Raw genomic sequence first — 72,089 nt, 5'->3', positions numbered from 1 at the left:
CTTACCTACACAGTTGTTAGAAAGGCCAATGCTAGTGGAAATGACTGACAGCCAACCTCTTTGGGTTGGTCCATTTTGCAACACATAATTCCATGATAAATTATCATGCAGAATTCTTGCCACTGTATACCACAACTACTTTACATCCTGATAGTATTGGGCAAAAATTGGCTACAAACTCATAAATCTGATATCCACTAGGAACAAGATCAATTTCTCTTCACTTTCAAAGGTTTCAACAGCACCATTTGCAGAAAATATGCTCTTCCCCCTCTTCCCCAAGCCCTCTCCACTTATGGAACCTCTCATATTACAAGAAAAATACAGATTTTGTGGATTTTTTGGGAAAAAGAAATCAAATATCTTCCCCTGCCCCAAGCACGTGACTACACAAACAGCACGCTACCTGAAGCCTAGATCCCACCAATATCCCATGTCTACTCAAGAGTAGCCTTAGAACTGACAATGAAGATATCAAAGTGGTGGATAGCTTCTGCTTTTTAGGATCAACCATCAACAGTAAAAGAACAAGCAGTCAAGAAATACACCACAGTGGAGTCTGCTTCCGGTGAAGCTGGAGAATGATACCTGCAGCTTGCAGGGACATTGTGGCTGAAAGGCAGCTGGATGAGGGATCTAGACTGTCCATAATTCTCTCTGAATAAAAGAGATCTTGAGACTACCCTCATGCATTCCAGACAGCTGGTTGTTGTTGTTGTTTTTTTGGTGAGTCAGTAGCCGAAACTGTTGTTTTTGAAACCATCTGCAATCAGCTGGGAAACATGGGTTTCATCATGCTCTGAGCCATTAATATAGCCTTTTTAAGGACTCAAATTTTGTCCAAACCTCATCTTTTTAATCACCTTGAAGTTAATTTTTTTTCTTATTGTTTCATTAAGATTGAAAAACCTTCAGAGCTGTAACTTGGACATTCACTTGGTGAGTGCTCTTCAGTCAGTTTAAAAAGAAAGAAAATTACATGTTTCCAGCTTTGTAAGATCTTTATTTTTTGTAATATATAACAAAAGGGGAAATATAGTGTTGTTCTTTGGAAAGTTTTTAAACACTAAGGATTTAGATGAAATTGATTTAAAGAAAGACTTGGAAGTTAATTAAAAAGATCCTCTGTGTGGGAAAGAATTTTATGTTTACATTTTGATCTGATAACAAAATCTTGAAGGTTAATCACTAGACAGCACCAGATAGCCACCTTAAAGGAAACATTTTTTAAATTGGCTCAAGAAATCCTAGGAATATTTAACCCTATATTGGAACCAAAAGTTGCTACTGAAGAGAACCAAGTTCCCAAATTTCTTGGAAAATAATTGAAATGGATTTTAAGGTGGACTTAAAAATTGTAACCTACAAGAAAGAGATGGAAATATTGGATTTACAAATGGAATTGGATGATCATTTGAAAATTTAAAAAGATATACAAATAATGTACCAAAAGGAGGATGTGGATTACCCGTTTAAATTGGAATATAAGAGACTTATAGGAGTGGCTACAGTGAAAATACATATGGACTTTGATAAAGATGACGAGGATTTCGAGAGAAGAGACAAGAATAATAGAAAAAGGCAGATTTTAGAACTTTATATATAGGATTCAAGGATTGATGGGAAGAAGAACAAAAAATATAAAACTGGTTTATTTTATTATGGGTAAGTAAAGGTTTGTTATTTTTGGCAATGCTTAATGGTTACTTTGACTGGATAACTCTTTTTTGGAATGTCCAATTGGGTGTAATGGATTAGTCTGTAATATTTGTATTACTATTTTTGGTATATAAATAAGGGATTATTATTTCTGGTAAAGTTTAATAGTTTTTTGGGTTCAATTTTTTTTTGAAATGTTTGTTAATTGAATTATGGGTTGTTGTAATGTTTAATTGTCAATTGCGATGAGATTCTGATTATTAAAAGAGGGATTGGGGGATTATGTTTAAGTGGAAAGGGGGACTAAATGCTTATGTTGCTAGTTATGTCTATTAATCTTTATACTTTATGTATATTAATAAGGAGAGCTGAGGATTTAGAGATGGGTTTATAGAAAATACGGTGAAGTATGGAATGAAGATGTATTTGGTAGTATTTTAAGAGACAGCGATAAATTATTAATGTTGTATATACTTGCTGGGGATGAAGGGGGAAGTTTCTTATTACTTTTTTTTGGTGGGGGGATTTTTTTTTCTCTTTGCACTCTCCTTTTTTAAAATCTATTTTTGTATTTGATTTTTGTATTAGTTTTATCTGTTTTATATAATCTCCAATAAAAATTATTAAAAAAAAGAAATACACCGCAGACTAGCACTTGGTAGAGCAGCCATTGAGGCCTTGGAAAAGATATTCAAATACCGTGATGTGCCTATACCTACAAAGATCAGAATTCTGCAAGCCATGGTATTCCCTGTGACATTCTATGGAAGAAAAACTGGACTTCAAAAAAGCAGGATAAGAAGAATATTGATGCCTTTTAACTTTGGTGTTTGAGAAGACTCCTGAGAATACCATGAACAGCCAAGAAAACAAACCAATGGATCATTGAATAAATCAATCCGGGGTTCTCACTTGAAGCACAAATGACCAGGCTCAAATTATCCTCCTTCAGACACATGATGCGAGGACTCAGCTCGCTGGGAAGGGTGGAAGGAAAGAGAAGAAGAGGATAACTAGCAGTAAGGTGGATGGACTCAGTTACGAAGGCAATGAGTGCACCACTGGGAGACTTGAAAGAATAAGGGATAAATCATCATGGAGAAAATCTATGTGATCACTAGGACTCGAAAACGACTTGATGGCACATAATCAATCAATCAATCAATCAATCAATCAATCAATCAATCAATCAATCAATGAAGATGGCAAAAACAGTAACAAATAATAAATCAAAGGCAGTACTTTTTCATCTCAGTCCTCCCCAACAAGAAGCCATGTGTTCAACCTGGCAACTCTGAAGAAGAGGGAAGGGTAGAATTGATGCTTGAGAGCTAGAGGGTTGGGGGGGAGGGAATGCCGGTTTATCTCAAATAAGCTGACATTTTCAGGCCAGATGATTCCCATTCTAGATTACTGAAGAAACCTGTTGAAGGCTTGCCCAAACTCTTAGGTACTATGAGAAATCCTGAAGAATGAGGAGGTGCCAGATGACAGGAGAAAAACAAATACTGTGTCTATCATCAAAAAGGAGGTAAAGGAGGATCCAGAAAGCAGATCAATAAGTATAACCATGAGAGCCAGTTTGGTGTAGTGGTTAAGGCATCATGCTAGAAACCTGGAGACCATGAGTTCTAATCCTGCCTTGGGCACAAACTGAGTGACCTTGGGCCAGTCACTCTCTCTCAACCCTAGGAAGCAGGCAATGGCAAACCACTTCTGAAATCTTGCCAAGAAAACCTCAGGGACTTGTCCAGGCAGTTGCCAGGAGTCAACATTGACTCAAAGGCATACACACACAGACACAGACAGTATAAACATGATACCCAGTAAGATTCTAAAGCAAAGGAGATCAAGCACCTTGAAAACAATGAGGCTATTACCAGAAGTCTGCATGATTTTGTCAAGAATGAATTTTGCCAGATATATCTTACCTCATTTTTTGATTGGATAAAGTTCTTAGCAGATTCTAGGAACGTTGTAGACAAAATATATCTTGATTTTAGCAAACATCAAGCACCCCATGATATACTCATAGGTTCAGTGCCAGATTGCTGGCATGACTATTAAGTACATGCATAATTTAAAGAATATTCATCATTGCTTCCTCATCAAACTCAAGAGTTATCAAGTATGGGCTACAAGGTTCAATCCTAAGATCTCTACTTTTCAATGTTTTATTAATGACCTGGAAGAAAAGATGGAGGAAACAGTTATAAAATTAACTGATGTCTCAAAACTAGGATCTTGAAAAGTTACAAAAAGTGGCTTAAATAATAGAATGAAATTTAACAGAGTTTTTTACTCAAAAGATCTTCAAAGAGTAGTTGACTACAAACTGAATATAAGTTAATAATGTGATATGAATGCAAAAAAAAAAAATGGGGGAATGGGGGAATGTAATTTTAGGCTGTATCAAGAGAAGCATGGTTTACAAATTACAGAAAATAATAGTTTTACTTTATTCTGCATTGGTGAAACCGAAGTATTGTTTCAGTTCTAGATGCTACTTTTTAAGAAGGGTTCAAACAAACCCAAATGAGATTAAGAGGGTAGAAACTAAGTTGTACAAAGAGATATACACAATTCCTCCAGAGATTTATGTCTTGAGAAGACTGACAGGGCTAACACCTTTCAAGTACCTGAAAGGATACCAAGACCTAGTCTCTATTCCAGAGTGTACGACACAGAATAATAGATTTAAGTTACAGAAACATAGATTGCTACTGAATGTTAGAAAAAAGTGATTGTGAGAGGAGTTTAACAGTAGAAACCATAACATGTCTATTAAGGATTGAGGAGCTCTCATTTGCTGGATGTGTTCAGGCAGAAGCTATAAAATCATTATCAGGAATACTTTATTTGGATCTCTGTTCTAAGCAGGGCATGAGCATCTGTGGGTGGAGAGGGGCAAAGGGAAGCAAATGATAATGCCATGTAATGCCAAGACTTAGTCCTTGCATCAGACATTGTGATACAATACATAACTGCAATGTTTGTGTGATGTCACATATGCCATTATTTTAGCATCACTGTGGTTTGTTACAGCACATACACTTACACATACAGCAATCACCCACTGACCCAAATGGCCACATTCAACTATGTTTCTATTATCCTAATAACAGCTACTGTTACACACTTTTATAATCTCACTGATACATCATTTGTTGTTTTTTATAAAGCCAGATTCCAAACCTTGGAACACTCTCATAGATAAGCTGTTGATTTCCTCCCCTCCCTTCACCCCAAGCTTTTTATATTTTCTTACTTAGCCTAAAGTTTTGTGGCTTGTTTTTATCTTTTCAGTCTAAATTCTTCAAGGCTGAAAACAAGTATCAGTGTTCATAAAGAGCCAAATATATAAATACCACACTGAATATACATTAATAGTTGGTTAAAGATTGTGCTATTGTTACCTAATCAGTCTTTAATAAAACATTTGGCCAACAGTTATACAACTGATTAACCAACTTCTTTAATTCAATATTTGTTATTTCCAATCCTCAAAAAGTTGGTTAAGGCTACATGTGTATAGAGCACACTTGTCCCAGTCAAGCTACAAACAATTGAATCAAGGCAGTATGAAAGATTGATTTAGCTAATGTAGTGAAGTATATGTATTTGGGTTGACTTTCCTAAAGTAGGCAAGACAATAAAACAAATAGTAGAAGATGTGAAGTTTCATAAATTGATTATAATTTATAATAATGCTACACCAAAGTGAGATGTTCAGTGATAAACTATTTTAAATGTGTTCACTCTGAACACACATTCACATTATTAGTATGTTGGCACTAGACAGTATTCATTATAAGTAAAAGAACTAATCAAAATAAATATTTGGGGTGCTGAATCCCTTGCACCTAGTATTCTTTGTATCTTTTGATTCTAACATTCAAGTTCCAATCTATACATCCTCATCACACACATCATGAACATGTATAACAAGAATCTGCTCTACTTGTATAGAGTGGCTTCCTACTCTAGATGTTTCCTTTCCATGCACTGGAGGGAAATAAAGGAGTAGTTAGTAAATTATTCCTGCAATCTCTTGTGATGCTAAATAATATTGCACATTAAAATTATAGAGTAAAATTAAAGCTGTCTCAAGTTAGGTAACTGTTTTAACAGATTCTGCAGTACTTCCTATATCAGTATAGCTCTCTACTTTTTAATAACCTCTTTCAACTCTGCCCTGATGAGCTATAATCTTCAGAATTCATTTTTTAAAAAGCTAAAGTCCTGTTTAGGCATTACTGAAATAGATGATTCTGTTAATGTTGCTCTAGTGACACTGGCTTCCTTCAGGCATTTAGGTTCAGCACAAATGTCTGCAGTAGAGAAATTATTTTAGCTCCCATGTAACATTCTGGCTAAAAAGGAAGACAACACTTGAGTACTATATGTGCACAGGCTTCCTTCCCACAAAAAGCCAATATAGTTTGAGTATTAAATTAAATTAAGTATTAATTATTAAGATGGAGATTATCTAGCATGCTCACGTGTTAATTTCTCCATTTCAGCAACACTTGAACCAAACCACTCAGCTGATTTCTACCCTTTCTAGAAGAAGAGGCATAAAAGAACATGTACTCTTTTGCCCATTTTCTAAGAAAGGGATATTCCTATTTTAAGTGTTCTTAGGCAATTAATGAACCATCCTTACATTAATGGACATCATGCTGTCTGGAGAAGGAGGGGTTTTTTTTAATCTTCCAAATGAACATCTTTGTTACTCCATAAAATGCCATTCAGACATAAACATTTTAGATCTTGCTACATTTGGGCAATAGTACATACCAAAAAGCAAAAAGCAGAGCAAAGACAGAACTTTCTAACTCTGATATTATTTTAATTTCAGGTTTTTTCCCCAAAATTCTAAACTTAGTACTGTACTGTTGGTCTGTTTTTAAAGTGACTTATCAAGTTCCACACTGATATAATAGCTGTACTTACACTGATTGGTTACCAAAATAAATAAAAATTTTAAAGTGAGAATTGATCAGATTCTGAGACTATCATAAGTTCTCCATTACTATGGCTGATTAGGAGTTAGATAGAATGGCATTTTGTGTTTCAGCAGCAACTGGCCATACTTCACCAAACTGCAGATCATAGTTAAAAACACCTGTATTTAAATTTCTGGTCATACCTGAAATTTCTTATCTATATGAAAAGCAAGCTGCTATGAATTAAACTATTAAATTAATAAGTTTAAACTATTATTAAACTTTTAAGTTTAGGATGACAAACAGGAACAGCAGAAACATCTTAATTCTTAAATTCCAGCAATATAGTAGACAATTCTTCCACAAGCCTAGTTAGGAGGCATCTGGAACATAGATACTGCTAAGGTGTTAGACAAAAATGCACTCTCACAACCTCTCCCTGATCAAAGATCCTAGAAGGGGCCTTTGATTTACCAAAGAGCTCCAGAAAATGAAATGATAGAAAAGATGTCTGGAGTGCTTGTGGTGGAAAACAATGCCTCCTTGAGGGAAAGTAATACCTGAAGAAGCCATGCCAACTTCATCATATTAGATGACTTTGGTCTAATCTTGAAACTTCCATTTTTATGGAACATCTTGGAGAAGATTGTGGTAATTCAGGGTGAAGAATCCTTAGTGAAACTAATTGGCCAGGTCATTTTCAGTTAGGATTTAGATCCAGGTATGCGACAGAAATGGCACTGGTTGCTTTTGTGAACGATCTCCATAAGAACTTGGACAGCGAGAGTGCAGCTGCCCTTATTCTGTTAAATCTCTCAGCTGTTTTTGATACCACTGATCATGATAACATCTTGGACCACCTATGGGAACTGGGAGTTGGGGCCACTGTATTACAGTGGTTCCTCTCCTTCCCGAGTAAGCAGTATCAGTCAACAGTGCTGGAGAATGAGTGGTTGGGACAGTGGCCTCTTTCATAGGTGCTGCAGGGCTTGGTGCTCTCCCCCATGCTATTTCATATCTACACAAGTTTCTGGGAGACATCATCCATTGGTTTGGGGAGAGGGAAGTATTACCAATGTGCTGTTGATACCCAGTTATACATCTCCATTCAGAGTTGAATAGGAGATGTTGTGTAGGTCCTTACCTGAAGTATGAAGGCTGTAAGACTTTAGATAGGCCAAAAAAAATTGATGTTGACAGCTTCACATCAGAGTCCAGCAGTTATAGTTGGAGGGCTCCCCAACTATCTCTGGGGGAGGCTCAGGTCTATAACTAGAGGTTTTTCCTCAATTCATGGCTCCATCTGGCTCAACAGTGGAAGCCATGACAATGAATGCCTTTACCAGGACCAGCTATGGCCTTTTAGGAGTGGGAAACTCTGACAACAGTCATCTATGCTTTCATTACCTCCAGACTGGATTACTGAAAGGTGCTCTACCTGGGGTTGCCCTTGAAGACTATGTGGAGCCCAGCCATATTCATTGTGCCACTTGATCTTGTCCAAAATGTTGTGTAGCCTTCAGGTACCAAAAGGTTTCTGCTCATGGCTTAAAAGGAATACAACTTTCCTACACAGCCTATGTTGTGAACAGCTATATAAATCCAGATTATTTGCATTTGATGGATAAATCAACTTCAACTCAGTGTCACATTTTGTCACAATAGCAAGATTATTTAATGACTTCAAAAATTTATGTAGGCCCATTGCAGAGAGATACCAAACTAATCAACTGCTCTCCCCCCTGCCCAAAACCTCCCTTGGGTTACAAAAAAATAATGTTTCCTTTGTATTTAGTGGCCATCTATGCTGTTATATTTTACCATAAAGGAATGGCTTATAATGTTTATTTTGTAAATTTAAGCATCATTGGATGCAATTAGCAAGTCTCATTTGCTGATGGCTGTGCAAGAAAATCAGCTGGATCACTTTTGCACTTTCCCAGAAATGTAGCATTACCAGATTAAAAAGAAAAAGAATAAACAGGAGCATCACAGGCATCATATTACTTTAGGGCCTACAGGCACTAACCTGGAAACTAGAACTAATGAATGATTTCATATACACTATTTCAGAAACGTATCATAACTGGATCTGAAAAATAGCATATGCCTGAATTCTGCCAAAACTTAATACAGCATATATTATAAAGTCTATAATAAGAATATTTGACTTAAATTGGTATCATACCTAGCTTGCATCCAACCTTTTGGCCAAAGAGGCTTCACCTCTGTCTCCATAAATGTCTTGAGGTAATCTTCTGCAGATTGACTTTTATTTGGCTCTAGCTCATAACAGTCCAGCTTTATCTTGACAAGATTACACAGCAAAGTCCTGTTGAAATAAACCTGACAGGCTTCAGTACAACAAGCATCACTTGTCAAAGTTACTCATTTACCTTTCAGACGTTCTTTAAAAATAGGATTATTCAACAATAACTTTTAACTAACCAACATAGTTACATGGTATTCCACATGATATAATACAACCGTATTTTCAGTTTCTTGTACTCTACCTTATCTTTTCTATAACTTAAAACAGGCATTTCCAGGTTACCCAAGAACACTGCAATTACAGATACTAATTTCACACAATTGAGAATATGTTAAGCGAAACTGTGTAAGAATTACCTTAATACAGAATTGGGTTTAAGAAATGAAGATAAGCAAATGGGGAGTTGAGGATGGAAGGTGAAAGTGAGTTGGAAATTACTTGATTTCTTGAACCACAAAGACAATTCTTTTCCTTTGTAAATATAAGCTTATCACAGAAGTGAATATTCAACTTCTCTTCCTTCCACATATCCATAACAGAGCCAGTGGAGAATGTAAAGCAAATACCATGCACATTTCAGATTTCTATAGTCTGCAAAGCAAAATTATTTTCATTTCTTTGACACTCCTTTTAACTTCCCTTCTGATAACCACTCACATAGGAGCTAAGACAAATCAAATACTTAGGATTAGCAGTGCAGAGACCCAAAGAGCATTTACTTAATAAAAGCAAAGATTCTGGGACAAGAATGCCAATATAGCCAAGTACGCAAAGCCTTACACAATGAAAAGTATGGGAAACTATAGAGTGAATATTAGATAGCATCTAGGGAGCAGTACATTATCAAGAAAGATGAGTTCACATTAGCCAAGATTAAAAGTCTTATTTCTCTTATATCTTCATGCAGTTTATTTCCACTCCAGAACTGCATGTATTAGCTATTACAGTTACATTTGTGACCATGCTCTATCTCAGGAAAAAAGTTCAGAACCACTTTTTTCTGACAGGTCTGAAATAAGTTTTATTAGACTGTGCTATGTAATTTAAAATATCTCTAGTGGATTATCAAACAATATAGTATCACACCTCACTGTCTCATCCCAGTGGAATTTTTTTCTTGGACCTGCAATCCTCTTTCCTGGTTTCTCATCATCCTCCTCCTCTGAACCATTCTTGTCTCTCTCATCTTCTGCCTGCATTCTGGAACAAAAAGATAATCACAGTGTTGTAAAGAGTAGAAACACGTATGCTTACTTCCCCATTGCCAGAGAGACTCAGATATCTGCTGGTTGCTTATCTGCAATTGATGCTTTGGAACTCTAGATAGGAAGTTGGTATTTGCATTCTATCTCCTTAAAAAGACACTGAATATCTGTACATATTTTGGAAAGTGAATTGACCAGATTTCCATTCAGTTCATTGGAAGAATTGTGAAAACTACCAGTATGAAATACCTGCATGAGACAAGAAGGATCAGTTGTACGATTGAATAGAAAGCAACTCAAGAATGTCAGGTGCTTTTTGATGGTTTGGTACATTTACAGAACTGATTTAGTGCAAGATTTGTCAGAAGCTTCATCTGCCTATTAAGTTTTACAAAAAATAAGAACAACTACCATCTGTCAGCTAATATGTATGTCAGCAACAAGCCAGAAGGAGTCTGGTAGCAACTTTTCCAACTAACAAAATGCTTGTTAATCAAATTGCTACCAGACTGCTTCTGATTTGTTGCTGCCAGAGACTAACAAGGCTCTCCCCCTACACTGACAGCAACAGAAATGAAACTCGAAGACTTAAAAACAGAAGGCAATTTTAATGGAATGGTCCTTGAGGCATTTCAAATAGATCATTTGCTTGTACCAATGAATCCAGCAACTAGCTGTAGGACTAAGATGGTGGCCACTAATAGTAACCCCTTTCTTACATGCGAGACCCCACCTAAATTGCAACATCACTGTTTGCTGAACTTCAGGCAATAACTTTTCTAATAGAAATTAAGCAACTGTCATGTGCTAAAGATTTTAACTTACAACTTCAATACTAACTGGGCATGCAAGGAAATGTTGGGGGGAAAATGGTAAAGCTAAAATCTAGAATATAGGTATTTAGGTAAATAGAGGCTGTCATGAGCAAGAGGAACAGCATAAAGACAGCTTCCGGAGCTGCTGTTGCTAAGACAGCAATCAGAAGAAAGCCAAGATGAATACATGGGCAGATATTCAGTATTTTTTTGAGAGCAAGGGATATGTCCATCTCATAACATCTCTACTATATTCCCAGAGTTAATGTACTGCAAAAAGCAGAATCTATATAAGATGTAAACAGAGCAACAGCAATCACAAAGTATAATTTCCTCACATCTGCTACTTCATATTTTCTAATAAAAGAGGTCAGTTGCTCTTTTAACAACCCCCCGCCCCCAACTGCTGACATTAGCCAAAGAGTGCTCTGTTTGGTTGGTATACATACTTGGCATTCTTGGCTTGACTATGTGCCTGGCAATCTTCCTGGTATTTGAATAGTTGTTCAGGCATGACACAGCTGACAGCCAACTTCAATTTTTGCAATGGTTCCTTCAAGCGATCATCCTAAAAAGATACTACCATCAAAACAATGATACAAGCAATATAATACATTCACACACTGCTTCCCTGAAGCTGCCTAACCCTTTCTCCCTGAACAACTTTCAGTGTTTTTTATTTTCTGAAATAACTTGGTTCTAAAACAGCTGGAATTTTTTAAAGTCTGATGTCATGAAGAATAAAGTTAGTGTATCATTTCAACAATAAAAATATATGTTTAATTGTTAATATGAGAGGAGAAGCAAGTCTGCAGTAGAAAAACCCTCTTAGGAGATAAGCAAAACTAAATTAAATTAAACTGGCATAATATAAGAGGCTGTCCTATATTGTTCTTTTCAAAACATCTTTATTTTTTTGAAGTATATATGGCTTGGTCACTTACAATGGGTTACAATCTATAAAACAGAATAAAAAATAAAAAAGTAAAATAATAATTTAAAACACCATAGTAATGCAGTTGTACTGGCAGCAAGTCAATTAAAGGACAAAAAGGCATGGTTAGGTTGTTAGGTCTGGAATGCAAGAACAAAGATCCAGACCATGGCAATGATACAAATAACGAGCATTATAATACAGCTAGTACATTCCTGTATTTTATATAAAAGAGTTGTTTTTCACTATTTATCTTCCATAGCCAAGATGGGATTAACTGTATTTGCAAATAACAGAATCCAAGAATGTACACGGAAATCTGAAAATTTAAAAATGCAGAGTGGAAGGACACCTAGAATTCATTTGATGTATTTTGCTTTCCAGAATTGTCTTGGTTTCCTCCAACCTTCTTGGGATTTGGAATATGAGATACAAAGATACCGTCTGCTGGCAAACTTTGTCTATTCATCACAAGAGTCATCTGCCAATTAAGAAGTGGTGCCACTCAACTCTCAATTTGTTATAGTGAGAAAGACCAAGAAAAAAAAAAAGAAGCTTGTTTTGTAGGAAACCAATCCCAGGGAAGTGGGAAATCACCCAGCGGCCAGACTATGCTTGACTAACATATAGGAAGTCATCTTGAAGAGCTAAACAAAAATAGTCTTGCTTTTTTCAGGCTCAAGAACATGGCCACAACTATCTAGAAAAATATATATCTATAGTTATATCTACCTAGCCAATTTCATCCTTCAATGTTCCTACTTCTGGATCTTTTTAAGGTAAAAAATATATACTTTTTCCCCCTTTCCCTTGAAAAGGCCCAGCAGACCAACAAGGTAACTTTGAAATTTATGGGCCAAATTTTCCAGACCATCAGATAAGTTCAGTGGAATAAAAAATACTTATTTTCTTGTTAGTGCTTTAAAGAAAAATGTTCTTAAATCAAAACATACTATATTCTTAAATCTAGCATAAAAACAAGTCAGCAATCCAGAAAGTATCAGGGATTTGTCTAATTATGATAGCACTGTATTATGATTGAATTTTAATTTATGCACAATTGAATCATCATTTTTAAAAGTCAACATTTTAAAAAGTACAACCACAACAGTTCTCAAATACTTTTTAAAATTAAAATAATAATTAAAAATCAGCAATAGTTATAAGATGGCTACTTTTAGAAAGTCTGTTCTAAGGATTGCAATTTCTAATTAATGGGTATACAGTTGTGTGAGAGAGCCTGAACATAGTAATAAAATATGTTTAAACATTAAAACTTTACAGCCCCAAAGGTTCTTTGGGAAAATTCTTCCTTAAAAAAATTATCCTAACTTTCTCAAATGTCTGGAACTAGAAATTTAACTCACAAATTAATACAAAAGTAAAGAAGTTCAAAAGAGAACATTAATCATGAAAGCAATATAGGCAATCCCCAGATGCCACATACTGTATTAGGAAAGTCTAAGTGATATGATCTAGATTACAACGTACTAGGAAAGTAAGTCAATCTATTTAAAAAAGAATGGTATATAAATCTTTTATAACCATTTATATATGTACCCTTGATATGGTGGGCCTACCATGTAGGTAATGCTTCATTCTACATAGAACCTATTCTGACCCATCTATGATGTGTCTTGATTAATATGCATCTTAATTGGGCAGTTTTACCTGGACATTGAGGTGCAATTTCTTCAAACGTTTTATCAATGTGTCCTTATTGCATGGCACAAAAGCTTCAAGATGAGAATACACTCCACTGCGGACAGTAGGATTCAATTCCTGTAGCTGCATCTCAATACTGATGAACAGAAAACAAATTCACAACTAATAAGGAACACATGGACAAGACTCTAGATTACTGCCCATTCTCAAGCAAGTTCACATTTTCTCTATGGAAAAAATCTGAGAATTGGCTGTTATAGGGGACAGTGCTTTCCTCATTTGCTGTTCTTTTTAAAAGACTCTGTGATTAATGCCAATGCTATAAATATGCTTCAACTAGTATAGGAATGTTAGATAAATATTATTATGACTAAATAAACTACAAAACCTGAACGACACAAATATATTCTTCAAAAATAAACACTATTCTAATACTTCTATGGGCTACTTTAAAAACCTACTCATTGCTCAAGAAATTTATTCTACTAATCTTAATATTTTTCTCAAAAACAAGATAAGCACTTACTCAAGCAAGATATTATTCATGTCCTGTGTAAAGAATTTCTTTCTGCCTTCTTCATCAAAGAGCTTGGCAGCCTAGAAACAACAATAAAACTGCACCTCAGCCCAGGAATTTTGATAATTTAACTATCAAATTGTGCTCTATTGTAATCGTAAGATATTTTCACAGTCTTTAGAAAAGCTACTACAGTTTGTATCATATAATTATTCTAGAATACCACAGCTACTATGCCGTCACTACATATAATGCTGGGAGATAAAATTATTATATTTGAGAACTGTAATAAAAATAATTGGCTTCTAATTAAATATATTGGCATAGCATATAAGATATTTGATATCCTTCTAATTCTACTTTATTTTAAAAACTTACTAAGCTTTTCAATTGTGTTTGAATATACAATTAAGATTAGATTATCTAATACATTTTTAAGTGCTATGGTTTCTGCAAAGAATAGCTAAAAGACTAAATGTATAGAAGAACTTACTGCACATTCATATCGAACAAGATGTTTTCTAAAACCTAAATCTATATAATAGAAGAAATATAAATACCATATATCTTTCAAAATCTCAAGCTATGTTGACATGAGTATTTATGATTCAGGATTAAGTTAATGTATATTTAAAAGTCAGTCACAACAGCATATGAGTTCTAGATACCAAAATGGAATATTACATCTTTCAATGAAATTTTCATTAAACAGGAAAATATAGATCCCATCACTAGGCTCTAATACACAATGAAAACTTGTGTTACTGGAATTTCAGTCATACAAAAACAGATGGATGCCTATAACTTTGGGAGCATGTATATTGATGATTAAATGATTTCATACAGGCCATCAATGAACACTGCTAGGGACTGCCATTTGTAGTCTCTCAAAAGAAATAACAATATTAGAGCAGAAGTCCAATATTTGAACATTTAATTCAATTCATATGAACTATATATATCTTGAAGTTATCTTAACATTGCTTTAAATAACATTGACTTTAATAGTTCTTCAAAAAGCCCAGTAATAAAGATATACTTACAACTCTAAGGTCTTCAATACGCTTTTCTAGATGTCCTGGCAGACCTTCTGGGAGGGCAGGCACTTGTTTCAGTGTCAGGACCTCAGCAGTATGTGGGGGCTGGGTGACACTTCCATTTTCCCCTATAGGCTCAGATACTGGGCTGCCATTAGAGGTACCATCAAGCAACCTATCAAAATCAATGTCTCCCAGCATCTCCAGGGCACTTTCAGCTTCCTGCAGGAGCTCACGTTCATTAGTGCTGCCAAAAATAGAAAGGACTGGATCTGTAATGCTGAGATTCAAGTCAGACACATCATTACCACCAATGGCAGGGGCAATAGGAAGTTTATTGGGTGTAGAACAGGTAGCTGCTATTGTGGGATTCAGGTTAACCTCTTTTTTTTTAAAGGCTTCTTTCTCTTTCTGAAATTTCCGGATCATAGCAGCCAATGAAAAAGAGTCCTTGTATAGCTTTTTCTTCTTCTTTTCAGATTTGTGTGAATTTAACGCCATTACCCTGTAAATAAAACAATATAAATGGATATAATTAAGCTTCTCCAACTTGGATCTCAATTAATAAAAATATGAAAAGTTCATATTAGTTAATATTAGAATATTGCAGAATATATAGATTAAATTACAGGTAGTCCTTGCTTAACGACTGCTTAACAATGGTTCAAAATTACGATGGCCTGAGAAAGGTTGCTTTATGGCCCATAAAGCATTTCTGACCATTGTAAAATGTTGTGCCACCCTCCTCCCCGGTAACATGGTCACATTTCAGGCACTTGGCAACTGGCTTGCATTTATGACTGGTTGCCAAGCGCCCCATGATCATGTGATCGCCATTTGCAATCTTCTTTGCCAACTTCCCCATTGGAAGGAGGTTTCAAGCAGAGGAGATGCGGCAGTATACAGGAATGAAGCTCAAATCCTGAAGATTTGAGCTCTGTAATTGCCCACCACTGGGAGGTTCCCCCTCCCCTTTCAGTGGTGGGCAAGCACGGACCTCAAATCTTCAGGTGCTCTGTTCACCCCTGAAGGAGGCAAGGGGAAAGAGGGCAGAGCGAAAGAAAGAGGCCGGAGCGAAAGAGTGACAGCTCTTTTGCTCCATCCCCTTTCTTTTGCTCCGTCCTCTTTCCCTTCCCCTCTCTCAGCAGTATGTCTGTTCACTGCTGAAAAAAGGGAAAGGGAAAGAAACTGGAGCGAAAGAACTGTCTTCTGAAGTGGAGCTGAAATCCTTCAGCAGACAGTTCTTTTGCTCCATCCGCTTAACGACCTGGGAGATCGCTTAATGCAACTGGGAGTGCCTGGTTTGTAGTCATTCAACAAAGCGGTTGCGTGGGCGTCTCACTTAATGACTGCTTTGCTCGACGACTGAGATTCCAGTCCCAATTGTGGTCACTAGGCAAGGGCTACCCATATACCAATGAAGAGTAAACAATGCAAAGTGATGAATATAAGCACAATGTAATCTCATTTTAAATTATTTCAGAATATTGACTGTAATTAACTTGCTTCAATCCACAAACCCTTGAGTCTGGAAAAGTACAAAATGATACGTGAACATTTCTTTGTTATCTTATAATAAACTGATGCACATAATATAGTACTATCATTTTAGTGAAAGTATTTTAAAAGATGTGTCAAGAAAAAAATACTGAAACTCACTTATATTTATGTTTGTTCTATTGAATTAAATAACTCACAATGCTATATATACAAATAATTCAATATTTTTTCCAGTTTAACAAAATATATTATGTCACAAGAAAATACTAACAAACTTACCCCAACTGCTTAGTAACTTTAATTTTCCGAGGCTTTTTCTCCTTCTCTGCCTCTTCCTCTTTTCGCTTTCGTTTCTTCATGCTACGGTCGTCACCATCTTTTAGTTTACCTAACTAAAAATTTAGGGAGCAGGGAGGAAAAGGAAAAGAACAGAGCATACAACAACTTTAATAATTAAATGATTATTTTAAATCTGGTTAAATAGATTATTTAATTATAAGCAAAATCTGGACATTAAAAAAAAGTCTATTAGCATCCACAACCAGAAAGTTTTCATTTGGATTCCTGCATTGAGCAGAGGATTGAATCTGAAAGCCTAAATGCCCCCCTCTATGATTCTACTCACTTTAGATGGTTTATGCTTTTTGCTTCCTGTAAAATCCTCCTCTTCAGAATCAGAGGCTTGGCGGAACTGCAAAATTCCAGTATTAATGTAGAAGCCTCCATATATAGTAGTCAAGGATGCAGGAACTAATTCATCATACTGCAAAGAATATGGAAGGTTTAAAAATTAATTATTAATATGCATTAATATAAAACAATGCATTTGCTTTATTACAATGCAACAGAAAGGATATTAGACTATTTGAATATGTCTGTACTCCTGATTAGTGTAAGACACAAAGCATGTACTTCTGCAATGATTTTCTAATTCAGCGCTGATAACTCTATATCTACCCCAAAAATACAAGAGTGTCAAATTGTGCAAAGATTTACAACACGGAAAAATAAATTACAATTTTAATAATGGTATATTGTTTTTCATGTTTTTTATATTTTATAAATTAATCTAAATAGCTCCTTTCAGGAGGATTTCAGGGAGGACAATAATTAATATTAAAATTGGTATTTGAAAAAAATTGTTTCAAAAATGAATTTTCAAGAATCATTCTTTTTAATAGATATTCAAATTCATTTCTAATGTCTGCCATTTTCTGATTAATACTAGGAGCTATGGGCAAATATAATCATGTAACTATTTTTGTTAATAATTTATAATATATGCAATTTCATCCTCATTTCTGTCCTTTATAGGTAAGTGTTGATACAGTATGTAACAAAAGGATATAAATATAAATAAATATAAACATCACACTTATATTGTAAAGATGAACATCTACTATGAAGTATACTATACCAAACAGAATGGAATTTACTTCTATGTAATCCTGCCTGATTGTAGCGTAAGACGTCTATCTCTGTCTAATTAAATAAGGTATCTTATATTTTAAAATGTTTTAATGCTGCTTCCCCAACATATTTAATAATTATTTGAATTACAAATTTAAAATGTATTCCTGTTTCCATTGTTTAACAATAATTTGATGAAGAATAAAATCACGTCAACTAAAAAAATTAAAATACAATTGTAGTTAGTCAGCCAAACATGCACTGAAATTAAAAGTATTTTACAAAGCAGATGGAGCATTTCTTGATTCTTCTCTCAGACTGTTCCAAAATCCTATTCCTAATGCAGGGTCCAAGTGTAACTGAGGCACAGACTGGGATATGAAGTACTGAACCTTTTCTTAAAATACACAGCTTTAAATAATCATCCAAAAATACTTGATGTATTCCCATCTCTAAACTGGAGAAAGCCTGTAAATGGCTAATGCCTAGAAGTGAAATCACCTCAGAATATCACATATACATTTAAGCTCCCAGAGGAAGGTACAATATCCAGATAAGATTTACTCACAGCTTCTGAATTATCAATGAAAGGATCATTTACATCATAACCAGAGCCCATATCTATCAGATCTTGGGCTCGGTCCTTCCGGTGTTTGTGGATCTTTCCACCCTATAAAATAATATTGATAACTTAGACAAAGAGTTATTTACCACAAAAACATGAAGCAGATAAGTATTATAGGGTAACAGAAAAAGGTTTCAACAATCATTCCTGCTTGGTTCCTCTGGTGAGTAAGACAGCAAGGATTTCACCACGGGAAATAAGTTAAGGCCTACATTTGATCTGAGAATCCTGTTTTTTTGCTCTTATAATGAATCAGTCTGAATGCAGAGCCTGAAATTGGCTTAGATTATTTTAAGAATGGCCAGAAATTGGGTTTAGACATAACACAAAAATTTTTCTTGCAGGAGGGTTCTTGCCTTCTGTGGGATGAATGAAGGGGGAATGATTGGACAGCAAACACAGTGGATGTGTTGCCATGAACTAAATAAAAAATCTTTAAAAAGCTGAATTTGTCACTTAGTGTAACAAGTATTAGAAACAACCACAAATTATCAAGATTCATGCCTGTAATAGTAATAATTTCTACAGATTTTGCTCACATATTTTGTTTCAAATTTCTTAGCCAGCATTTCCACTTCATGTCTCTCATGTTCTTCATTATCAAATGGGTCTTCAATGAGAGATTTTTTCTGATGAGAGAAAACAAGAAACCAGTCACTTTTAATATTTAAATATGCAGATTATGATGAGGAACTATCACCTGTGACTGCAGCTTTAGACGGAAAAGCAATCAGAATCCCTAACAAGTTTAGTTTAATATCTAACGCATCAGAAGTAAACTAAACAACTCTATTTAAAATAAGCCCTTTTGGAATCAGCAAGACATGCTAATCAGAAATATACAATCTGTGACCCCAAAGCTTCAGATATAGCCTCCAAAACCCCAAATGCTAATGCCACATTGTAATTTTAATGCAAGAGACTAGAGAAATCATTAAATACATAGGGAATAATATTAACCGAATTTAATAAATGCACCTGTTTTTTGTCATAGTCCCATTTCATGCCATTCAAAGCTTATGATTCAGTTCAAAAAAGGTTCACCATTGCTTTAAAGTATATGTATAAAAGGACTTAGCAAAATTTAATGCTCTTACCAACTTAACACACAGTATTTCAAAACACCACATATATTAAATAAGTTAATATGTTGACAATAAAATATGTGAAGACTAAGCTACAACTCTGCAAACTCTGAGAAGGAAGAGATCAAGTCAATTTCATAAAATTTCATAAAACAGTGCTTCTTAAAGTGTGGTCCAAGGGTATCCCTGGGTATCCCCCAAGACCCTCTCAGGGATCCACAAAATCAAAATTATTTGGCAGATATTGAAGATATTTGCAAAAATTTGAAATAATATCACTCTTCTCATTATTTTTTTGTTAAAAAATATATAGTTTTTTCATGAAAAATATTTTATGTTAATATCTAATAGGCTTACATAATGAAATGTGGGATGGGGGGAAGAGATGCTGCCTAGGGGATGATCAGATAAAAGGGGGAGGAGCCTGCAACTGAGTAATGGGCAGAGAAAGAAACTTAGAAAGGATCTGTCCCAACTTATCAAGTGGAAAAAGAGATGGCAGGTTGTACTTTGACTTGCAAGATTCTGTTAATGGTAGACTAACAATAAAGTAGAGGTAGCTCACCTGGCTGTATTTCCTGTCTGGTTTACCTGGGAGGACTGATAGTTTAATATTGTTATTTATATTTATTGAATGTGTCAATTTTAATTTTTAATATGGTAAATATTGATAAATATTATCCATACAAACAAAAACACTTTTGGGGCCCTCCATAATTTTGAAAAGTGGGAAGGGGTCCTGAGAGCAAAAAGTCACAGAAAATAAAATTTGAGACATCTGAAAATTATTAATTTTTCTCCTATACTCAAATATTACTTCAGAATATAATCCAATCATTTAAACGGTTTATTCCAGATTAATATTCATCTCAATTATAGAAATTAGAATTATTTTCAACAAATATTATAGGTAGCTATTTCCCATCAAGACAGAGTTCGTTCACTAATTTACTGATGACACTGGAAAATTGTGATCACTATGCAAAATATTGCTTTCCTGTACATTTGCATCTCCTGCAGCACAGTGACTCCAAAATACTTTAAATAGACATTCTTGTTTCCTACATGGCATTTCAAATATGGCATTTATCTAGTAACAGGCAAGAGCCATTTAAAAAACAAACAAACTCATATTTATTGTCTACAAAACTGTATTAGAGGCTGCGTAAAGATTCTTCTTTTTAATCAAAAAGCATCAACAATTACTTCTGATCTAATGTCATGAAATTGGATTACAGAAATCTTAATTCTAAAAATACTACTTTCAGTAAGTTCAATTGTATTCAAAAACTGGGCAAAAATAGAGATTCTTCTTCTGTGGCACCATTGAACGTTATAGCAAAGACTGGGTGTCAGTAGATTAATGCAGTATAGCAAGTACCACTGGAGATGTAGCTGAGTGAAGCTAAACTGACATCATGGAGGTCTAAGTTTGTACTCCTATAGATTGTTAGAGGACTTTAACTCAACCATTGCATAAAATACGAGCAGATTTATCCATGTGGCATCCAGCAGATGAGCACAAATTGCTCTAGCAAACATTTATCCTCTCTTCTCATGCCCTCTAAATGCCTCTATTTCAATCACCTTAATTTAGAAGGAAGCAGTAGCCACAGTTCTGTTCAGTGATTTTTTCCAATTTTACAGACATGGTAATCATCATATGAAGAACAGAAAGGAATGTTAATCCTTCCCTAGCTCCTTCTTTTTAAAGAAATAGGAGAACTGCCGCTGGACATTTTGTACTTCATCTTGAACTTTTTATTTCCTATTCATACATCACAAAAAGTATCAAGCGGATGAGTTAAAGCAGCAACAAAACATGGCTACAGATTATGGTTAATGCACCTTCATTACCATGTCACATTAATTCACCCATTCTGGGGAGATGGGCGGGGACAAGTCTATTAAATAAAATAAATAAAAATAAATTCAAGACGCAATTTAGTATATAAGAATACAGTCATTCTCACACTAGTTTAAAACCTAATTGGCCAGTTCAGATGTTATGTCAAACTATTATTGGAGGACTAGACTATTAAGGACTGTTACCTCCAAATTGGGAGCTGTATGCCTCCAAATACCACTTGCAGAACAATGGCAGGAGACAGGTACATCTCTATTTTCTGCCTGCAAATACCCTAGAAAGATCATTATGAGAAACAAAATGCTAGACTAGGCCTTGGGCTCAGCTAGCAGGCTGTTCTTATAATGTTAGGCTGCTATGTATGGAAAGGTGCTAAAGTGAGCCTTCCCACTACTATTTCAGATGTGGTAATAAAGCAATTAGACGTTTTCACTTCTATTTATCTTATTTATCATAGTTTAGCATATTAAAACTTTATTTGTTGAAACAAGCCAGATTAATAATCCACAGCTAACTTGTTTTAAACAGACTATAACCACACTTAGAAGAAAGGATGGGCCCTTCTCATTCTCCAAGCACATAAACCTAAGTTTAATGGCTGTAATTACTCATTACACTGTCACAGAGTGTAACCATGACCTATTGAATGAGAATCAGTCCTGCAGTTCAGTGACTATATATGACCAAATGTTGATTGCTTACTACCTTTATTTGCTTTTCTCATCAAAGCACAAAAAACCCCAAATCCTATGGCCTATTTACATATTATGCTAAGCTACAATGTCAGCCAGTAATCTAACAGTGCTTTTAAATTAATTTACTGCTCCTTAAACCATGGTTTAATGTGAATCCAACCAGATGTGAATCACATAAATCACTAACCTATGGTTTGCTTAACCATGGTTTGTTGAATAAACCAACATTAGGTTTATACAGGACACTAAGTCATAAGCCAGTAACAATTGTTGCAGATTTATTTATGTGCTTCTGTATTTAACTATGTTAATATACTATTATAGAACTTATACTATGATTTTTAAAAATTGCTTTCTATCTCGAAATGGAAGGAAACCATTTTTAACAACAGGTCAGAGAAGTGACTCTAACAGAAAGGGTTGAATATGGGAAGAAGAGAATTATGATGTAATTTTAATGAGGGAGGAGAGAGGAAAAGTTTGTAACTGCTGTGAAGAAGATGGGAAGTCGCTTCTTTATATATCTTTTCTTTTTTTTCTATTCGTATTTTTCACACTTTTCTTACCTTCTCACTTCACATTTTTTTCTTTTGTTATCTTTATTATCTCTGTGAAATTTAGTCACTATATATGTATGTGTGTGTATGTGTATGTGTATATGTATATAGACTAAAAACAGCAAAAAAGATTTGTGGACCACATGTACCTCTGAGGACTCAGGGTGCCCACCCATCCAATAAATGATGCCAAAAATTACCTTATTTAAATCAACCAAGATTGTTTTAACATTAAAACAAAATAACTAACTTCTGTATTCCTACTATAAAACAATATATAGTTATAATATTTTTGAACATTCACATTCATGGCAAGCAAACAACTATGTTATTTTGTCATACATCAGTGAAAAAAGAAAAAAATACAAATATGGAACTTCCACATGAATCATTTCCACAAGCATGAAACTAATTGAAATGCAACCTTAATAACAGTATGATATGTTGGACGGTGTCCACGGCTTTACAAGAGTTCTCTAGCCTCACCTTCCCAAATAGAAAGAATAGGGCGTAGACAGAATCCACATGGATAAAATTAGGGACACAATATTGTGTATATACCATTTCTTTTGTATTTACCAAGATTTTTCCTCTGTTATACTGACTGTTCCCACCTGTTTAATATTATCCCAGGATTAAGACAGATATATGACTAGTAATCCTACAAAATGTGGCCTGAACAATGTGGGCATACTTGCATCTCTAGTGAAGAATTATCACTACTTGCAGCTTTTATTATGATCTCTTGTAATACAAATCTCACAATACTCAAATATACCTTCAAGCAAAACATCCAAATTGCTATGAACTTATTGTTGGCCTGCAATATTCCAAGAACAATGGCTTGCAGCAAAGGATAAACTATAGCAGCAAAAAAAAAAAAAAAAACCAGAGAGAGCGAGCACGCGCGCAAAAGAGGATACTCCATTTCATATTATAACAGCAGAAGATAGGATGAGGGACAATTGGCAGAATTCTAAATACCAACCAACACTATACAAAGAGAAACAGATTGTTTAAAAAAAATCACAGAAAAAGTTACTATTTCCTAGTGATAAATTGTAGGTAGTACAGTGCTAATTCTGGTAATAGCAGCAGCAGTAAATTGAGTACTATTATATAGTATGGTGCTACAAATCAGAACTTAACACCTAAAAAAATTATTTTGTCACTAAATGACATCTCTTTTCAATGGCTCCATTGTTAATCCATAAATACCAGAATAATATATTACTTTGCTCACATAGTAAACTTCTCTATAAGTGAAAAAATAAATCAGAATATTTCAATAGCTTTAGAACCTCAGCAACATAAAAGGGACTGTGGATCATGTACGGTGATGGACCATTTCTCAAAAAAGCTGCATTAGGCCCCAGTTTCTATGAATTAGGCTGCATCAACATTTCTAAATTCATTATTGGTGCTAAATTCACCATAGCACTATCAAAAGTAGCAATTAAAAATTCCACTATAAGTAGCCAAATAGTGTTAGATATTTAAATAATGCAAATTCGTATTTGCCTCCAGATCTGAATGAAAAAAAATAAGTTTACAATATCGTCACTGAAATAATTAGGACACCCAATAATTCTACTGTAGTCATCAATTTCAGTAGAAATGGGCAACATATGGCAGTGTTGTTAACCCCATCTCCCATAAGCCCTAATTTGGCCAAAGATAAGGGCCAATGGGAAATGTAATTCAACAATACTTAGAGGCACATCATCATCCCTAGTCTAAGAGATAACAGTGCTAAATTCCTCAATATGGACTGGACAAAGCAGTAGTATAGGCCTACTACTGTGATAATCTGGGATAAAGTAATTTAGATATCCTCCCCTATTTTACATATATTAAAATGGAGCATAGCCAAAATCTTTTATGAAGACTGAAAGGATATCTAACACTGTTTTATTAAAACAAAAGTAGTGCTTCTTTTAATACCAACACTTGTAAGATTCTCTATCCCTCTGGTTCATAGAACCATTCTACTAATCTTGAATGTTCCTCAGTCTCCTGCCAAATAATAACTTTTAATATCACATTCAAAACTTGTACAATAGATTCAAGATACTGAGATCTAGATAAAAATGTCTTTTAAGAACTCACCACCAATTTACATGATGGTTACAACTAACCAATCTCAATATATGTTGATTTAACCTGAACCTCCAGGTTTTCAACCTAATGGTTACTTACAAACCATTTTCACAAATTTGCTCATGAACTATTTATGAAAATATCAACAAGTGAGTTTTTCCAATATCCTGTGTCTGTAAAAGAGAAAAATACTGACCCATCTTTGTTTGCCTTCACACCACTCCTATACATATATACAGTATATATATAATCTACAGAGTTTATGCAATGCATAAACTATGTACAGGTATAAGAGTGCTTGCAAGGTATATTGAAAGAACACTGCAAATAAAAATCACAGGGATATGCTCATTCACAACAGAAAACTAATTTACTATAACAAAGTCTTTCTGGCACAGAAATAATTACTTATTTACTTGCTTTGGGCTCTTTTTGTATCAAAGGGTCTTCAAAGACCAGTAGAAAATCCAGCTCCTATAGGTTCACCATCTTTTGACTGAATCAGAGTAGCAATTTGGTCTTATATCCAGCCTGATAGTTGTTTTTTTAAAAAATGCTAAAACCCTTACTTCCTCATTATTCCCTTTTTCCCCACACAGCACTCAAACTAAGGACTACACTAACACAACCATATAGGACAAGATTGACAAAACAGGAAGCAGAAAGGGTAGGTAAAGAAGAACGAGTGGTTAGCAGGTCCAGTACCCGGGCCTTGCCACTCCATAGCAACTCGGGATAGCTGAACTCCACGCAGCTCTCTTCCGTGGGATCTTTCAAGATCAACTCCAAGCGAATCGTCTGATCCAGTGGTGGCGGCGATTCCTGCCGGTTGTTCTCGCGATTTAGCTGCTGGTGAGACGACAGCGGCGGTGCTTCTGGCCTTGGGGACTCTCGGTGGGGTGGCAGCTGCTGTGGCTTTGGTGTCGGCTCAGGCCGGCAGATCTCCCGCGGTAATGACACAGGATGAGACTCTGGCCGAGGACAAGATTCGAAAGGTTGCGGTGGCGGTTCTGCCTGACTGTTATCATAGTGGTGATGGTGCTCCTGCTGATCTGGCAGTTTCAGGCCCTCACGCGCTAATGGCTGCTCTGCCTCGCGGCCCCCTCCAGTCTCTCGCTCTAGCACCGGAGACTCACCTTCTCGTCGCCTCACGGGTGACAGACTAATGAACGGCACCCGGCGCGGCTCCGCCATCATCCACCCCCCCACCCCCCTTCCCACCTGTTCGGTGACCCTCCCTCACCACCCACAACCCCAGCTCCTCCTCCGCCCGTTCCCCCCCTTAACCAGGTCAGAGTACCTCCCCTCTTCCCCACTAGCCTCTCCTTGCCGATAACATCGCTGCCATCTTGGAGCCCCCCCACGTAAATAGAAGCAGGCTACTAGGGCACGCATGCGTAGAAGCAGGGCCCGCCACGGACGCGCTCCTATACGTCATTGTTCTAGCTCAGGTTTTTAGTACGTCACCGCGATCGCACGTTGAGGACGACATGGCCCCGCCCACAGTTGCCTTGGAAATGTGTACGCCGTGCCATCCTGACTTTTAAAAAGTCTTCGTGAAGAGCTCCGAATGAGACCTTTTTTCTGCTGTTGGTGGCTCGGGACAAGAGTTAACATCCTCAGGAACGCAGCGCTAATGCGGCAGCTACCAAGCACATAGTCATTTCTGTTCATAGGTTATTTTCTTTTCTGCTTTACAGCAAATTAAGATGGCATAGAACCAGACATCCACGTGCTGGGCAGAAATATTCCCAATAAAGAGAACAAGTTCTTTCTGGTGAGGCCAGTGGCCAAATTCAGATTCATTCATTCATTTTCTGTCCTCCATATCAAGGGGGTGATGGGGTGGGAGTGGAGGGAATCAAGATTCCTTTGCTAGTTATTAGTAATGATGACAAAAGAATCATCAGACCCGATGAGCAGCTGAAGGCTGAATAGAGGGATCAGAAGGTCTTTGGTAGATTTCAGACAATGGTAATTCGAAATATTTCTCTAAATTGAGTGCAGTGCTTTGACACAACAAATGCTTTTTTAAAAAAACAAACTTTTTGACTTTATAGTCATGCCTTCTAACAGAAGTCTTATGTCATTACCTTAATATCCCAAAAAATGTCAGTATATTTTTGAAGATCACATAGCCAGTTATCTTCATTCATCATTCCCCAAGATGTTAAGATGTCTTACAAAATTGTATTTTAAGTTCTGAAATTATCTGACTTTAGGCATTCCTACATATGTTGGCTGAACATCAATCCAATATTATCCTTGATCTTTGTTATTACAAATGCCATCTTACAAGAGATTGATTTTTTTAAATACTGAAGGAGCTTAAATCTCAAATGTTTTTCCTGTAATTATATTCTGTCAATGAAATATGATTTAGCCACAAACTTTTTAAGTACTAATATCACAGTGGCAAATATATAGTTCTCAATAAATATGAAAAAATACCACTTATTTTATTATGTAAAGTACCTGAAAAGGTTTTGAGAGTTCTAGTCCTTAGCCCATGATATTCTTCCCATTTAATATTAATTTCATTTAACATGACATGAACTAATTATGAAAACACTGTCTTTTGTTGTTTTTAAGATGTAACTCAAAGAAACTGACCCTCCTAGAGAGTATTAATTTTCTTGTTTAGTAAACTTGAGCTGGAAGCAGTGCAAAACTTTTCAAAAACTTAGACAAAGCAGAAGCTACAGTGCATTCGGAAAGTATTCAGACCCCCTTCACTTTTTTCAATTTTGGTATGTTGCAGCCTGATACTACAATCATTCCAAAAAAAACTTCTCATTAATCTACACTCAATACCCCATAATGACAAAGTGAAAACAGAATTTTAGAAATGTAAATTTATTAAAAAGGAAAAACTGAAATATCACATGTACTTAAGTATTCAGACCTTTACACAGTACTTTGTTGAAGCACCTTTGGCAGCAATTACAGCCTCAAGTCTTTTTCAGTATGACACGACAAGCTTTGCTCACCTGGATTGGGGGATTTTCTGCCATTCTGCTTTGCAAATCCCCTCAAGCTCAATCAGGTTGGATGGGGACCATTGATGGACAGCCATTTTCAGGCCTCTCCAGAGATGTTCAATAGGGTTCATATCAGGGCTCTGGCTGAACCACTCTAGGACATTCACAGAGTTGTCCCTAAGCCATTCCTGTGTTGTCTTGGCTGTGCGCTTAGGATCGTTGTCATGTTGTAAGGTGAACCTTCGGCCCAGTCTGAGGCCCTGACTGCTGTGGAACAGGTTTTCATTGAGGATATCTCTGTACTTTGCTCCATTCAGCTTTCCCTCAACCCAGACCAGTCTCCCAGTCCCTGCTGCTGAAAAACACCCCCACAGCATGATGCTGCCACCACCATGCTTCACTGTTGGGATGGTACTAGGCAGGTGATGAGCGGTGCCTGGTTTCCTCCAGACGTAATATTTAGAATTGAGGCCAAACAGTTCAATCTTGGTTTCATCAGACCAGAGAATCTTGTTCTTCACAGTCTGAGAGTCCTTCAGGTGCTTTTTTGCAAGCAGGCTTTCATGTGTTTTGCACTGAGGCTTCCATCTAGCCACTCTGCCATAAAACCAAGATTGGTGGAGGGCTGCAGTGATGGTTGTCCTTCTGGAACTTTGTCTATCTCCACACAGGATCTCTGGAGCTCAGTCAGAGTGACCATTGGGTTCTTGGTCACCTCTCTTACTATGGTTCTTCTCCCCCAATTGCTCAGTTTGGCCAGGCAACCAGCTCTTGGAAGAGTCCTGGTTGTGCCAAACTTCTTCCATTTGAGAATTATGGAGGCCACTGGGCTCTTGGGAACCTTCAGTGCAGTAGAAATTTTTTCATAGCCTTCCCCAGATCTGTGCCTTACAATAATCCTGTCTCTGAGCTCTGCAGGCAGTTCCTTTGACCTCATGGCTTTTGCTCTGATACAGTATACACTGTCAGCTGTGAGGCCTTCTATAGAGAGGTGTGCACCTTTCCAAATCATGTCCAATCAATTCAATTTACCACAGGTGGACTTCAATCAAGGTGTAGAAACAGCTCAGCAACCATCAAGAGAAATGGGAGGCACCTGAGCTAAATTTCAAGTGTTGTTGCAAAGGGTCTGAATACTTATGCCAATGTGATATTTCAGTTTTTCCTTTTTAATAATTTACAGACATTTCTAAAATTCTGTTTTCACTTTGTCATTATGGGGTACTGAGTATAGATTGAGGAAAAATGAATTTGAATAATTGTACTATCAGGCTGCAACATAACAAAATTGAAAAAAGTGAAGGGGGTCTGAATACTTTCCGAATGCACTGTATATCTAGTTCTTTTTTCCTTTTGATAACTAATGTCAGAGACAAAGTTGTAAAGCATAAAGGTTATTGGTTTAACTATGTAGAACCTATCCAATTATACAAAGTATAAAATACATGTAATAGATTTATTTTTGCAATATATATGCGGCTTAATTCCAAAATGGTTCTGAGCAGTTTAATGCAAAAATAAAAGGGATTTTAAAAAATAACTAAACCCCTAACCTAGCCATATGGCATATGCAAAGAGGGAAACAGAATACACATGTGATTTTATAAGCTAATTTATTTTGGGATTTTACTCCAGAATTAAATCAAAAGCCATTGTGGTGTAGTGGCTCAGGTGCTAGATTAGGAGTGGAGAGACTAGGTTCTAGTCCTCATTTAGGCATAGAAGCCAGCTGACTGACTTTGAGCCAGTTATTCCCTAATAGCCTTAATTCAGCATCAGGCTCTGCACCAAGCTGGCTGAAAAACAAAAACTCTTCCTGCATCATGCACTGATAGCTTCACTGTGAGAAGTAGTGCAGTACAAGTGGCCCTTGCAAATAAGCAAGACAAACACTACAGTAGAACAAAAACTCCAGAATTAAATCCAGGAGAGACTGATTTTTTTTTTCTTTTGTAACGAACATACATCAGCTTGTATTACTTATATACAACATGTACAAGTAGATACTACATATTCAGTCATGGATTTCAATGTTCTTTTGTATTTTAGAGTTTTTTCTTAGGCATTACATATACTCTGAAACCAACTCCTTACTTTCTCAATGAACTCAAAAACACCTTTCACCACAGAATGACAACCAACTAAAACAGAAGCTTGCGGTCATAATTTAATCAGAAAGAAAAATGTAGAAACAGATGAAATGAACAGTAATATTTGATGCAAATAAAAGTGGATTGTTCTCTATTTATTTATTTACAGTATTTCTACTTCCTATGTGCATTAGATCATACCAATGAAAATCATCTAATCAGGTCTTCGTTTTCTTCTTATGTTCCATTTTAAGTGTTTAGCTTCAGATACTTTATGATGAACGTTTTTTTAAAATAAAATCTGAAATCTAATTCTAGAGTTCTTTTTCTATGCTGCTTCAAAACAGGAACTGGGGAAATCTGTATTTTGACCAGTTCTTGAACTGTCTCAAAAAATGTACTGATTGTCGCACAATTAAAACATCTTGAAGATTAAAGTTAGTATGAACAAATGAAAATCAGTAATTGTAGCATAAAGTAAAATAGAATTTGGAAGATGTATAATGAAGTCACAATGAGATTCTCCTCACAATATATGACATTTGCATACTTTTCATGAAAAGATTGTTTTTCATTTAAATATATGTAAAAATAAACAGATTTGAATATCTTGCATTTTTATATCCTCTGCTATGCTAGAAAATGACACAGTATCCCAGCTAGGCACAATATAGATGGCAGACTTCCATTCTCTTGATCGCAATGTTTAAACAGGGACTCTGTTCTCCTTGGCCCACTTCTTTATTATACGGACAATGTACTCTACCTGGGGGTTACCCGTACTTCTCAGGAGATGCAGTACCTCCCTTAGAGTATCCCTGAAAGCCAAAAATAAAGATTTTTAAAAGAGAAAGAATAGATCAGACAATATTGTCAAGTATGTTATATGAAAAGCTTTGAAATGTTTTGCTTCAGTCCTATGGCTAGAAACTTCTCTCTGACCTCACATGATGGATAAAAGAAAGCTGCATATAGGAATGAGAGAAAGTAAAGTGATGTATCAGATTTGATAGGAAATAGCCCAAAATTCAGCCCCATAAATTACTGTAGTACTTATTCAGTAGGAATAAGTGGCTATCCATGATGCTAACTTAGTTTCTCCTATCTTTACCCTATGTTGGCCTTAGATGTAAGATTTCTTCCCCTCAGTTCTGAGTTTTAAAATTGAGGAAAGTTGCTCCATAAGAATATTGTGATTAACATTGCAATAATAAAGTGGAATTTAATGAGGTAGTTACTTTTTGGTGAGCATCCTGCGGCACAGATTAAAGGATGAAAGGTACCCCCTTAGAGCAACTTCTCATGCTAGCTGACTTGGAGCCAGGTTGATATAGGGAATAACCCTACCTCCAGCCACTTTGGAGCATGACATAGGCAAATGGAGGAACTGCTGATTAGAAATTCTACCAGTTTGCATATTGGTTACAGTCGAGACTGGGAAGTTGAAAAAAATCCTGGAAGAAGGCAATAGCAAACCATTTCTAGCGTTGCAAAGGAAAAAACATGGGTGTATGAATGCAGTCATCAAGAGATAAATTTGCCTAGACAGAAACGTTTACTGATAAAGTTTGGGGCTGATCCAGGTCTACCATTTGGGGATGGTCCAGGATTCTTTGTTATTTGTAGACACCAATTTATTTGATATCTCACCTTTTGTACAGGAGCTCAAGGGAGCATACACAGTGCTTATTGTCACTAATAGTAGTTGGGCATATCTTTCAATAGGTTCAGGTAGTTTATCCACTATGATCTTATCTGACAATTATATAGTTGGTCCTCAATACAATTCATGAGATATTTGGCACAAAGTATGTCTAGAAATTTTGCAAAGGGAGCACCTTTGTTTTCTGAGAAAATTTGCTTCTGGTGATCAGAGAAACATTTAAGGTTCAAGAAAGTCTAATATCAGGCAGTATATACTGATTAACAGTGAGGACAGCCTAGGTTTGGTTTTGCTTCAGTGGTACCAACATTTTAAAAATGTATGTTAGTCCTGCTGATTATCTACTGATGCTTCTAGTTAAAAAATGTAAGAGTAGCTTGTACATGGGAGAAGACCTTCTCTATGACTATTCCCAGAAATTCTGTGACACGAGAAGCTTCTTTTACCTCTTCTGATGACTTTTACTGTTATGCAAACACCTTTTTTCAATCAAGGACTTGGTCTGTTGACCAGCCAACTTTAATTCCTCAAGCTTGTTCATTTTTATCTGTTATCTCATCTGTTCATGTTTATTGATTTTATCTCTGTAATATCAATAATTTTGAACGCTGCATACAAATGTGTCAAATAAAAGCAACTTGATAAAAATGTATTTACCAATTTGTTTTCAGATAACATTTATATTTTTGCTGGCCCTATAACCTGTCTGTTGAGGTAATTTTTGGGACCTTCCCCCACAACTCTTCTCTCAACACTTTGGAGATGTTTTGAGGAAGGTATGAAGTTGCTGGATTATAAAGAAATTGATAAAACTGCCCCTTCTTCTCTTGGCTAACAAAGATATTAATAGGGAAATTAGTTTGGGCTGTTAAATTCAGCTTCCTTATTCTGAGCTATTAGATATATGAAAACTATCAGCAACTGAAAAACAAACTAGGAATACAGTAGCCTTCATGTCTTGTTTATGGCATTCCAGAAACATCTACCTAGTCACTATTAGGGATAGGGTGCTAATATATATGGACTTTATGTTTCATATCACACAGTCTAATACACATAGTAATTTTGTAGAATACAGACACCAGCCAATTGTTTGTAAAATTACGGTGCTTGTTTCTAGGCTTAAAATTCAGATATACCCATTAAATAGCATTAATTTCATCCTCCTTTCTGTATCATTAGGATTACTGAGCTTACAATCTTATCCACTTTTTTTTTTTAGTATAAGCAGCACTGAGCATAGTAGACCATTCCTGAAGAAAATAGGATTGCATCATGAAATAATATACAAAGCACTTTATAAACAGAACAATCCTGATTACTGAATTGTAAATGTCACAATAAGCAACAGGGACTACTTCCAAATAAGTAGTTTAGAGCAACAGAATACTTTTTAAAAAGCAAATAACTTATTAAATATCAATGTTATAGTTGCTGGACTCATCAGTCCCACCAACATTGTTAGCTATCAAGAATAATGGTAGTTACAATCCCATAGTATCTAGAAGAGTTTCAACCCTTCTGTAGGAACATATTCCACAGAGAAAGAAATATATTCCACAGAGAAAGGGAAGATATGATGTTGATGAATGGGCCCTAGTCACTTTCAGATTTGATTACCACTTTACAAAGGGCAACTCTTTAAATTGTAATTGCCATGTTATCACCTATGAGCCAGTAGATCAACTGATCTCCACTCAATTTTACATGTTGTCTAATGCCAAGCAAAATCAGGTGCTGTTTTTAAAGCACATCAGCTCCAGACTGTTCCATAAGAATCTGCTCTATTTCTGGTATTTTCTATAAAGCACTCCCATTTTACTATCAGAAGTTTAGCTAGTGAGCTTGAAATGTTGGTCTTTGCAGTTTTGGCACTACTACACGTTAATTCTTCGTTATTTTTTAGAAGAATGCTACAAACTGTGTTTCAGCAGATATTTTTAAGTTCTGTACATGTCCCTTTACATGGAACAGCAATAAAAAAATATACATATGAAATACATACAAAATATAATACAAAAATATTAATTATAAAATATGTAAAATAAATAGTGATTGTATGTAGCACATTTATGTACCTTTACAATAAAATGTGATAAGATACAGAATAATCTCTGTGAAGCCTCCTCTATTGTCTTCATTGATACTATATTCTAATCGAACTTGAGCATTTTAACAAACAAGTCAAACAAGTAATAATTTACTGTTATCAGTAACTCTTCCTTTTAAGAGTACTTTAATATAGGTAAGGCTTCCATTCATGATCCACACTTTACCAGAATCTAAACTTAAAGGCCTTCTTCTGACCCTTAAGTTTCTAATTGTGTCAGTGAGCATAATAAGTCAACAATAATATTAAGCAGCCTGGATATTATTCCAAAGTAGTAGAAAGAAATTCAATGTACATACTTAGGTTCTCTGCCAGCTACTATCATCTGGAAGATACCAACACAGGCACCTCTTTTGCCTTCCCAATATTCAGGGTTAGGATCCAGTCTTTCAAGGACATCAAAAGCTTTAGCAGAATAATAAAACTGGCCCATCTATGCAGGAGATAAATTTACATGCTTAAGGCAGCAATACTGCATAAAACAAAGTTTAAATATGTAGCAACTTAAAAAGAACATGACATTGAATTGTACCTGTTCATGATTTGAAGGCCAGATAAAATTTTCTGACTTTGTTTTCAAGTTAAAGAAACAAATACAATTCAATGTCATAAACACATTATGTATTTTTAGTGTGAGGGTTTTTAACATGCTTAAATCATGGGGGGGGGGAGGGGGTATGCCCCTAACCATGATAGTTGCACAAACAATTTTAAAGATGGAGGATTTTTTTCAAAAACAACATTTTTAAAACCATCTTCAATTAAGTTACTTTTTATCTTTTATCTTGAAGCATTTAAAACTTTTCAATTCTAGCAAAGCTTCCTATTGAATAAGAGATGATTTCCAACAAACACAAGTATGTTTTTAAAATGTTATGGTCACAATTATATTTACTATTAAAACAGAAAGGCCAAAACTCAGGAACAGCATAAATGAATGAACTCTCTGGCTTAATATAAAGCAGATTTTCTTCTAAAATGGACATTAAAAATAAAGGAGCTGAGCATCTATGAGAAAAAACATAAACCTGTATTTTTGTGAATTATCTGCATCTATATATTAGAAAAATACCATAAGCATAGGGAAAATTTCACATCAGTTCCTTACTCAGTGAAAGGCAGAAATAACTGATCATCTTTCTTAAGATGTCTCAATATGATCATAGGAAAAGTAGTCAGCATGGTTTATTTCTTGGGACAGCTTCATGCATCATAAAAAAACAAACCAACAAACCAACAAACCACTTTATAGTCTATCATGAACTAGGCCTATATCATGTGGTTGTAAGAAGGTGGGATTTACGCTTGAGTAAATAGTCCATATTCTATATAACAAAACAACAGAAAAGGGTGGAACTCAATCTGTCAAAAAATTACAAGACTTGAGAAGGACGGTGTAAGAGTTCTAATTCTGTATAGAAACAGGGTTGATCTTAGATAGTGACGGAAAATGGGTAAAGATGACATACTTTGTAGCAGTCGTTTGCAATTAGCTGAAGAAGGCTAAAGGACTCTCCTGAAGTTTCCATCTTTAGGTAGAGTTCCCAGGCTAATCTTGGCTTCTTGTTCATAATATCTGCAATCAACAGAAAGTGAGAACTAGTAGAGGCATGTTGCTATACAATGTATAGAACTGGCTAAGCATACTAATCAGCAGTATTGTTCTTTATTTTAGCTGTTCAAATAAGCTGAGAAGTAACATAGCCGCACCTATTATGTCAACTGGAAAATAAAAAAAAAGTTAAAAAAATATATGACAATGTACAAGTTTTATATGACAATGTACGTGAACTCTAGATTATCATGGGTGTTTTCAGTCTGAGCAAACTGAGCATTTGAACATATCATACATGTGAGTTTTTACATGAAAATACAGTCAGTTGCCTTCCTGATTTACTATCAGTTCCTCCTTTCTGATCTACAAATACAGTATATCATACCTATGTTGGCATTGAACCCACTTAATATGTACACTTATTCTGAATATCATTGGTGGAAGTTTCAGTCATCCGAACCTAAATATTAAAGGGGCATGTAAAGAGACACCAATGTATAATGATAAAATACTTTAATTATGTATGGCAAGCTCAGCATAAAGCAGCTGTGTAACATCATATGCATGCAGTTTTCAGTATCCTCTAACGGTCCTGCTTATAGAGGTCTTTTAGGTGTTAGTATAGAGCAAAATGTAATAATATTTTATTTAGTTATTGGAAAGCTTAATAACTAGGGTACTGATAGCTATTTGCATAATAATACATAGGAAGATTGTTATAAAGTTACCTTATCTAGAGACTACAGCCACTGATGCCAATTTATAAAAATAGTTCTAAAACTAATTAACATGTACAAGCTAACAACACTGCACTTTTACAACAGCTTACACAAACTCAACATTTATTCTTATATGCTGACTGGCTGGAAAGAACACCAAGTTTTTCTCACAGCTCTAGCTTGCTAGCAACCTCACAGTGATGAAATCAAGATGCTAAAAAGGTGACAAAACATTATTTCACCATCCTTATTGTGTTTGCTAAGTCACTCAGTATTCCTATTTAAGGTGACTCATTCCCTGCTGGGGAGGGATATCCCACAGGAACATCTTTTGGGCTGTTGTGAGTTGTGAGGAATATTCATGCTATTTGGCAGATAAAGTCACTTGGATTCTCTTGGAGTTGGATAGGTCCAGAGGAGCTGTCTGAGGGAGCATGTTGTAGGGTTAGCTGGAATGAGCTTGTGGCTATGATTCATGAGGAAGTGGACAGGATCCTCCAGACTATGACTGCAGCCATCACTTTGTTAGATCTGGGGCGCTCCTAGTTGATAAAGGTCACCAGGGAGGTGACTTATGGTTGAGTCCATACAATGGTATCTACTTCTTTGAGGGAAAGGGTTGTTCCCCTGGCCTTGAGGAAGAGTGGTGTGCCCCCTCCTCAAGAAACTGTTGCTGGACCCAACAATCCTGGACAATTTGTGTCTAGTCTCCACTCTTCCCCTATAAGGTTGTTGAGAAGATGGTTGGGCTTCAGCTCCAGGGGATCTTGGAAGAGACAGATGATCTAGGACCATTTCAGTCAGGTTTTGGACCAAATTACAATAGGGAGACAGCACTGGTCATGCTCATCAATGACTTGTGGTGGAGCTGGGATGGGGATAATGTGTCCATCCTTGGGCTCCTTGATATCTCAGCAACTGCAAGGTTTGGGAGTGGTTCTCCTTTCTTTGTGGCCAGTCTCAATCAGTGTCAGCAAGGAGAGACCAAGTACATGGACCTTTACTTGTGGGGTAGCACAGGGCTCAATGCTCTCACCACTCTTGTTTAACATATACATAAAACTGCTAGGTGAAGTCATCTGTCAGTTTGGGCTCAAGTATCATCAATATGCTATGCATTTCAATCCTGTACCAAGCAAATGATACCATCAAAGTTCTGTCCTATTGTCAGAATGGGGAAGAACAGACTCAGGGTCAATCTTGACAAGACTGAATGGTTGCGAATATTTGCCCCCTCACCCTGGGTCGGGGGATCTTCTCTCTTTGGTCTTGGATGGAGTTGCACTTCCTCATTCAAAACTAGTGTGCAATTTGGGGCTTATTTTGGACTCACAGCTCCTGCACAAAGAGCAGGTGGCAGTTGTGGCCAAGAGAGCCTTTGCACAGGCACATCTAGTGTGCCAGTTGGGCCGTTTCCTGGACTGGGAGGCCTTCAGACAGTCTCACATCTTAGTCACCTGCCCTCTAGAATGATATTCCCTCAGAGTGAAATGGCTCCCACCTTGATGACATTCAGGAAGTATTGAAGACCTGGCTATTCTCCCAGGCTTTGGGGTGGGTTGATGGTTAAACTCCTCTTGAATGGATTTGTTGTTTTTCAGAATGCCTATGGTTTCTATGCTTATTTCACTTTTAAATTTTTTTTAAATTGTAAGCCACTAGTGTTGGGTCAGGTGGCCATTAAATTTGTATAAGTCAATAACTTCTGGAAAGGGCAGTTTTGTTTAGATATTCTGGCAAATACAATACATGAATTACAATATCTTTTATATGCCCTTCATTTTTATATGATAGGTGGAATATTTCAAAATTTATCTATTTATATCATTATTCAATTTATATAGCTGATTTCTATCTCACACATGTGACTCTAGGCAGCTTGCAATAAAATAGATAAAATATGTAATATAAAAAATAAAAACACATAGCAGCCAAGCTTCACAAGACAACCATCAACAAAGCCCAAAGGGTTCTGCGAAAGGTCAGCAGGATCAGGGCTAACCTACTCTCAGAGGGAATGATATTTCAAAGGGTGGGCACTACAGCAGAAAAGAATCTCCTTCTGAGCCCCACCAGACAACTCTCCTTAGCCAACGGCACCTGGAGCATGCCTCTCCTCTGGACTGAATAGGATGGGTAGAAATAATTGGGACAAGACAGTCCCATAAGTGTTTATTTCATTTATTTATATATTTATTAAATTTGTATGCCGGCCATCTCCCCCAATGGGTGACTCTGGGCAGCTCACAAGTAAAACAAAACCCCCAAACAATTAAAAAAATAAATACACATTAATTAATTAAAATTGAAAGTAGTCCATTCCCAAGCCATGAAGGGCTTTAAAGGTGACTATTAGCACCTTGAACTGCACCTGGGAGCACACTGGGAGTCAATTCAGCTCGCAGAGCAGTGATGTCACATGCACTGAATAACTAATATCATTAACTGCCTGCACTGCTGCATTTTACATCAACTGAACCTTCTGAATACTCTCAAGGACAGTCCCATGTAGAGCACATTGCAATAGTCTAGTCTGGAAGCCATGAGGTCATGAGTGACTGTGACCAGGACCCCCCCCGGTCCAGGAACAGGTGCCACTGATACACAACTTGTGCAAAGACCCTCCTAGCCATAGCTGCCACCTGCTCCTCAAAGCAGGAGGTGCAAATTCAGGAAAACCCCCAGATTGCACACTGGTTCTGTCTAGGGCAGTGCCACTCCATCTAGAACCAAAGATGGAAGGTCCCTGGAACCAGAGGGTCCAAAATCCCAGAGCCACTCAGTCTTGAGTTGAGCCAAAGCCTGTTGTGCCCCATCCAGACCCCCACAACTTCCAGGCACCAAGACAGAACCTCCAAGACATTACTTAGATGACCTGGGGTGGAGATATAGAGCTGAGTATCATCAGTATACTGACGATATCTGACATCCACCCAACTGTTGGATGACTTCACCCAGCTGCTTCATGTAGATGTTAAATAGAAGGGGAGAAAGTACTGAGTCCTGTGGCACCCAACAAAGGAGGGGCTGCTGGCTGGACCTCTCCCCATCAATACCAACTGGAACCAACTCCAGAGGAAGCAGGAGAACCAGTACAACACTGTGCCACCACCCCTAACTCCCAGAGCTGGCCCAGAAGGATATTATCACTGATGGTATCAAAAGCTGCTGAGAGGTCAAGGAGCGCAAGAATGGATGCCCTACCCCCTTCCTGCTTCTGCCAGAGGTCATCCAAAAGTGTAATCAATACCATTTCAGTCCCATACCCAGACATGAACCCTGACCAAAAGGAGTCTAGATACTCTGCTTCCTGCAGTGTCCTCTGAAGCTGCAGTGTGACCTTCTCTGTAACCTTCCATTTTTAGACTGGGTGAAAATTGTTCAAGACAGTAGAGTCTAGTGATGACCTCTTGAGGAGCGGGCAAACCACTACCTCCTTAAGAAATGGCAGAACCACCCCTTTCCTCAAAGAGGAATTAACCACCACCAGAATCCAACCACATGTCCTTCCTGGGTGGTCTTGACCAACCAGGAGGAACATGGATCTAACACAGAGGTGGCCAAGCTAACAATTCCAACGACCCTGTCCACCTCCTTAGGCCCCACAGGATTGAACTCTCCCCAGATAACTGAGCCAGACCCAGGCCCGATAACCTCAATAGGACCTGCATTAAGGCTGGAGTCCAACTCAGAGTGGAACCAATCAACTTTAACCATCAGATGCCTAGCACATTCTTCACAGCAACCTTGAGTAGATGCCTAAATTAATTTCCTTTGATTCTCTTAACAGGAAGGGTAACATACAAATAACTTTCTTTTGTCAAAACTATAGTTGTTATTTCAGAAAAATATAAAAGATTTTGCATGCAGACTATGGGTGGTGGAAGAGCTTTATTAATGAATAAAAAGCCATATAATATCAGTTAACTTGGATTCTTAGTGAAACTTTTATGAATGTCTGCCTGAATCTAAGGAAATTGGAAGCAAGCGCTTTACTCTACTTTCTATAGTTTATGAACACCTCCACATGACCATGAATCATCTAAATCATGTATCTTCCCATTGAAAGTGGCTTACATCTTCTTGCATTCCTTACCTGATTGTTCAAAAGCATTTTGTCGACCAAACTTTCTTGCAGACTTTCTAGATTGTCATGATGGGCTGTTATTTCCTGTCCTTTTTACAGAGCCTAACAGATGAATCAGTCTAGTATCCCACCCTTGCAGGCAGTATTTTGAACCTCACAGTTAATTAAATCAACCCTTGCTCATTAAATTCAGGCAAGAATACAATTAACAAGAAACATGCTGGCTAAATTCAATGTTGTATCATGTATTTACTTGATAATATTTATAATCTGTTCCAGTCCAAAAGAACTCTGGTTGCTAACAACAAAACACACAATTAACCAAAATAATATACAGTCCACATAATGACAAAAAGAATATCCTGGTCTTTGGACAAGGTAGTTGGGATGGATTTGGGATGCATTGATAGGTAATGAAGTCTTCAAACTGCTGTTCACAGATGTTATTAAAGCAGTGAGTCTTAAGACCAGATAATTAAATGTTTTGAAATTTTAAGTGCAATATAGTTGTTTCAACAGTATTTATCCTCAGAGGGAGAAAATTTTTTAAAAAAACTTTACTGCTTCTTGTTTTACTAACATTTTCTATAGATTATCTCAAAGCACTTGCCTATCTCCAAAGCAGAAATTCCAAGTACCTCTAACTTTCTTAAAAGCTTGGAAAATTACTTCTTACAAGACATTTGTAAGAAAAAAATACCAGCTCTAGCTTAAAAAGTAATTACATTTACATAATACTTAAATCCATTTAAAATAAATTTAAGGAAAGAGATTACCAGGTCAATACATGTTCTATAACAGAGCAAAGTGACTCACAGCAGCGAGCTAGCCAACTGAGGTAAACAAAATCATTCTTTATTTTCTCACTTTGAATCAAGAGGAACACCTGAGGGGAAACAGAAAGAAAACTAAGCTTCTGTTCACATTAAATGTAGCTCTGCAATACCTGCCTTCAATCAAATCAGTGTTTGCCAAATTGAAGATTCAGCAGCTATAAAAGTTTAAGACATGAAAATACAGTATATAGGGAAATTTACTTATAACAAGGATAATTCATTCAATAATAATGATTATTTATTCAACAAGCTGCCTTATCAAAAGACCCCAGGAGCTCTGGAGCACTGAAATACTAAAGCAGAGGTGTAAAAAAGGGGACTGTGGCCCTGATATAGCTCAGCATTATGCCTTTTGTTGCCATTTCTCTTTTGAATGGGGATAGTTAGATTGACAGATAGATAGCATTTTAGGAGGTCTGGGGGCAAAACATACCTCAGTCTTGTCCATTTTACCCTTAAAAGCCCTGGGAATGATTATAGAATGTTTTTATGAAACACTAGCTTAATATACAGATTGTTATTTAAAAAAAAACCACCACCACCACCAAACACTTAATCTTTAATCCTTACTTTGGCAAAGGACCACTGATGTTGAAGGAATTTTTCATTTTTCAAGCTTTATGGCACATATCTTTTTACCTAAAAATAGTGAACCTTTCTCCATACAGCATTTCCCTTGCCATTTTATTCAGAATATTTTGGAGTTTTCATCCAGGCATATATATATTTAAGGAATGATGGACAAATAGGTCATCTCTTATACTGTATGTTTCCATAAACAAACAAACAAAACTCTGAAGACAAAGCATTCTTCTGCAGTTATTAATTCACGCAGGGAGTTAAATTTGAGGAGAGAAATGGCAAACCATAGCATACTTTTTCTTCAGCAGCAGACAATTTACTTCCATTTCTCAATATATTACATGGATAAAATATCAGATTCTGCTATTACATTGCAATAAATATTTATGTGTTATGCTGCCAGTAATTATGGGAGATTTTGATTAGATTATACTGTATTAGCAATTAATTGATCTTCCATGTTCTCTTTTTGTTCTATAGATTTTTTTCTGGCTCCCCACACCTTGGAAGTGTGACCCCAAGACAATACTTTAAAGTTCAGTGCAGCTCTCAGACTTACAAGATTTGTGTTTTGCTGCTGTAGAATGATGTTACCTTCTGAGTAGTATTTGCAAAAGTTTTAGGCAGGTGTGAAAAAATGCTGTAAAGTAAGAATGCTTTCAAAAATATACACTGTAGTTGTTTATGTTTATCAATTTACAAAATGCAAAGTGAGCATACAGAAGAAAAATCTAAATCAAATCGATATTTGGTGTGACTATCCTTTGGCTTCAAACCAGCATCAATTCTTACACTTGCACACTTTGTACACTTGCACAAAGTCAGGGATCTTGTAGGATTAGAGTCAGGTGTATGATTAACCAATTATACCAAGCAGGTGCTAATGATCATCAATTTCATATGTAGGTTGAAACACAGTCATTAATTGAAACAGAAACAGCTGTGTAGGCGGCTTAAAACTGAGTGAGGAACAGCCAAACTCTGCTACTAAGGTGAGGCTGTAGAAGACAGTTTCATGTTACAGGTCATACACCACGGCAAGATTGAGCACAGCAACAAGACACAAGGTAGTTCTATTGCATCAATAAGGTCTCTCCCAGGCAAAAATTTTGAAGCAGACTGGGATTTCAAGATGTGCTGTTCAAGCTCTTTTGAAGAAGCACAAAGAAACGGGCAACGCCGAGGACCATAGACACAGTGGTTGGCCAAGGAAACTTAATGCAGATGAAAGACACATCATGCTTGCTTCCCTTCAACATTGGAAGATGTCCAGCAGTGCCATCAGCACAGAACTGGTGGAAACGAGTGGGACCCAGGTACACCCATCTTCTATCTGGAGAAGTCTGGCCAGAAGTGGTCTTCATGGAAGAATTGTGGCCAAAAAGCCATACCTCTGACGTGGAAACAAGGCTAAGCAACTCAACTATGCATGAAAACATAGGAACTGGGGTGCAGAAAAATGGCAGCAGGTGCTCTGGACTGGTGAGTCAAAATTTGAAATACTTGGCTGTAGCAGGAGGCAGTTTGTTTGCTGAAGGGCTGGAATGGTACACTAAGGAGTGTCCTCAAGCAACAGTGAAGCATGGTGGAGGTTCCTTGCAAGTTTGGGGCTGCATTTCTGCAAATGGACTTGGAGATTTGGTCAGGATCAATTGTGTCCTAAATGCTGAGAAATACAGGCAGATACTTATCCATCATGCTGTACCATCAGGGAGGCATGTGATTTGCCAAATTGATTCTGCAGCACAACAATGACCCCAAACATACAGCCAATGTCATTAAGAACTCTCTTCAGCATAAAGAACAAGGAGTCCTGGAAGTGATGATTTGGCCCCCACAGAGCCCTGATCTCAACATCATCAAGTCTGTCTGGGATTGCATGAAGAGACAGAAAGATCTGAGGCAGCCTACATCCACAGGAGATCTGTGGTTCTCCAAGATGTTTGGAACAACCTACCTGCCGAGTTCCTTCAAAAACTCTGTGCAAGTGTACCTAGAAGAATTGATGCTGTTTTGAAGGCAAAGGGTGGTCACACCAAATATTGATTTGATTTGGATTTCTCTTCTGTTTGCTCACTTTGCATTTTGCAAATTGATAAACATAAACAATTACAATATATTTTTGAAAGTATTCTTACTTTACAGCATTTTTTCACGCCTAAAACTTTTGCACAGTACTGTATATGCACAGGATTATGCATATATTGTATACTCAAAGGCCATTGCTTCTTATTCACAGCAGCCTCCAAAATTCTTGGAGAAAGGAAGCTCAAATCCTCAAAGTTTCAGAAAGTTCAGATATAGAAAGTAAGGTACAGATACAGAAGGTAAGCAGCAAATATTTTTAACCTGTAATCTGTGGTTTTTTCAAGAAGCAGATACATACCTCCTCAGCCTCACTAGTATTGCCAGTAGCAGCTTTGGCTTGTGCATAGTTAAAGTTAAAAGTGTCATCATTGTAGAAATAACTCTGGAAAGTAAAGCATGCATAACAAATAAACAGCTTAATAGTTTATGACATTTAACAGCTACAGTAGTATTAATTTTCAGCTATCATTTATAACTGAAAATTCCACAGTATTTGCACATTCCATGGCATTACTAGAACAGATTTGATGGATGTTCCAAGTCAGAAATTGAACTTCTTTTTGCATTTTTCCTGAGCATATTAAATCTTGCTATGATGCAGTTTCCTCTTTGTTCATCTCTTCAAAACATTCATGCTTAATTCCATATTTTTAGTTCAGTGAATACCAAGGGCCTCCATTTTTATATAGTTATGTTACCCTTGAAAATACAGCATCATAGTGACTGTTCATAAAAATAGTTTGATTCAAACCCTCAACAACCCCTAGAAACACAATCCTGATTAATGTGAAATCATTCTTTCATTTAATTCACAAACAGTATAAAATTTATGAATCCACAATTTTTATTTAATGCCATACAAAGAGAGGGGAGGAACATTTATTTATTTATACACCACCACACTCCCAAAGAACTCCTGGCATGTGCGGCATAAAACACTGAATAACAATCCCACAATAGTATATTAAATTACCCAGAATTATACTAATATAGGTGTCTCCTAACAATGACATCTAATCATTAAAAGGTCTCCTACAGCTCAGTTTTCATCACTTTTCTACATACTGGGAGACATGGTGCAATACAGATTTTCACATGGAGTCTATTCCAGAAGGTGGGGTCTGCCACAGAGAAGCACTGACCTCTGGCCTTTCCCCTAATGTGAAACCCTCAACATCCCCATGTGGACTGGCAACTGGAGGGTAAGTTCTATTTGAAGCAATGTGTCCTGCAGACCAAGTCAGAAAGGGCTTTATAGCCCTTTTTGCACACTGATTTAAACTAATGCTTCCTCATTTTGTTATACCAAATTTCTAGTTTAGATGTCATAGTAAACCAGTTTAACAAACTATGAAATGTTTTATCAAGCTGCTCTAAGGAAGGATGGAGAGCAAGGTAGATTCCATGGTTTGAAAGATGTCTGAATGGACAATATAATTTATTAATTATATTTCCAACTTTCAGAATACAAATCCTAATGAAGGATGATGATAAGCAACATTAGCCACCATGAAAAAAACACAGTAAATATGTTTAAAATATTAATTTCAGGGATCATTCCCACAGAGGCTACTAGTGGCAATGGTCTGTGTGGGCCAAAGGAAGCTAATTTCACCTGCCTTCCTCAAGTTTCAGGGTTTCATTTCATTTCAGGGTTCATTCTCAAAGAACAACTGGTAGCACTAGCTCAGGGTGGGTGAGAAGAAGAAAAAAACAGTTGGGACAAACTTTGTCTTGGTTTTAACCTGCCTTTCTCCCTCTCTGTTATCTTCTGAAGGACATACGAATGTAGCCATTGGGTCCTATTTGCTGAGCTCATTTGTCTTGCCCTGTGCCTCAGGATAACACTGTGCTTTGTCCTAAGTGTTGTTAATTCTGCTGATTTGTATATTTGTTGTGTAGCATGTTCAATAATAAAGAATTATCCTAAAATATTTCAAAACCTATACAAGAAAAGGCGAGTGTTACAATATAAATACATGCATCATCCATTCTGTCTTTGCCTAATACAAAGAAGAGCCAAAAGTTGGCATATAGTACTCAAATGTGATTGCCTGAAAACTGGAATTTCTGCTCAGCCTCTCCTCATACTACTAAGGACTGCCTATATATTTTCAAGTTCTTTCATAATTATAAAACAAAATGCCTGCTTTAACAAACGTTAACTTCTCTGCTACTACTTGTATGATCACTGAATCATGGCATGCATCTCGCCCTGATCACACTGTAACATATAAGATATTTCTTTAGATTTTCCATGGATGAACTGATTACTGATATGACCTCATTTATTAAATAGATAAATGGTGACTAAGAATTTCAGAAATTATAAAATATAACCATCACTGTGTAAGTGAAAGTGGATCACATCATAATAGCACTTTGTCCACATTCATGCCAAGTTGCAGCCTAGGAAGAAAAATACCATTCTCCTTGAGGTGTGGGAAAGTTTGCTCCTTTATGCTGAAATCTTTGGCTGCGTGGGAGGTAGAAAGCATTACCTAGACACACTGGTTTGGAATACAGAAAATGGGAAAGGTGCCAAATGACATTAAGCGTAAGTCAGAATGGAATGTTTAAGTACTACATTAATTATATTATCAAATCATGAATCATCCTGTGTACACTAACATAAATCTTCACAAATGCCTCACCCTCTGTGTACTGTTTTGATCAGCTCTGTAACCTACATACTTTGTTAAGTAGTTTTTGTATGCTTTCAACTTCTAGTTTGGCTTAGATGTCATATTTTTCATTCCTTTCACAATTACCCAAAATATTCTGTATGAAAAATAGAAATAGCATCAGTATAGACTAAATATAGCTCAAGTGAGTATTCTGAAGAAAAGTACGTATGATTATATAAGCACACTGCCACATATAAAAGATCTTCAGTACCAGAGAAAATCAGTTTCCCATGAAACTGTATACTGTACAGTGAGTCTATGTCTTATTTACAAGAAACTCTTCATTGTTAATTGTAACAATATTCTATTAGCTGAGCTACAAAATCTCTCAGTACTAGTCCTGAAGCTTCAGTAGTAGCCTCTGAAGCAGAGCACAATTATGACCACCCCAAAACTTTGGCTTTGGGTCCCAAAACATCCCACAGTATTGTAGTTTTTAATGTGACAGATGGAGAAAATTATAAATACTTGGAAAGCAATCATAATTATTTTCAATTAAGTTTAGCTTTTGTCTTGCCCTGCAATTTCCTGGAATACAGCTGCTAACATATCACTCAAGGCCAAGCGTGGCTCTTGGTCCAGAAAAGAGAGCACACACCTGCCTTTCAAAATTGCAAGAGCAGTAGCTTTCATCAATGCCTCTTACTTTGTCAATTTTATATCATCATCATCATCATCACCATCACCATCTCATTCATTTGTTTACTACCCTGGGAAATACCCATATAAAGATATTTGCCTCTCTGTCCTTTTCTCTTAAGATTCTTAAATTAATCTTTAATTAATTTAGAAATCTCCATTTCTAAATTAATTAAATGCATTAAATACTGAATAGCTAGCCAAATTTTCAAATTGATACATGTAGTAATACAGGACAATATGATTAAAAGCGAATTACAATGAAATATCTAATTCTGCAATAACATATATATCATGGTCATAATATATGCTTTTTTTAAAAAAACGTATTTACATAAAAAGCAAAGAAAATATGCAACTTCCAAAATAAAATGCTCTACATTATAACTGGTATTTTCTGTATAAACATGTTGATAAAAGAGACTGAGATGCTGAACTCTTATTTGGTATGACAGAAGCATCCAATAAATTAATTTCCTGTATTACCCAGGAAATGGTCATGCTTAGTTGCTTCCTTAGCTTCTGAATAAACTGACGGTTTGCAATTCATGAAGGAAAAATTAAGAGCTAGTTTCAGTAGTTAGCCCTACAGTAGCAAAAGAATATGATTCCTACAAGATAAGAGAGAGAAGAGATATTGCAACAACTAAGAACTTATTTTCAGCCATTTGAAAAAAGCTAAATTCTTATTTTCTAGTTAACCACTGTCAAAGCAAAGAGGATATACACATTTGTGTAACTAGAGGCTTGAAATCTACAAGGCACTACCACCTGGTGGCTAAAAGTAATGATACACCAAATATTGTAAATTAAAGATTTAGATTTATTTTGTCTAGTATCCACAATAGAGATTGGTTTGATGTAGAGACAACCAATTATTATAGAAACCTCCATGAAATCTATACTGACATCAACACAGTCCAACATAGATTCTAGCAAGACAGAAATCAATGCAACAATTAATCAATTTTATGTTGGCATCACAGCATCATTTTCACTGAAAATGTCACAGATTAAAAGCCAGATGCCCTGGATCTGGATTTTCTATGATACTTGACAAAATACCTTGTTTTCTTCTCTAGTGTTATGTTTGTGCATATCCACCCTCTGAGATACTAATAAAGAGACATACATGAATGTACACAAGGTAACTGTAACATTTACTAACCTTCACTGAGTTGAGATATATTAAGACATCATCAAACTGTCTGAGCAGAAAGAAGCAAGAAGCCATACATTGTCTCCCAGGGATAGTATCTGAAGAACAGAAGTGCAAATGTGTTGAGGGTAGCAAGAATGTTGTGGAGTATACCTACTTTCATTTGTTTCTGCATCAGCTCAGAACTACTGCCTGGATACCAGAAAGCAACATGATGTGTATTATTTACTTTGGTGATAGACAGCAAAAATAATTCAATATAGATGGCATTGATCAAGTCATTGTAGTAAGATACTAGAGAAAACAAACAAAAAAATAAATAAAATGCTCCTTCAGGTTAAAATCTTGAGAATCTGGCTTCACGCATTAGTTAGCAGTTACCGTGTGAATTTCAAGTTTTAACTAATAAGCTCTTAATTTAATAATCTGCTTTCAGATAGGCAAAAAGTCCTGTATCACTTTAATGATTACCACATTTGTCATAATATTAGATTTTATATACTAGATTTCACAGTGAATGGGGAAGGCACGTGCAAACTCATTGTATTGCTGTAGAAGAAAGTGAATGGCTTGGAGGCATGCCTGGCTACACTGAGACTCATCAGGGAAAGCAAGGAGTTTCTGGATACAGTAAAGAAAGCAGGAGCCCTGGAGGAAGAGATCTGGCAGGATGTAACTCAAAGGACCTAAAGAACCAGTTGCTGAAATTATTCGGTCAATTTCATGTCCTGTCCTTGGAGGGTATCTAGCAGACTTCTGGAGAATGGTTTTCACCCAGCATTCCAAAGACACAAAGGGCAGAAGCTCAGGCTCCCACAGAGGTGAGGAATCCAATGGCTATTCCGAAGAAGTGCAATATGGTAGTGATAGGTGACTCATTGCTGAGAGGAACAGAGGTGGCAATCTGCAAACCAGACAAGGTATAAAAGGAAGTGTGTTGTCTCCCAGGTGCAAAGATCCAGGATGTGATGGAGAGGCTGACTTGACTAATCAAATCTATTGATCATTATTCCCTTCTGCTGTTTCATGTTGGGATGAGTGATGCTACCAGAAAGTGTCAGGAAAGCTATGAAGCAACTATGATACAAGGTGACTGCTAGAAGCCAGCATGGTTTTGTTAAAAACATGTTATTCTAAACAAGTAACTAGAATAGTTGACCATGGGAATCCTAGGGATGTAATGTACTTAGACTTCAGTAAGTCATTCAATAAAGTTAACAATAGCCTCCTTCTTCATAAAATATACCAGCAGGAGATGGATGGTTCCACTATTAGATGGATTTGCAGCTGAACAACTGTCCTCAATGTGTGGTCCTTAATGGCTCTATGTTTACATGGAGGGAGGTATGCAGTAGGATACCTCAAGTGTTCTTCAACATTTTCATAAATGGCTTAAATGAGGGGATAAAAAGAATGCACATCAAGTTTGCAGACAACACAAAACTGGGGAGTGGGGTGGGAGGAGACAATCTGCTAACACCTCAAAAAAGATTCAAAATTCAAAAGGGTCTTGATAGGACTGGACATCAGGCCCTATCCAATTAAATTCAGTTCAATAGCAAAAAATGTAGGGTTCTGCACTTAAGTAGCAAACACCAGATTCACAGATAAGATAGGCAGTATCTGGCTTGGCAATAATACTTGAAGGATCTAAGCATCCTGGTAGACCATAGATTAAGCATGAGCCAGTCTGCTGCAGCTACTAAAACAGTCAATACAACCTTAGTCTGAATCAAGAGAGTATACTGTCAAGACCACAGGAAGTGATAGTTCCATTCTACACTGCACTGATTAGAGGTCATTGGGAATACTGTGTCCATTTCTAGTTACTGCAATCAAAGAAGGATGCTACGGAATTAGAAAGAATGCACAGAAAAGCAACAGAGATGATGAGGGGCTTGGAGGTTAAATCCTATGAAAAATGGTTACATGAACCAGATATGTTTAACTTTAAAGAAGACAAGGCTAGGGGGAGACATGATAGCAGTCTTCAAATACCTGAAGAGTTGTCACAAGGAAGAGGATGTGGATTTATTTTGCATAGCTTCCAAAGGTAGAATAAGGACCCACAGGTGGAACCTGTAGAGGGCATAGAGAATGGCTTTAAAGGACAGGGGGAAGATCCATTACCAAGGAAACAATCAGCCAAGTACCACTTGAGTCCATTCCAAGAAACAAACTTAAGAAAATGCCTCAGAGAGGCCCCTCTTTAATTCGCACCAAGATAAAGGGAGGGAGGGAGGGAGGGAGGATGGAAGCACATTCAGACTTACAAGATTCTATCCCTATAGCTCTTCCAATAAAAATAATATTAAGACCCATATGGCATTTCTTTCTTAGTCTGGTCTACCTTATAGGGCTGACAGAACTTTTACAGAAGGAGATCCAACTTGAAGTAAGGAGGAATTTCCTGACAGTAAGCGCTATTAAGCAGTGGAACAGGCTGCCTCCTGGAACCATGGCTGCCCCCTCACTGGAGATTTTCAAGTAAAGGTTGGAGAGCCATGTCTGGGATGGTCTGAGAACTCATGCCATGGGCCTCCAATGTCCCTTCTAACCCTATGATTCTATAATTCTATATGACATGAATATTTGTAGTCTAAATTCATAATTTAAACTGGAAATAAATATACATATGATTCTAGCCAAAAATGTCATCTTTATGTTGTGTCTGTACCTTAAACAGATCTATCTAATATTTGCTGCTGGCAAATATTCAATATCATCAAGTTTATTACAGCCCTAAGGCCAAATGCAGTCAAAATATCTAATAATAGCAATATAACATCCTTCTACACACACACACACACGACAGAAAAACAGTAAATATAATAGGATCTAAAATAATTAAGAATAAAAATATTAAAATAAATCAAAATAATTATAAGAAATAAATAAAAATTATAAGAAATTCCAAACCTAGGTAGTGGTGTGGCATATCATACAGATGGTAGCACAAAACTGGGCAACTTGGGCAGATATTTTTGAGTCTTTGTCCAAGAGAAGTATATTAAATAGAAATCACATTTCCTACCTGGAAATTTCTTCAAGATCAGATATATAAGGGTCTGTCTAGAATCCTTATATAGGAAGCAATACAATAGCATATGACTTAGAGTTTCTACTGAGCCATCACCTCACAAACACAACCAAAGGTGCACAGGAGTGCCCTTAAAACGTCCAAAAAAGACTGCTGAAGGCAAAGCATCCAACCTGGCTAAGGTGAAATTTCAGAATTGTAATGAATGATAAATAGGAGGCTGGAACAAATCCTTTTGGGAGAAAATGAGAAATACTGGGGTGTAACACCTTAAATTTGTTTGGAGATCTATATCTCAAATTTATTGTTTAAGGGCAGTTCTAGGATTATTAAAACTTAATGAACACAGACTTTCCCTAGAGAAGCCCAGCAATTGAATTGTATCTAAGGCTTTTTTAAGCCATGATGATTTAAAGCGATCTCTAAATACTAATAGAGCTAAACCTATAGGAAGTAGAATTAACTTTAACCAGAAGGTAAGAAGAAGAACCATGCCCTAGCATCCAATGAAACTATACCTGTTTCTACATGTAGGATGGCATTTTTGACACTTTTTGGAGCCATCAATATGGCTCTAATAAACTTATTTTAAATGGTTTCAATAATACTAAGCTTTGCAAAGGAGCAAATTTGAGAGCCATAGAGAAGCTGAGGGACTACATTGGTTTGAAAGACTTTTTGCAAGCTGCAGAGATATAACGAGCTCCTTTGGAATGGTAAAATCTTTCAATAGCTGAAGAGGTATGCTGTGTGACATTTGCCCGGTTGAAAAAATGAGCATTCCAAAATAAGGAAGCATGGAACTGTACTCCGAGGTATTTATAGGTGTGCATTCAATTTGAATCCCATTTATTTGCCATCTGTGTATTTTATGACAGTGTCAGGCAAAAACGAGGACTTTGATTTTCTGATAATTTATGTTCTATGCAAAATAAAGCTAGAACTGTAAGTGCTTTTCTCATTCCCACCTCTGAAGTAGACATAATAACTACATCGTTGGCATACAGTAGTCCTGGGATCACACAATCAGCCAAAATGGGTGGATGATGGGTTGGAACCGCAAGCGCTTGAATTATTGGATTTAGATATAAATTGAAAAGTAATGGAGCTAATATGCAAATTGCTGGCAAATATTAATAACAACATGTAGATGTGTCAGGAAAATGCATCTTGTGCCAAAATTCACATAAAATGGTTTAGATATTTTTAAAAACCAGATACAGTGGTACCTCCCCCTTCATGGATCACTGCCTTGTCGTGGCGAAGGGGCTTGCGTAACTCAGTGAAGCCATGAGCTATGCCGTGCAGGGCCACCCAAGACGGACAGGTCATGACAGAGAGTTCTGACAAAATGTGGTCCACTGGAGAAGGAAATGGCACCCCACTCCAGTATCCTTGCCAAGAAAACCCCATGGACAATGTCAAAAGGCTAAAAGATATGACGCCGGAAGATGAGCCCCTCAGGTCGGAAGGTGTCCAATATGCTACTGGGGAAGAGCGGAGGGCAATTCCAAGTAGCTCCAGAAAGAGTGAAGCGGCTGGGCCAAAGCCGAAAGGACGTTCAGCTGTGGATGTATCTGGAAGCGAAAAGAAGGTCCGATGCTGTAAAGAACAATATTGTATAGGTACCTGGAATGTAAGATCTATGAACCAAGGCAAGCTGGATGTGGTCAAACATGAGATGACAAGATTGAACGTCGACATCTTGGGAATCAGCGAACTGAAATGGACGGGAATGGGTGAATTTAATTCGGGTGACCATTATATCTACTACTGTGGGCAAGAAACCCTTAGAAGAAATGGAGTTGCACTCATAGTCAATAAGAGAGTCGGAAAGGCAGTAATGGGGTACAACCTCAAAAACGACAGAATGATCTCAGTGCGTATCCAAGGCAAACCATTCAATATCACAGTCATCCAAGTCTATGCCCCAACCACTGATGCTGAAGAAGCTGAAGTTGATCGCTTCTATGAAGACCTACAACACCTTCTAGAACTAGCACCAAAAAGATGTCCTTTTCATCATAGGGGATTGGAATGCTAAAGTAGGAAGTCAAGGAGTAATCGGAATAACAGGCAAGTTTGGCCTTGGAGTACAAAATGAAGCAGGGCAAAGGCTAATAGAGTTCTGTCAAGAGAACAAGCTAGTCATAGCAAACACTCTTTTCCAACAACACAAGAGACGACTCTACACATGGACATCACCAGATGGTCAATACCGAAACCAGATTGATTATATACTTTGCAGCCAAAGATGGAGAAGCTCTATACAGACAGCAAAAACAAGACCAGGAGCTGACTGTGGCTCAGATCATGAGCTTCTTACTGCAAAATTTAGGCTTAAATTGAAGAATGTAGGGAAAACCACTAGACCACTCAGGTATGACTTAGATCATATTCCTTGTGAGTACACAGTGAAGGTGATGAATAGATTTAGAGGATTAGATTTGGTAGACAGAGTGCCTGAAGAACTATGGACGGAGGTCCGTAACATTGTACAGGAGGCAGCAACTAAAACCATCCCAAAGAAAAAGAAATGCAAGAAAGCAAAATGGCTGTCTGATGAGGCTTTACAAATAGCTGTGGAAAGAAGGAATGCGAAAAGCAAGGGTGAAAGGGAAAGATATAAGCAACTGAATGCAGATTTCCAGAGAATAGCCAGGAGAGATAAGAAGGCCTTCTTAAATGAACAATGCAAAGAAATCGAGGAAAACAATAGAATGGGGAAGACTAGAGATCTCTACAAGAAAATTGGAGATATGAAAGGAACGTTTAGTGCAAAGATGGGCATGATAAAGGACAAAAAAGGCAGGGACCTAACAGAAGCAGAAGAGATTAAGAAGAGGTGGCAAGAATACACAGAAGAACTATACAAGAAAGATCTTAATGTCCCTGATGTCCACGCTGGTGTGATCACTGACCTTGAGCCAGACATCCTAGAGAGTGAAGTCAAGTGGGCCTTAGGAAGCATTGCTAACAACAAAGCTAGTGGAGATGACAGTATTCCAGCTCAGTTATTTAAAATACTAAAAGATGATGGTGTTAAAGTGCTGCACTCAATATGCCAGCAAGTTTGGAAAACGCAACAGTGGCCACGGGATTGGAAAAGGTCAGTTTACGTTCCAATTCCAAAGAAGGGCAACGCCAAAGAATGCTCAAACTATCGCACAATTGCACTCATTTCACATGCTAGCAAGGTTATGCTCAAAATCCTACAAGCTAGGCTTCAGCAATACATGAACCGAGAACTACCGGATGTACAAGCTGGGTTTCGAAGAGGCAGAGGAACTAGAGATCAAATCGCCAACATTCGCTGGATCATGGAGAAAGCACGAGAGTTCCAGAAAAATATCTACTTCTGCTTCATTGACTATGCAAAAGCCTTTGATTGTGTGGATCACAACAAACTGTGGCAAATTCTTAAAGAGATGGGAGTACCAGACCACCTTACCTGTCTCCTGAGAAATCTGTATGCGGGACAAGAAGCAACAGTTAGAACCGGTCATGGAACAACCGATTGGTTCAAAATAGGGAAAGGTGTACGACAAGACTGTATACTGTCACCCTGCTTATTTAACCTATATGCAGAGTACATCATGAGAAATGCCAGGCTGGAAGAATCACAAGCCGGAATTAAGATTGCAGGGAGAATCATCAACAACCTCAGATATGCGGACGATACCACCCTAATGGCAGAAAGTGAAGAAGAACTAAAGAGCCTCTTGATGAGGGTGAAAGAGGAGAGTGCAAAAGCTGGCTTGAAACTCAACATTAAAAAAACTAAGATCATGGCATCTGGACCCATCAATTCCTGGCAAATAGAAGGGGTAGAAATGGAAGCAGTAACAGACTTCATTTATTTGGGCTCCAAGATCACCGCAGACAGAGACAGCAGCCATGAAATTAAAAGACGCTTGCTCCTTGGGAGGAAAGCTATGGCAAGCCTAGATAGCATATTAAAAAGCAGAGACGTCACCTTGCCGACAAAGATCCGCATAGTCAAAGCTATGGTTTTTCCAGTAGTAATGTATGGCTGTGAGAGCTGGACCATAAAAAAGGCCGAGCGCCGAAGAATTGATGCCTTTGAACTGTGGTGCTGGAGAAGACTCTTGAGAGTCCCCTGGACTGCTAGGAGGTCAAACCAGTCAATCTTAAAGGAAATCAACCCTGATTGCTCATTGGAAGGATCGATAATGAAGCTCAAGCTCAGATATTTTGGTCACCTAATGCGAAGAGAGATCTCTTTGGAGAAGACCCTGATGCTGGGAAAGATTGAAGGCAAAAGGAGAAGAGGACGGCAGAGGATGAGATGGTTAGATAGCATCACTGAAGCAATGAGCATGAAACTGAGCAAACTCAGGGAGGCAGTGAAGGACAGGAAGGCCTGGCGCAATATGGTTCATGGGGTCACGAAGAGTCGGACACGACTTAACGACTAAACAACAACAACAGTGGTACCTCAGTTCACAAACTTAATTAGTTCCATGACTCTGGTTGCGAACTGAATTGGTCATGAACCGAATCAAATTTTCCCATAAGGTTCAATGTAAATACAGTTAATCCGTTCTGACCTCTACGAATGTGGTCACCAACCGATTTTGGTCGCCAACCAAATCAAATTTTTCCATAAGGTTCAGTGTAAATACAGTTAATCCATTCTGAACCATATGTATTTTTTTTTAAAACCACAAAAATATGCAACAAAGTACAGTACAGTACAGTATGAAGAGAGAGAACACTAACCTTGCTTGAGGCAACTTCTGGCGTGGAGGCCAGGAAGGTGGGTGGGGAGGCAGTTATTGTTTGGAGGGAGAGTCCCCCTCCAAAAGTACATCGGGGAGATCTCCTTCAGGGGTTTCCTCTCTTCTTTGTCTCTCAGCTGCAGGCTGAGTTTTGGCGAAAAATCTGTCTAATGTCATTTGTTTTTTCTTGCGCTGCATAACCCTCTGGAAATGAAAGACCAGTAGTGGCTTAATCTTCAGCTCGGCGCTTGCGTTCGCACACAGCAAAAGGTTCAATCTATCCTTCATGGGCTTGTGCCCCGGCAGTGCCTTTTCCTCCTGCATGATATAGGTTCTGTTCGGCATCTTCTTCCAGAAGAGCCCTGTTTCATCACAATTGAACACTTGTCAAGCGACGTATCCTTCTGCCTTCATGAATTCCGCGAATTCTTTCTTGTAGGTTTCTGCAACAGCCTTGTCAGAACTGGAAGCCTCACCATGTCTTGTCACACTGTGGATGACACTTCTCTTGCGGAATTACCAAACCAGCCTCTGCTGGCTTTAAATTCTTCACTTGTTGCGCTTGTAGAGGGGTTTTTTTTGCAGTAAATCACTGTGCAATTTCCTGGCTTTTTCACAGATCATAGCTTCACTAACGCTATCACCTGCCAGCTGTTTCTCATTCAACCACATTAACAAAAGTTTTTCCACCTCTTCCAGCACTTGTGTCCTCTGCTTGGTTAACATCGTTACTCCTTTTGCCACATCAGCTCCTTTGATGGCATCTTGATTCTTCAAAATAGTCGAGATTGTCGACTTTGCCATCTTGTACTCCGAGGCCAGATCAGTCACACGAATACCACACTCATGCTTTTCTACAGTTTCCTTCTTCAATTCAATGGTTATTTTCTTCAAAACCTTATTCTTACCATTCTTGCTCTGTACTTTCTTTTTACCGCCATGCTTGCTCTGCACTTTCTTTTTACCACCATGCTTGCTCTGCACTTTCTTTGGAGCCATGCTAAAAAGCACATCAAAAAGCTTCACAGCCAGTGTCTGTCTGCGACCGCGATCTCACCTACAGGAAGCCATGACCATGTGTCACAGCAGGGAAAATGGCCACGAGTCATGTTCATCACCCGATGCAGAGTTCGCAAAGGGAAGCAAAATTTTGCAAACGGTGCCGTTCATGAACCGAATTGTTCGTGAACAGAAGTGTTCGTGAACCGAGGTACCACTGTATGAGACTGTTTTTAGTTACAGATGCAATTACACTCAATTTGTAGTTGTGACAATAGAAATGGAAAAAATATTCACAATGTTTTATTGGAATCACACAGTAAATATTTAACAAAAGCAATTAATGTCTGAAGAAAAGAGAACAGAGTACATTTAAAACATACCACATTCACTAGCAGATCCTCCCACTAGCTGGAAAAATTGCTGAGCAATTTTCAAATGGTCTCTCTGAAAAAGAATAGTATAGAAATAATACGGCATTTAGTGTGCCAATCAATATTTTTTCCCTTTCTATTTCATGAATATCTAGTTCCATTTTTCATCATGCTCCTCATTTTGTTTTTTATTTTCCCCTCCCAAAATGTTTTGATGTCAGTGAGCATGTTCAGTTATCATTATTTTTTAAAATTTTTGTGTAAAACTTAGGATTTTTTTTATATCTTGGGAAAATTATAAGCCTTCCCCAGCATGGTTGTATTTCCTTTTTGTTTCTCAGTAGCTCTAGTTTACCTAAAATAGTTACCATAATTCAACACCTGAATTCATTATTAATATAAAAGACAATTTATACTTTTTGCCTCTTTTATTTATTAATCAAATTTGTATAGCCGCCTATCTCAGAAGAAGTGATGCTGGGTGGCATACAACAATCAAGTAAAAACAAATATATAAATACAATCATTATAAAAATAAAAAACAATCATATTAAAAATTAAAAAATATTAAAAAATAAAATATACAAACCACAGGCATGGAAAGAGTGAATATATCAGTAATGGAACCATCTTAAGATGTTATTGGTTCCCTGAGACACCCAAGCCTGGTGACATAACCAGGACTTGAGGAACTTCTGGAACTTTAACAAGGATTGAGCTAACCTGACTTTGAGGGGGAGAATGTTCCATAAGGTGGGCTCCACAGCAGAGAAGGCCTACCTCCTGGGACCCACCAAATATAAGTCCTGGGCAGATGGTACTTGCAGCATGCATTCTCTGACAGATCTAATGGGACGAGCTGATGTAATCATGGAGAGGCGGTCCCTCAGATAACCTGGTCCCATGCCATAAAGGGCTTTAAAGGTTAAAAACAGCACCTTGAATTGGACCCAGAAGCAAAATGGCAACCGATGCAGCTTGTGGAGCAGAGGTATGACATGTGCTGTTCTGGGAGCACATGTAAAACTAAAGGAAATTTATGTGAGCAAGGATCAAGTTAAAATCTCAATCAACCTTTCTGTTCTATTTGGCTACTTATAGATTCTTCATAAATTACTATTATCAGAAATTGTTATACTCACTGAACCCATTTCCTGCCCAAGGACTGCATTCACTACTCCTTTAAGAATATACTCCTAAAAAAAAGATTATATTAAAAAATAACTAAATTATGCAACTTTTCTGAAGCCTAACACAATTTACAATTATTTTATTCAAATTATAGTGCAAGTACATAGATATCTGAATAAGATATGTTTATAGCTTCTAATTGTACCTGTTAAGCCATGTTAAATATAAAAAGAACTCAAACCATTAAGAGACTGAGCAGTCACCCATTTCATTCTTCTGATAAAACTGTGTAGATCAGGGGTCCCCAACCCCAGGCCACAGACCGGTACCGGTCTGTGGCCTGTTAGGACCCGGGCCACACAGCAGGAGGTGAGCGGCGGGTGAGCAAGCGAAAACACCCGCTCTCCATCGCTCACGTTACCGCCTGAGCTCCACCTCCTGTCAGATCAGCGGCAGCATTAGATTCTCATAGCAGTGCAAACCCTATTGTGAACTGCGCATGCGAGGGATCAAGGTTGCGTGCTCAGAATCCAACACTTATTTTATTCCACACGTGGCCTGCCCATTATTTTATTTGCCACTTGCGTTTGCGCCTCTTTCCCACACTGCACACTTGTCTCAGTCACAGTTTTGGTAAGCCCATAAGCTTTTTTTTTTTTTTTTATCTGTTCAGTTGTGTCCAATTCTTTGGAGACTACCTGGACAAGTCCCTGCAATTTTCCTGGCAAGGTTTTTTTCAGAAGTGGTTTGCCATTGCCTCCTTCCTAGGGCTGAGCCCAGCTGGCGGTCGCAGGGGAGTCGGATCTTTCCGACATTCGCGTCTAGGCGGGACCAGCAATCAATTCCTATCCCCACACAAAGCACTGCCAGTGTTTCTTCCCACCGAAATAATAATAGTAATAGAAATAATAATAATAATAATAATAGAAATAAAGTGTACAATAAATGTAATGTGCTTGAATCATCCCAAAACCACCACTACCCCCAGTCCGTGGAAAAATTGCCTTCCATGAAACCGGTCCCTGGTGCCAAAAAGGTTGGGGACCACCAGTGTAGATATACTCCATTACGCAAACATAAGCTGTAAGTTGAACCACCCTGGTCCCAGAAATTTATCTTCCCATCTTCCAGGCTCTTAAAGCATTTGCCAGCTAAGGACACTATTTTTAAATAATAACAATACCAATAATGAATTTGAAATAAGTAGAATAATCAGAAAATGTAAATATCTATTAAACTCTATAAAAATCACTTAAATGGAACATAAAACATGCCAACTATTGTACCATAGTGTTTTTTTAACAATCAAAACATTTCAAATCTTGGACCAAGTATATTGTGTATACTGTGTATATACTGTGTATATTATTGTTCTGATTGCTATATATGTGAAGAAAATTTCAAAACAGAATTTCATCGAGACTAAGTTAGATGTACTTAGTTCCCATTAAAATAAATTGCAACTTATACAAATGAAAGTTAATTTTTCATATTGATTTTAATGGAACTAATTTATTCTCGATCCACATATCTTTTTTTTAAAAGGGAAGGCAACAAAGGAAAAAAAAGATGGTACAAGAATTTAATGCTATCCTATAACATATTCCAAATATAATTTCTTCCAGTATATAATAATGAATAAACTTTTTTTAACCTGAGGGGTTGTAGGTTCCAGGTCTTTAATCAGATTGTAAGCCTCCTGTACATCATCTGAAATAATATGTTACAGTATATTACTATAGTATATAATACTGTAACTCTCCCACACTTTCATTCAGCTTTCATCTATTGACAAAAAAAGAAGCTAAACATTTGTGTAATGTTGTACTTCATTTATAATGTGTGTACACTTTAAAGGCTTTCTAGCCTTATTTCACTCATATATTTGCATATGATACATAGAGAAAAAAGAAGGAAAATGCATCAAACAGAATGCCAATTTATTTTTTTCTGGGTCCATAAAAGATGCAATTAATTACTAAAATGAAACATTTTATTAGTGACAAACCAAAAAGAACTTAAAAGCAATTTTTTTGGATTTTGTTTTAACAGTTCAAATATGAATAAAAGAACACCAGGGTCAATGTGACAGTTGCAGAACAGTAACATTAACTTTGATCAGCCCAAGATCAAAATTTATACCTCTGAGGTCTGCTATGCAAAACAAATCTCAAGATGGGAGTAGGGACTAAAGGCATTTCTTAGTGTTGATATAATTGAAGTTAGTGACGTATGTATTTTTGTTCCTACACAGATCTAGGTGAAGATGGGACAGATTGTATAGATTTGCTTAAGCAAAAATTCACTTGTCCCTAAAAGGGACATTAAATAATGGGGCTGTGCAGCACTTTGGAACTGAAGGCAAAAAAGTGCTTTGAAGTGCAGGTGACAAACATAGCACTTGCCTGCAATTCCTTAAAGAACCCCATACCTTTCTCCAGGATCATCCTACTTCCTTTACATCATTTGTTAGCTCATGAAGCACCACAAATAAAAATTAGTAAGCAACTGCATCCCCAAAACAAAATACATACATCCTCTATTTGGTAGAAAAGAATCACTAGAAGTTGTGAAAAGTAAAATGAGGTATACAGATTTTTTTAAACCTTGTCGAAGATAGTAAATGACTAGATTCAGTCTAGCTTCAGGAATAACATCAACCAGGGGAGGGAGTACTTGGAGAGATCCTTCCCCTCCTCGGAATACCACCTGTAAACAGAATTACTCACTGTATCAATATTGTGGCAAACAAGTTACAATGTTACCTTGTACATGTTTTAAATATATTATTTATTGGACTAGGAAGTGGCAGTTTATCATGATCCATGAAAATATGTCACTTATTACTCCATTGCTTTTGTACTTTACAGAATAAACATTTACCCCAGTAGAATTCATAGTGACACCTTTATTATTATTTATTTAATACTATCAATATATACAGCACCTTACTTAGTTTCATACACAGCCATTATGTATACATACTAAAAACTTGGATACAGTTGCTAAGAGAATGAAAAATTAAGCACAAGACCTTGCTGAAAACATGGATTTTGAGGACGAAGGGAAAGAGGTGACATCAGGTATATTTTTTGTGAGACAAGGGAGTTTCAAACAACAAGGATGAAAAAGCAGAACTCGCAGAGAGCAAGAATATTATCTGACACCTGAAGATATAGATTTAGAGAAGTAAAAGTCATTAGTAGAGAAATAAAGTGTAAAACATCTGGTAATTGAAGGATAAGATGTTAGCAATGTGCATGGAAGGGCATGAGAAGCTAAAAAAGAGATATAAAGAAGAATTGTGCATGGAATAAACAAAAATACTTTTAAATTATTTTGGTTTGTGAAGAAAGTTAATTTGGGGTGAAAACCAGATCATAAACCAAAATCATAATACAAAAGAAAAAAATCAAGTTTACAGAGTTAACAGCATCTGGAGGCAAACTGCAAGAAGAGAAACTGGAGGGTATAGGTCACAGGAAGGCTTTTGAAAGCGATAATGTTTGAACATAATAGGAAAAGACCTCAAAGTCAGGGATAGGCTAATGATTATGCATGAATAATAGTAGGGAATATGATAATCAAAGTAAACAAAATCAAAATCAAAGACTTATGAAAAAATATATAATATTTAGCATTACCATAAAAATGTGAAACATTATATTCTCTCCATCGATCCCACTTCCCTTTCCCAAATCTGCCACTCTTTTTCAGGAACTCTTCTGTGAATATAAGTGCAACTTTTACAGCTCATTCCCAACCAATAAGTTACTCTTCTGGACTAGTTGACAAAACAGTACTTTGATCATGTGTATGATATGAATAAGTCACATTATATGAGCTACTCCATTGCTACTTACCAGGTTGTGCTTAATGAGCTCTTTAGCAAATTCAAATGATGTTGAAGCACTGTCCATCAAACTCTTAAGCTCTGCCTTATAGTTTTAAAGAAATTTTTAAAAAATAGACAATAGGTCACATTATTAACAGTGGTAACCAAGGGAATAAACATTTTGCTTAAATGAATATACCAAATACTATAAGATTAAAATATGAACTCTGTACATGTACCAGGAAAAATAGAAATAGCAATACACAAACTGCAAAGAATTTGCACTTCTCAAGAACAGATATTGAAATATTATAGCAAAATTTAAACTTGTATTGAGGAAATGATTTGGGAAATAAAAATATTGTAACAAAATACCTCAGCAGCTTTCCCATTGTAGAGTCGGAAATGATTACAAGCCTTTAAGTTAAGAGCAATGGTACTATCAGGAACCTGTTGAAGGTAAACAGCTAGCACCTCTTGAGAGACATCATAGTAATCCAACTTGTAGTAACACAAGGCCACATATACATTGAGGGCCATATATTCCCTGCCAAATCAGAGTTCATCAACATATTAATGTTACTTCAAATAACTACTGCTTTATGAAATACAGCTAAGTTTCAGTGACATAAAACTCAGAAAGAAAAAAACAGTATATAAATGTAAATATAAAAGCAATACCCAAAATATCCAGCTCCCTTCAACACAAGTTCAGTTAGCAGCAGAATGGTATGAGACATTAATACATTCCTGATCCTAAAAACTGTGGTATAGGCAAGAAATTCTCAGCTAATGGGACACTAAGATCATTGCCTAGAATCCTGGGTATATAATTTTACATTTGTTTAAAAAAGTAATAGAAATGTTGTCAGAAAAACATCATGGACACTTGTCAGGTTCAGTCCAAAGAACTCCACGAGACAGTACAGGTCTAGTTCGATAGCTTTTATTAGCTTCCAACCATAAGACAGAATCCTGCCAGACTGAATCTAAACTTCTCAAGCCAGCAAGCAAACACCGAGAATTCCTTAGGGTGGTGCCAGTCTCATCTTCTTAACCTTCCCAAGCTCCTGCTGGGGGCTAAGGAAATGCTTATCTCCCCGAGCACAGCCTGCACCACACCATTCCATCACAACACTGCAGTATACATCAGTATTAAGCTGTTCTAATTAATCAAGAAAAACAACTTGGAATCATAGAGGAGATTCCACTGAAGTGTGCAGCAGCTGTGAAAAAGGCAAATTCCATGCCAGATCTCATTAGGAAAGGGACTGAAAATCAATCTGCCAACATTTATTTGACAAATAAATAAATGGCTCTCTTCAGAGACTGAAGGTGGCAAACAGCACTCTTTCTTCCAATGTTTTCTTCACAAAAACAACCACATAAAATAAGTTGGACAGACTGAGAATGGAGTGAGTCTCCATGTGTGACAGAGATCCAGGGTTGGGAGAAATAACCATCCTTTTGCATATTTCCCTGTTCTCTGTAGTAGGTGAAAGAAGCTTCCAGACTCCCACTTCAATGTGATGTGGACAAGGCATTTATGACCAGCTGGAGAAATAAACTTTAGGTGTTAGAGAGTAAAAAAAACCTTTGTAACTAGATAAGATTGAGGGAAAGAGCCCCAGTTTGTATCCTGCATTGTAACCTTTACAAACTGTGTTAAGTAATTCTAAGCGGGGCTCTAAATTGTTAACACCTGTGGAGAGGGGTGGAGGCCAATCTGGGAACGGTATTTAAGATTAGCCCTGGAGGAGTGAAAAGGAAGGGTGCGGGGTTGGTGAAGTGAATGTCTACCTCAGATTGTTGCTGGTTTGCCTTAAAACAGGTCACTTGAGAAAGCTGCAGTCTCAAGCCTTTCCTTGGCCGTGTGAAGGGAAGTTTCTCTGTCTACTCCTCTCGCCACCAAAGTACATTTACTTAAGGCTACTTAGGTGAAGAGGGTTCATAACCCTGCTTTTACTTCTATATGTTGATTGTTTGCTCCTATGGAGTGATTTTTAATTTGCAGCTTGCTTTACCATAATCCTTTTGAGCATTAAGTAAAGCCTTCATTGAAAACTTTCTACTTGCTTCCTGAGTTATTCTGTCATCATGATTGCACACAACCAGAAATGAAAGAACCCAGAGAGGGAGAATGAACTATGGATACTTCACCCCCGTGGGTATCTGTCACATGGTGGCTAGCTGTGTGGGATAAACCTGGTTTGTGCATCGCAAGAAAGATGGCACGTAAAAAGGAAAGGAAGCAGGAGCTGTTACTAATGCAGTTTTCGCAAAGAGATAAAATGGATGCTGAGATGGAGTTGGAGAAACAAATGGAAAATATTGTGGTCAGCAAGAAGATGGTAAGGCAGAGTAAACCCCTTATGGTGGAAGGAGGAAAGAAGTCCATGGGGAGTATGGACTCCAAGGAAGACAGAGATGAAGACCAGGAGGAAGAGAGGGGAGTGGAAAGAAGGCTGATAATGGGGAGAGGCAGGATGTTAAATCCAGAGATGAGGGCCATTCAGAAACCCAAGTTCCCTGTGTATCAGGATGACCAAGATATTAACATGTATTTTAGGGTATTTGAAGTTTCATGTCTTGATTATGATGTACCAGATTGGGAAAAGATGAAACACCTGTGAAGTGTGGCATTGGGAAAGCTGTTGCAGCTACTCTCCGAAGTCCTGATTGAGCAAGCCCTTGACTTCCCAGCCTTCAAGAGACTGGCACTGAGAATGTTTGGGAAAACTGAAGACCAGGTGAGGAGGGAGTGGAAGGTGGAAGAGAGGAGACCCGGTGAATCTTGGGTAGAGTTTGTAAACAGACAGGACAGGCTGCTGGGACTATTATTTAGTAAAGCTGAAGTCTGCTCTGTGGAAGGGGCAAAACATCTCATGCTGAAAGAGAAGTTTTTTTCGTATTTGCCCGAGGAAGTGATGAAACTAGTACATGCTAGAAATGTGGAGGATGCCTCAGAGATTGCTGAATTTGCTGACCGGTTGGACAAACGGAAAGCCCAGGAACCTCAATATGAACAGAGAAGGGTGAGGGAAAAGGGGAAGAGTTGGCAACCTAGAAGCATCTTTTACTACAAGCAAGATAAGGAAGGAGGAAGAGAGAGGAGAGGGAGCTGAGAGAAAGGGGAGCGAAGCCACTTGAGGAGCGCAGGAGGAGCGGCGCACCCAAGCCCCAGACTGAGTTTCTCCAAGCCAGCGATGTCTAAGTTAATGTGCTATCGGTGTGGTGAAGAGGGCCACATGAAGAGAGAGTGTAAGATGCTGCAGGATGATAAGTTGGCGCAGGAAAAGGATGGTTATTTCTCCCAACCCTGGATCTCTGTCACACCATGGTTGAGGATGGACTTGATCCTAGGTCTCCCCGTTGTAGCTGAACACCTTTGAAGTACTATGTACAGTTCTGGTCTCACTTGAAAAATAATGCAATAGTGTTGGAAAAAGTGTGGAAGAAAGCAATCAAAGGGCTCAAATATCTTTGTTTGGGGCTCTTAGCTTGAAGAAAAAGTAACTGAATGGGAATTCAATCAAGGTATATAAAATCATGCAGAGCAGAGAGAATAGACAGGAAGATGTTTCTCTCTTTCAAAACACTAGGATCGGGAGACTTCAAAGAAGTTGACTGGAAGATTTGGAACAGACAAAAGAAAGCATTTTTTCATACAATGCATAATCGGTTTGTGAAATTCAGTAACACAAGACATAGGGATGGCCATTAGTTTGAATTGCTTTAAAAGAGGATAAACTCATGAAGAATACATCTATCAAGAGCTATTAGGCTTGAGGACTCAGTGTTCAATGTTTCAGTAAGGGGCTGCAAGCCTCCAAATACAAACTGAAAGGGAACAATAGCAAGAGAGGTGCTTGTCTTCATCTCCTACTTGTGAGCACCTTAGAGGGATCTGGTTGGTCGCTGTGATAAACATATCGCTGGATTAAAATAGATCTTGATCTGATCCAGCTATTTTTCTGTTTTCTACTTTTAAATTAAAAACTGCAGGTTTTTTTTAATGCTCTCTTCTAAATCTGTTCTTCTGCATTCTCATACATGCTCATAGATACACACAAGTAAACAAATCACATTGATTCATGTGGAAGGATGGGTTGTAACAAGAGTGTAGGCAACTGAAATTGGATACCTTCCCCTTTAATTCTAAAGCACTTCCGTGTCCAGACGGGGGAGAGATTGTTTAAAAAGCTTTGTGTTTGGAACAGCTGGGTGTGGTGGTGGTGTGGTAGTGTGCTGGGTGTATAGAAGAGAGGCAAAAGGAAGCAAGGGAGAGAGCAGCAGTCAAGGTTTGTGGAAAGGCCAGGAGCATTGTCCTTTTAAAGGAGCATGGGTACCTGGGAATAGTAATATATATTCTAGGGATAGCAGTAGTGGTTAATAGGTAGAGTAGTATAATAGTAAGTTGAGCGATAGAAATATAGGTTAGGTGAAAACTGTATTAGTGGAACACCTGGGTAGAAACAAGAACATTTTGTACTGTGAATATTGGTTTTATAAAGAAACCCCAATATAAAAAAGGGAGAGAAAAGTCTGTGGGTGCAGTGTCTCATTGGGAATATCTTGGTGAGTCTGGGTAATCTACCCTTGGATATTAAATGAACCTGTGACAATTCACAAGAATTTTCTCAATTCTATTATAGAATTCAATTGAGAAAATGAACTACTGTAATCGATAACATGTTAAACAGATAAAGAGAGAAGTTGACTCAACCTGTTATCAAGTAGTATGCGTTTGTAGATATCAATAGCTTCTTGATAATGAGATCGCATGTAGTGTATAGATGCTAGACTAAGCTGGTCTTCTGTTATATCCTGCAAATTCTGATGGAAGCTCATCAGTTTCTTCTCATCACCAAACTAAGAAGACAATGTGATTTAATTAAAAGAGAGAGAGATATGGATGCCTTACATACTAATACTTTCAGTCTGCTGAAAACAATATTTTAACCATATTTTTCTTGAGCCTCCACCACTTTTCATTAGAAACCAATTCTTTTTCCACTGACTCCAGGCAATCTGCCAAAGGATCATCTGTTGCTTAGTTATCTTAATTCTTCTTACCATGTAACTTTCAGGCTTTGGCTTCTGTGCATACTTAGTACTTCAGCTCTTCATTTCAGCACTCTATATAGTCAAGAGAACTTTTTTCTCACTTAAACAAGCCTTCCAGAAATTAAATGGTAAGGCTGAAGGTGTAAAATATTATTGTATTTTGTTCATGAAGTGGCAATCCAGCTCAGAATAGCATGAGTATGTATATATATATAAGCTGACCAAAATAAAATAAATTGTAACAGAATCTCCATGGTACAGAGCGGTATAGCAAATGGTGTTGGTGTCAACTAGATTTAGTTAGGTGTCTTTCCTTTTCCTCTTATCGACTCGTCTCCAATTTGTTTTGCTTCCTTTTTTTCAGCACCTTACATAACACCGCTTACTCTGAAAAGGAATAGCACGATGGGTATTTATAAGATTTTAAATAAAATTTGAGGAAGTGATGGGAACTGAATTTCAAAATATCTCAAATGCTTCTAAATTTGATCCAATGTTTTGAAATTTAAAATATACATACCTTGTGTGCTAGATGGAACAACAGACGATTCTGAAGTCTACTCTTGGGAGCTGAAAGCAAAATTAATAAGAATACCTAGGTTTTCAAACTAATTAATTAATTCATATGCATCATTTTCACAGTGTAACCAATGCCCCTATTCAGTTCCAATAAGTTCACTGGATTTTATTGCCAGTAAACATATATTTTAAAAAGCAGCCTCAATTACCTGACTCACCTTTCAAAGCAGCCTGTTCAGCTTGTGTATACATTCCCAGGAAGAAGTAAGTGCATGCTAGATTCACCCACACATCAGGGTTGCAGGCAGATCCCTTGGTTAAATCCTCATACTCCTTAAATAAATAACAATTTTTGATACAGCCTTGCTTAACCATCACAGACAAATTTATGCTTGCTTTATTTCTTCTTGTAACCCAGTCAGAGCACATAAGAACTGTAAATAAGTAAGAAGTATAAACAGAAGTGACTAATTCTATCCAATGCAGACTTCATATTTCAGCTGTCATCAAAACATTGAGAAAGCTGCATCCTTTTCATTGCAACTGCTTTCAGGGCTTCCCCAGGCCACTTCTGCAAGTGTGTGCACGTACAGCAGTTTTGCCCTGTTGGAAGTAATAATGGAAATGTTTTATGTGCATGCACATGCATAGTGAACCTGGAAATCCCCTCAAAAGAGTTGTATGGAGCTTTCTGGAAGATGCTACTACCTCTGCATTTTAAGGAGGAAAACTTTGCTCATAACAATGTGCTTTGCAAAACATCTGTTTAAGTGCTTTGCACAGCCCTAATTTGTATTATTACAGTTTTCTTCTACAATAATTAAACAACATGACTTCAAATAGATGCAAATGTTTTAAATACTTCATTCTGATATTTTATCTTATTTATTTTGGTCTGTGAGAATAAACATTTGATACATTACAGTATTACATTTCATTTTTCACTGATGGTAAATTTGAGGAACGATGTTAGAGACATAGGTCATGTGTAAATTAGTTACATTTTCTTCCAAAATGATTTTATATCAAGAAATATATTTTCCTCATGCATAGATTTTGAAAAATAGATCATAAAGTTAATACTTTATGCTTTGTAAATTAGTCAAAATAATAAACAATATAACATTTAGTCACTAGATTTCTAGACACAAAATATTAGTCAGTCCTTTTGCTTTTATATTACTTTGAGACACATTTAACTGCTTCTCAATCTTACAAATTTAAAATAACATCCTCCTTTTCAAGAGGAAACAGCACTACCTCACCTCCAGTGCTCTCTTGTAGTCACCCAAATGGAAAGCACAATATCCAATCCAGAGGTCTGCATCTTCCTCCTGTTCCCCAACCTGACGCTTAAACTTGGAAAGAAGGCAAATAAAATTAAAGTGATACCCAATTGTGACCAAGTTCATGTAATTTCTAATTATTTTAAAGTAAGTTCATAGATTGCAGCCATATGATATAGATACATAAATCTAATCTTTTAGGCAGTGACAGAGCTTTAATTTATACACTTTCAAAAGTCGCTGTATATATGATGTGCATGTATAAAAGAAGGGCTTGAATTTAAGTTATGTAATTAAATGTTTAAAAATATTTAGATAGCCAGTTTTTATGACTGGCAGGTAGAAATGTATTAAGGTGATCATGAATATGATGTGCCATCAAGTCAATGTTGACTTAGCAACCACACAGATTTTCTCTATGACGATATTAAGGTCATAGCATCTCCATAAAAATCAGTCTATTTGTCACTGTCAGTTATAAAAATATGTACAGAGTCCATTTATTCATAATGATAAAGTCAGGTATCCTAGCTCATTAAACCACAATATGAGTGAGCTGCAGGCTGGTTGCAATACTCCAACTTTCCTTTTCTCTTTGCACATGCAGGTTTTTAAAAAGGCAACAGCATTGTAATTTGACTACCCATAGGTGTCTGCATGTAACTACTGTGGTCAAGAAGTGATGGCAAACACACAGTGATTCATGATCCAAACTCGGCTCTTTCATACTTGCATCTCAATGTATCAACCCTGGAATTATACTCTACAAAACCAGACAAGAATTTATAGACTAATAAACTAAATAAAATTAATCCTAATTTGTTCAGGTACAATAATCATATTCTCTCATTCAGAAACCACACTAAACCATCCATATGAGCATGCTGCTCATTCGTGTTCCAGTTAGTAAGATAATACTGCTTCTGCTGCATTGTTCTACAAACTTATTTCTTGCTAAGACTTTGCCACTATTAGCCTATGGCCATGTTCACACATGATAAACCAGGAATGTTGGCATAATAAATCACAGTGTGAACAAGCAGTTTATCTTACTTCCTCCACAAAACTAAGATGGTTAATATAAAATCCTAATTCCTAAACTGATAAAGCAAAGTCATTATAGTCTATCATATTCATAGTCTTGTGATTTAGATACCACAAAACAGTAGATTTCTTATCACAGCTAATAGGTCATCATAAGTCTACTCATCAACTATGATGACTACATTTAATCTATACTGTGGAGAATAAATTGTAATCTGGGGATTATCCTGGGCCACTGCATAAAGTAGTTTAGACTCTAGATTTACCTTCAATTTTCCAGAGGTGGTATTTGCCACCCTAGAAAATCAAAGAAGCAAAAAGCAGGGATGTTCTCAGTCTGAAATGATGAAAGTAACAAGAGGGTGGATGGATGGACACCCTTCTCTTTTTTCTTAAGCATTGATCTGCTCCGATCATCTGCTTACCGAACACAGGAGAAGTCTTAAATATACTCATGCTCGCCAACAATCCAGAAGCGGCCATAGCAACTGACTTGCAGAACCCTCGTCCCGCTGCATTCCCCAGATGTATCCCTAGTACCTCTAAAAGGGCAATGGCCCCAGTGAAATCTCGCTGAGTTAACAAATCTTCCAGCTGCGGCAGCCGTTTGCCTTTCTTTCTGCGCTTATCCGCTGATTGAGGCCCGCCTCCAACAGCGGGTTTCAGCCGTGAGAGCATCTGCAAAAAGCGATGAAAGTAAAAACAGGTAAAGCGAATAGGACTCTACCAGTCTTTCTCGCCCTCCCATGTCTTTAGAAAAGCCGCTTAATCTATCATTATCCGACTCCTCCTGGCCCTCACCATCTTGCTCACAGGCCTGCTTCACAATAACAACGGTCGTCTGCTGCTGCTCTGCCTCTCCAAGGTCTCTGTTACCCTGGCAACCGCGCGAACGGAGGTAGTTAGGGTAAGGCAATCTGGCCAGGGAGACATCAACAAATGACCGGGCGGCAACTGCGAGCCATACTTACAGTTCCGCCGGCGCTCCGCCAAAAGAGCTTTGGGAAGACTCTCCGGAATCCAAATGCTAAGCGACGTGAAGCGGCGTGTACTCTGTCGTGGTTTGGGAAGGGTGGAGAAAGGAGAGTCCCAGTTCAACTGAAAAGCTCCGTTTTCGCGAAGAGCTGAGTAGCTGTTCCTTGTCCCGTGACACACTGCTGCAAGGAGTTGCCTACTCAGTTACTACCACAGAGTGTTTGTATATTACATATATATGTGTGTGTGCTAAATACATCAAATAATTGGTGCTAGAAAGAAGGGAATTTTCTAAAACTGAGTTTAACCACTTTTTTTTCCTATTCCTTTTAAAGATTCTAAAAAAAGAACAAATTATATCCGAAGCTGCTTGATTGCAAAACGGTGAAGCACACTGCAGTTGTCCTTAATCATATATGGAAATTAAGTACATTTCTTCTGCAATGGGACTAAATGAAGAGAGACACACATTCACATATCTAAACTGAAACTAGTGTTACTTTAGCATATGATAGGACATGCTGTCTGCCAGCCAGGGGTGTAGGTTGGGGTGGACCCACAAATGACCATTCAGAGAGCAATAGGCAATAAGGGAACCAGCAAATAGGCCTTGGGTGGAATAATGGGCTGACATTGGCATACCATCACCCAACAGGACTGTTGCTACTGTCAGAAAACGACAGACACGGGTTTGGTTGTCCAGTAGACAGAAGTTTTTTTAATTGGGCACGTTTGCAAAGGTGGGTCCCTCCCGCAGCAATGGAGGAACCCCGAAACAAGGTCTGACAGGTTTTTATACCCCCTATCTGTCGTCCCCCTCCTAAGAGGGCTTGGCTTACAATCTCACCCTTTTTACCGCCCCGGAGCACTGCTAATTAACCGCAAAACCGCAGACATTCCACTTTCCTAATTCAATCAGCGCAATACACACTTCCTAATCCCCACTTGACCCAACAGCCGCCCCCTGCCATTTCTCTTCACTCTGGTGC

At 37.3% G+C, this 72,089-nt stretch overlaps 2 protein-coding genes across 3 annotated transcripts in view; both read right to left on the bottom strand.

The window, feature by feature from the left end:
• The window catches only part of UBN2 (ubinuclein 2), a 76,028-nt gene extending 49,933 nt beyond the window's left edge, over window positions 1-26,095 (bottom strand). Inside the window, exons 1-11 of the mRNA XM_088141946.1 lie at window positions 25,598-26,095; window positions 19,128-19,217; window positions 18,532-18,633; window positions 17,179-17,316; window positions 16,833-16,945; window positions 15,060-15,558; window positions 14,026-14,096; window positions 13,506-13,635; window positions 11,350-11,468; window positions 9,967-10,080; window positions 8,797-8,940 (exon numbers count right to left, since the gene is read on the bottom strand). Coding sequence (XP_087998072.1) covers window positions 8,797-8,940; window positions 9,967-10,080; window positions 11,350-11,468; window positions 13,506-13,635; window positions 14,026-14,096; window positions 15,060-15,558; window positions 16,833-16,945; window positions 17,179-17,316; window positions 18,532-18,633; window positions 19,128-19,217; window positions 25,598-26,089 — 2,012 coding nt within the window. The 5' untranslated portion in view covers window positions 26,090-26,095. The remainder of the gene's footprint in view (window positions 1-8,796; window positions 8,941-9,966; window positions 10,081-11,349; window positions 11,469-13,505; window positions 13,636-14,025; window positions 14,097-15,059; window positions 15,559-16,832; window positions 16,946-17,178; window positions 17,317-18,531; window positions 18,634-19,127; window positions 19,218-25,597) is intronic.
• Window positions 26,096-30,022: 3,927 nt separating this feature from the next.
• Window positions 30,023-71,184, bottom strand: IFT56 (intraflagellar transport 56). Of its 2 annotated transcripts, none has more exons than XM_088141945.1 (18): window positions 71,097-71,184; window positions 70,666-70,803; window positions 69,061-69,153; window positions 68,014-68,128; window positions 67,797-67,846; window positions 66,936-67,081; window positions 62,585-62,756; window positions 62,238-62,312; window positions 60,981-61,083; window positions 60,029-60,084; window positions 58,386-58,439; window positions 57,253-57,316; window positions 48,098-48,186; window positions 43,902-43,985; window positions 40,914-40,983; window positions 35,206-35,312; window positions 34,036-34,169; window positions 30,023-30,781 (listed from the first exon to the last, which is right to left on the bottom strand). In XM_088141945.1, exons 2-18 carry the CDS (start codon window positions 70,801-70,803, stop codon window positions 30,670-30,672), a joined length of 1,662 nt encoding a protein of 553 aa, XP_087998071.1. In that variant the 5' UTR covers window positions 71,097-71,184; the 3' UTR covers window positions 30,023-30,669. The 2 variants fall into 2 exon arrangements, with proteins under 2 accessions (XP_087998071.1, XP_087998070.1); XM_088141944.1 differs by lacking the exon at window positions 71,097-71,184 and adding an exon at window positions 70,927-71,084.
• Window positions 71,185-72,089: the final 905 nt, after the last annotated feature.

Source organism: Python bivittatus, unplaced genomic scaffold (assembly GCF_059951505.1).
Source record: "Python bivittatus isolate LINGU-HERP-01145 unplaced genomic scaffold, Pbiv_v1 ctg000330_np1212, whole genome shotgun sequence".
Classification (NCBI taxonomy): domain Eukaryota; kingdom Metazoa; phylum Chordata; class Lepidosauria; order Squamata; family Pythonidae; genus Python; species Python bivittatus.
The sequence above is the reverse complement of the archived record's forward strand: the minus strand, read 5'-3'. Positions and strand labels throughout refer to the sequence as shown.

Bases quoted from the DNA above. Each gene is read 5' to 3' on its own strand.
- IFT56 (XM_088141944.1), bottom strand. The intron at 60,085-60,980 runs GTTTAAAAAAAT...ATATTATTTCAG, and splicing joins CATTTACTATCTTCGACAAG to ATGATGTACAGGAGGCTTAC. The intron at 35,313-40,913 runs GTGAGTCACTTT...TGTTGATTGCAG, and splicing joins CAGTTGGCTAGCTCGCTGCT to ATATTATGAACAAGAAGCCA.